The sequence below is a fragment of the Elephas maximus genome, chromosome 3, assembly GCF_024166365.1.
Source record: "Elephas maximus indicus isolate mEleMax1 chromosome 3, mEleMax1 primary haplotype, whole genome shotgun sequence".
NCBI lineage: Eukaryota > Metazoa > Chordata > Mammalia > Proboscidea > Elephantidae > Elephas > Elephas maximus.
This window is the reverse complement of record NC_064821.1, coordinates 132182405-132254493: the sequence shown is the minus strand read 5'-3', so window position 1 is coordinate 132254493 and position 72089 is coordinate 132182405.

Here is a 72089-nt window from a genome sequence, read left to right as displayed (position 1 = left end):
AGAGAGACAGCTCCATAATAATAGTAGGAGACTTCAACACACCCCTTTCAGTGAAGGTCAGAACATCCAGAAAGAAGCTCAATAAAGACACAGAGGATATAAAAGCCACAATCCACCAACTTGACCTCACAGATATATACAGAGCACTCCACTCAACAGCAGCCAAGTGTACTTTCATTTCCAACGAACATGGAACATTCTCCAGAATAGACCACATATTAGGCTATAAAGCAAACCTTAACAGAATCGAAAACATTGAAATATTACCAAGCACCTTTTCTGACCATAAAACCATAACAGTAGAAATCAATAACAGAAAAAACAAGGAAAAAAGAAAATCAAACACACTTGGAAACTGAGCAACAGCTTGCTCAAAACCACTGGGTTATAGAAGAAATTAAGGACTGAATAAAAAAGTTCATAGGATCAAATGAGAATGAAAACACATCATACCAGAACCTTTGTGACACAGCAAAAGCAGAGCTTAGAGGTTAATTTATAGAAATACTTGCACACATACAAAAAGAAGAAATGACCAAAATCAAAGAATTAACCCTAGAACTCGAACAAATAGAAAGAGAACAGCAAAAGAAACACTTGTGCACCAGAAGAAAGTAGAGTAATAAAAATTAGAGAATTAAATGAAATAGAGAATAGAAAAACAATCCAAAGAGTTAACAAGACCAAAAGCTGTTTCTTTGAAAAGATCAATAACCATTGGCCAAACTGACAAAACAGAAACAGGAGAGAAAGCAAATAACCTGAATAAGAAATGAGATGTTGTGCTGTTGTTAGGTGCCGTCGAGTCAGTTCCCACTCATAGCAACCCTATGCACAACAGAATGAAACACTTCCTGGTTCTGCGCCATACTTACAATCATTATTGTGCTTGAGCTCATTGTTTCAGCCACTGTGTCAATCCACCTCATTGAGGGTCTTCCTCTTTTCTGTTGACCCTGTGCTCTGCCAAGCATGATGTCCTTCTCCAGGGACTGATCCCTCCTGACATGTCCAAAATGTGTAAGATGCAGTCTCACCATCCTTGCCTCTAAGGAGCATTCTGGCTGCACTTCTTCCAAGACAGATTTGTTCATTCTTTTGACAGTCCATGGTATATCCAATATTCTTTGCCAACACCACAATTCAAAGGCATCAACTCTTCTTCGGTCTTCCTTATTCATTGTCCAGCTTTCACATGCGTATAATGTGATTGAAAATACCATGGCTTGGGTCAGGCGTACCTTTTAGTCTTAAAGGTGACATCTTTGCTCTTCAACACTTTGAAGAGGTCTTTTGCAGCAGATTTGCCCAATGCAATGTGTCTTTTGATTTCTTGACTGCTGCTTCCATGGCTGTTGATTGTGGATCCGAGTAAAATGAAATCCATGACAACTTCGATCTTTTCTCCATTTATTATGATGTTGCTCATTGGTCCACTTGTGAGGATTTTTGTTCTCTTTATGTTGAGGCATAATCCATACTGAAGGCTGTGGTCTTTGATCTTCATTAGTAAGTGCTTCAAGTCCTCTTCACTTTCAGCAAGCAAAGTTGTGTCATCTGCATAACACAGGTTGTTAATGAGTCTTCCTCAAATCCTGATGACCAGTTCTTCTTCATATAGTCCTGCTTCTCGGATTATTTGTTCAGCATACAAAGAAATGAGATAGGTGATATCAAAACAGGCCCAACTGAAATCAAAAGAATCATAACAGAATACTATGAAAAATTGTACTGTAACAAATTTGAAAACCTAGAGGAAATGGACAAATTTCCAGAAACACACTACCTACCTAAACTAACACAAACAGAGTTAGAACAACCAAATAAACCTATGACAAAAGAAGAGATTGAAAAGGTAATTTAAAAACTCCCAACAGAGTTAACACCACTACTACTAAAGGTATTTCAGAGAATAGAAAAGGATAGAATACGCCCAAACTCATTCTATGAAGCCACCATAACGCTAATACCAAAACCAGTAAAGACACCACAAAAAAATAAAATTACAGACCAATATCACTCATGACCTTAGATGCAAAAATCCTCAACAAAATTCTAGCCAATAGAATTCAACAAAATATTAAAAAAAATAATTCACCATAACTAAGTGGGATTCATACCAGGTATGCAAGGATGGTTCAACCTTAGAAAAACAATCAATGTAATCCATTACATAAATAAAACAAAAGACAAGAATCACATGATCTTATTAACTGATGCAGAAAGCATTTGACAAAGTCCAACACCCATTCATGATAAAAACTCTCAGCAAAATAGGAATAGGAGGGACATTCCTCAACATAATAAAGTGCATTTATACAAAGCCAACAGCCAACATCATCCTAAATGGAAAGAGCCTGAAAGTATCCCCCTTGAGAATGGGAACCAAACAAGGATGCCATTTATCGCCACTCTTATTCAACATTGTGCTGGAGACCCTAGCCAGGGCAATTAGGCTAGAAAAAGCAATAAAGTCCATCCAAATTGGTACTGAAGAAATAAAAGTGTCTCTATTTGCAGATGATATGATCTTACACACAGAAAACCCTAAAGAATACTCAAGAAAACTACTGGAACTAATAGAAGAGTTCGGCAAAGTATCAGGATATAATATAAACCTACAGAAGTCATTTGGATTCCTCTACACCAACAAAGAAAACGTCAAAGAGGAAATCACCAAGTCAATACAATTTACAATAGCTCCCAAGAAGATAAAATACTTAGGAATAAATCTAACCAGAGAAATAAAAGACCTATACAAAGAAAACTACAAAACACTATTGCAAGAAAACAAAACAGACCTACATAAGTGGAAAAATATACCTTCCTCACGGATGGGAAGACTCAACATTGTAAAAATTGTCCATTCTGCCCAAACGGATCTACAGATACAAGAAGTCCCCATCCAAATTCCAATGGCATTTTTTAAATGAGATGGTGAAACAATTCAACAACTTCATATGGAAAGGGAAGAGGCCCTGGATAAGTAAGCATTACTGAAGAAAAAGAACAAAGTCGGAGGGCTCACACTCCCTGATTTTAGAACCTATTATACTGCTACGGCAGTCAAAACATCCTGGTACTGGTACAACAACAGGTACATAAACCAGTGGAACAGAATTGAGAATCCAGAGGTAAATTCACCCACTTATGAGCACTTCATATTTGACAAAGGCCCAAAGTCTATTAATTCAGGAAAAGACAATCTCTTTAACAAACGATGCTGGCATAACTGGAAATCCATCTGCAAAAACTGAAACAAGACACATACCTCACACCATGCACAAAAACTAACTGAAAATGGATCAAAGATCTAAATACAAAATCTAAAACGATAAGAATTGTGGAAGAAAAAATAAAGACAATGCTAGGAGCCCTATCACATGGCATAAACAGTATACGAAACATTAGAAACAAGGCACAAATACCAAAAGAGAAACCAGATAACTGGGAGCTCTAAAAATCAAGCACTTATGCTCATCCAAAGACTTCACCAAAAAAGTAAACAGACAACCTACAGACTGGGAAAAAAACTTTGGCTATGACAAATCCAATCAGTGTCTAATCTCTAAAATCTACAAGACACTGCAAAACCTCAACCACAGAAAGACAGATAACCCAATTAAAAAGTGGGCAAAGGATGAACAGGCATTTTGCCAAAGAAGACAGTCGGGGGCTAACAGATACATGAGCCATGATGATACATGTATCAACAGCCATTACAGAAAGGCAAATCAAAACTACAATGAGGTACCATCTCACCCCAACAAGGCTAACATTAATCCAAAAAAACACAAAATAATAACTGCTGGAAAGGTTGTGGAGGGATCGGAACACTTATACACTTCTGTTGAGAATGTAAAATGGAAATCGATTTGGTGCTTCTTTAAAAAGCTAAAAATAGAACTACCATAAGATCCAGCAATCCCACTCCTTGGAATATATCTTAGAGAAATAACAGCCCTCACATGAATAGATATACACACATCCATGTTCATTGCAGCACTGTTTACTATAGCAAAAAGACAGAAACAACCTAGATGCCCATCAACAGATGAATGGATAAACAAATTATGGTGTATTCATACAATGGAATATTATACAATGAAAAAGAACAATGATGAATCTGTGAAACATTTCATAACATGGATGAATCTGGAAGCCATTATGCTGAGTAAGATTAGTCAGTCACAAAAGGACAAATATTGTATAGATCACTACTATAAGAACTCAGGAAAAGATTTAAACACAGAAGAAAACATTCTATGATGGTCACAAGGGTGGGGAGAGAAGGAGGGAGAGGGGTACTCACTAGCTAGATAGTAGACAAGAATTATTTTAGGTGAAGGGAAGGGCAACACACAATACAGGGGAAGTCAGCAAAACTGGATTAAATCAAATGCTAAGAAATTTCCTGAATACAAGCAAACACTTTGAAGGACAGAGTAGCAGAGGCAGAGGTCTGGGTACTATGGTTTCAGGAGACATCTAGGTCAATTGGCATAACAAAGCCTATTATGAAAATGTTCTGCATCCCACTTTGGTGAGTGGTATCTGGAGTCTTAAAAGCTCGCAAGTGGCCATAAAAGATGCATTAATTGGTGGCAACCCACCAAGAGTAAAGGAGGATGAAGAACACCAAACACACCTGAAAAATATGAGTCCAAGACACAGAAAGGACCACATAAACCAGAGACTCCATCAACCTGAGACTGGAAGAACTAGATGGTGCCTGGCTACCACCAATGACTGCCCTGACAGGGAACACAACAGAGAACCCCTGAGGGAGCAGGAGAAAAGTGGGATGCAGAACTCAAATTCTAACAAAAAGACCAGACTTAGCGGTCTGACTGAGACTAGAGGTACCCCAGAGGACATGGCCCCTGGACACTCTGTTAGCTCAAAACTAAAACCATTCCCAAAGCCAATACTTCAGACAAAGATTAGACTGGACTATAAGACATAAAATGGTACTGGTGAAGTTGGGGAGGTGGAGCCAAGATGGCAGAATAGACATATGCTTCCGGCGAGCCCTCTTTACAAAAAAGACCAGAATAAACAAGTGAAACAAATATATTTGTGACAAGCTGGGAGCCCTGAGCTTCAAAGGCAAGCTTAGAAAATGAACTGAGGGGCAGGGGGAGGAAGAGGCTGTTCAGAAGCGGAGATGAGTTACCGGACCTGAATCAGGGGGAGCCCTCAGGCACAATTCCCAGAGTGGTGGCAGCAAGCTGGTACTAGCTTTCAGCTGCAGTTTCCTCATGGAGAAGCAGCCAGCCACACAGCCTACTCACAGCTTCAGAACCTGAGAAGAATGCACTCCCTGCAAAAGCTAAGCACTTGCATGTATTGTAAAGTGTCCCCCCCACCCACAAACTGGCTTCAGTGGCTGAATTCCCTGGGCCTGAAATAGGCACTGTTGAGCACCTAGAGCCATCCCCCCAGCCTTGGGGAAGGAAAAACATTTGCATTTGGGGGAAAAGATAATTTGCTAGCTCCACCAATTGGGGGAGCTCAGGACAGAAGGAGCTCCTGTCCAGGCATAAACCATCCATGGACCTTGAGCACCTCTCCCTTCTGCATGGACCTGTGTGGGCCTACTCCAGGAGAATAGGCCCTTGTTGGCAGACTGCAATCATTTCAGCTGTGCAGTGGAGAGGTGGGAGTTTGATGTTTGACATTGCTTTGCCTATTAAACAAGGTCCCTACCTACCCACATCAGGGACCTAAGGACTGGTAGCTCCACTCAGGTCACCCAGCCACCCGTGACAGTGGTCCAAAGATAACTGGTACCTCCCAGTGCTTACAACGAAAAACTTTGGGTGCCCATGGTCTCTGTGCAGAACCAACCCACCTGCACGCTCCAGGGAACAGGGATGCACTTTCCTCAGAGACACTCAGGGGTCGGTTCTCAGCCCCCTGCATTGTTCAGAGCGTGACCTCCTGCTGCAATCAGATACCGGCATATACACCAATCACCACTGCCCCTCTAAAACTGTAGGACAGAGCATGTACCACACACTTGATGATCAACTACCTGGAAACCTGAGCTGAATTCATACAAGAAAACTGAATGGACTGCTAGACTGATATACCTAATAACAGCTCTAGCCATCTGGGGACAGGATGTCAGAGCTCCAAAGGCAAAAATAATCAAGGTAGCTCACTCAAGCAACTAATAGGGGTATACCAAAACAAAACAAAGCAAGAAGCATGACATAGTAAGCAAGCATAAACTAATACAATAACTTATAAATGGCTTGGAGAAAACAGTCAATATCAATTCACATAAAGAAACAGGCCATGATCACCTCAACAGGCTCTCAAAACAAAGAATCCAGGGATCTTCTAGATGAAAGTGCATTCCTAGAAATCCCACATGCAGAATACAAAAGTTTAATATACAGAACCCTTCAAGACATCAGGAAGGAAATGAGGCAATATGCAGAACGAGCCAAGGAACACACAGATAAAGCAGTTGAAGAAATTAGAAAGATTATTCAGGAACATAATGAAAAGTTTAATTAGCTGGAAAAATCCATAAACAGGCAGCAATCAGAAATTCAGATTAACAATAAAATTACAGAATTAGACAAGTCAATAGAAAGTCAGAGGAGCAGAACTGAGCAAGTAGAAGCTAGAGCTTCTGAACTTGAAGATAAATCACTTGGCACTAACATATTTGAAGAAAAATCAGATAAAAGAATTTAAAAAAATGAAGAAAACTTAAGAATCATGTGGGCCTCTATCAAGAGAAATAACCTACGAATAATTGGAGTGCCAGAACAGGGAAGGATAACAGAAAATACAGAGAGAATTGTTGAAGATTTGTTGGCAGAAAACTTCCCTGATAGTGTGAAAGATGAGAAGATATCTATCCAAGATGCTCGTTGAACTCCACATGAGGTAGATCTGAGAAGAAAGTCACCAAGACATATTACAATCAAACTTGCCAAAACCACAGATAAAGAGAGAATTATAAGAGCAGTGAGGGATAAATGAAAAGTCACCTACAAAGGAGAGCCAATAAGAATAAGCTCAGACTACTCTGCAGAAACCATGCAGGCAAGAAGGCAATGGGATGACATATTTAAAAAATTGAAGGAAAATAATTGCCTGCTAAGAATCTTATCCAGCAAAACTGTCTCTTAAATACTAAGATGAAATTAAGACATTTCCAGATAAACACAAGTTTATGGAATTCGTAAAAACCAAACCAAAACCACGATAAATACTACAGGGAGCTCTTTGGTTAGAAAATCAATAGTATCAGGTATCAACTCAAGACTAGAACACTGGGCAGAGCAACCAGAAGTCAACCCAAATAGGGAAATCCAACAAAACAAAGCAACATTATATATATATATATATATATATATATATATATATATATATATATATATATATATATATATATATATATATATATAAGCTCAAAATAGGGTAACAGTGATGTTATTATATATGTTATTACATAAAAGAAGACATTAGAATAATAAAGAGGGACTAAGAAGTATAATCATACACCTTCCATATGGAGAGGAAGATACGGAGGTACAAAGTTAGGTTTAAATTTAGAAAAATAGGGGTAAATAATAAGGTAACCACAAAGGAGACAAACTATCCTACTCATCAAAATAAAATACAAGAAAAAAATAGAGACTCAGCATAAACAAAATCACCAACAACAAATATGAGGAAAGGACAATATATAAAGATAATCTACTCACTACATAAAATTAAGTGGGAAAAAGAAACTGTCAACAACACACAAAAAAAGACATGAAATGATAGCACTAAAATCGTACCTATCCATAATTACCCTGAATATAAACGGACTAAATCCACCAATAAAGAGACAGAGAGTTGGAGAATGGATTAAAAAACAAGATCCATCTATGTGCTACCTACAAGAGACACACCTTAGACTTAGAGACCCAAACAAACTAAAACTCAAAGGATGGAAAAATATATATCAATCAAGCAAAAATCAAAAAAAGAGCAGGAGTAGCAATATGAATTTCTGACAAAATAGATTTTAAAGTTACATCCATCAGAAAGGATAAGGAAGGACACTATAGAATGATTAAAGGGACAAGACACCAAGAAGATATAACCATATTAAATAATTATGCACCCAATGACAGGGCTGCAAGATACATAAAACAAACTATCAGCATTGAAAAGTGAGATAGACAGCTCCACAATAATAGTAGGAGACTTCAACACAACACTTTCGGTGAAGGAAAGGACATCCAGAAAGAAGCTCAATAGAGACATAGAAGATCTAAATGCCACAATCAACCAACTCGACCTCGTAGACATATACAGAACACTCCACCCAACAGCAACCAACTATACTTTCTTTTCCAGTGCACATGGAACATTCTCTAGAATAGACCACATATTAGGTGATAAAGGAAGCCTTAGCAGAATCCAAAACATTGAAATATTACAAAGCATCTTCTCTGACCATAAGGCCATAAAACTGGAAATCAATAACAGAAAAAGCAGGGAAAAGAAATCAAACACTTGAAAACTGAATCATACCCTGTTCATAAAAGACTGGATTGTAGAAGACATTAAGGATGGAATAAAGAAATTCAAAGAATCCAATGAGAATAAAAACACTTCCTATCAGAACCTTCGGGACACAGCAAAAGCAGTGCTCAGAGGCCAATTTATATCAATAAATGCATGCATCCAAAAGAAGAAAGGGCCAAAATCAAAGAATTATCCCTACAACTTGAAGAAATAGAGAGTAACAAAAGAAACCCACAGGCACCAGAAGAAAAGAAATAGTAAAAATTAGAGCAGAACTTAATGAAATAGAAAACAGAAAAACAATTGAAAGAATTAACAAGACCAAAAGATGGTTTTTTGAAAAAATCAACAAAATTGATAAACCACTGTCCAAACTGACAAAACAAATACAGGAAAGGAAGCAAATAACAAGAATAAGAAATGAGATAGGGTATATTACAACAGACCCAACTGAAATCAAAAGAATCATATCCAATTACTATGAATAATTGTACTCTAACAAATTTGAAAACCTAGAAGAAATGGGTGAATTCCTAGAAACACACTACCTACCTAAACTAACACAAACAGAGGTAGAACAACTAAATAGACCCATAACAAAAGAAGAGATTGAAAAAGTAATCAAAAAACTCCACCAAAAAAAAAAAAAAAAAACCCGGTCCGGATGGCTTCACTGCAGAGTTCTACCAAACTTTCAGAGAAGAGTTAACACCACTACTACTAAAGGTATTTCAGAGCATAGGAAAGTACGAAATACTCCCAAACTCATTCTATGAACCCACCATATCTCTGATACCAAAACCAGGTAAAGACACCACAAGAAAAGAAAATTATAGACCTATATCCCTCACAAATGTAGATACAAAAATCCTCAACAAAATTCTAGCCAGTAGAATTCAACAACATATCAAAAAATAATTCACCATGAACAATCGGGATTCATACCAGGCATGCAGGGTTGGTTCAACATTAAAAAAACAATTAATGTAATCCACCACATAAATAAAACAAAAGATAAGAATCACATACATGATTTTATCAATTGATGCAGAAAAACATTTGACAAAGTTCAACACCCATTCATGATGAAAACGCTCAGCAAAATAGGAATAGAAGGAAAATTCCTCAACGTAATAATGGACATTTATACAAAGCCAACAGCCAACATCACCCTAAATGGAGAGAGTTTGAAAGTATTTCCATTGAGATCCGGAACCAGACAAGGATATCCTTTATCACTGCTCTTATTCAACATTGTGTTGGAGGTCCTAGCCAGAGCAATTAGGCTAGATAAAGAAATAAGGACATCCAGATTTGCAAGGAAGAAGTAAAAATATCTCTATTTGCAGATGACATGATCTTATACACAGAAAACCCTAAGGAATCCTCCAGAAAACTATTGAAACTAATAGAAGAGTCCAGCAGAGTATCAGGATACAAGATAAACATACAAAAATCAGTTGGATTCCTCTACACCAACAAAAAGAACATCAAAGAGGAAATCACCAAATCAATGCTATTTACAGCAGCCCCCAAGAAGATAAAATACTTAGGAATAAATTTTACCAGAGATGTAAAAGAATTATACAAAGAAAACTACAGTACACTTCTGCAGGAAACCAAAAGAAACTTACATAAGTGGAAAAATATCCCTTGCTCTTGGATAGGAAGACAACATTATAAAAATGTCTATTCTACCAAAAGCGATCTATACATTTAATGTGATTCCAATCCAAATCCCAATGACATTCTTTAATGAGATGGAGAAACAAATCACCAACTTCATATGGAATGGAAAGAGGCCCCAGATAAATAAGGCATTACTGAAAAAAAAGAACAAAGTGGGAGTTCTTACTTTACCTGATTTTAGAACCTATTATACTGACAACAGACGCATAGACCAATGGAACAGAATTGAGAATCCAGACATAAATCCATCCACATATGAGCAGCTGATATTTGACAAAGGCCCCAAAACAGTTAAATGGGGAAAAGACAGTCTTTTTAACAAATGCTGCTGGCATACCTGGATATCATCTGCAAAAAAAAAATTAAACAAGACCCATACTTCACACCATGCACAAAAACAAACTCAAAATGAATCAAAGGCCTAAATATAAAATCTGAAACGATAAAGATCATGGAAGAAAAATAGGGACAACGTTAGGAGCCCTAATACACGGCATAAACAGTATACAAAACATTATTAAGAATGCAGAAGAAAAACTAGATAACTGGGAGCTCCTAAAAATCAAACGCCTATGCTCATCCAAAGACTTCACCAAAAGAGTGAAAAAACTACCTACAGACTAGGAAAAAGTTTTTAGCTATGACATTTCTGATCAGCGTCTGATCTCTAAAATCTACATGGTACTGCAAAAACTCAACTATAAAAAGACAAATAACCCAATTAAAAAATGGGCAAAAGATATGAATAGACATTTCACTAAAGAAGACATTCAGGTAGCTAACAAACACATGAGGAAATGTTCACAATCATTAGCCACTAGAGAAATGTAGATCAAAACTACAATGAGATTTCATCTCACTTCAGCAAGGCTGACATTAATCCAAAAAACACAATACAGTAAGTGTTGGAGAAGCTGTGGAGAGATTGGAACACTTATATACTGCTGGTGGGAATGTCAAATGGTACAACCACTTTGGAAATCTATTTGGTGCTTCCTTAAAAAGCTAGAAATAGAAATAACATACGCTCCACCAATCCCATTCCTTGGAATATATCCTAGAGAAATAATAGCCTTTACACAAACAGATATATGTACACCCATGTTTATTGCAGCACTGTTTACAATAGCAAAAGGATGGAAGCAACCAAGGTGCCCATCAACAGATGAATGGATAAATAAATTATGGTGTATTCACACAATGGAATACTATGCGTTGATAAAAAACAGTGAGGAATCTGTGAAACATTTCATAACATGGAGGAATCTGGAAGGCATTATGCTGAGTGAAATTAGTCAGTTGCCAAAGGACAAATATTGTATAAGACCACTATTATAAGAACTTGAAAAATAGTTTAAACTGAGAAGAAAACATTCTTTTGTGGTATGAGAGGAGGGAGGGTGGGAGGGTGGGAGAGGGGTATTCACTAATTAGATACTAGATAAGAACTACTTTAGGTGAAGGGAAAGGCAACACACAATACAGGGGAGGTCAGCACAACTGGACTAAACCAAAAGCAAAGAAGTTTCCTGAATAAACTGAATTCTTCAAAGGCCAGTGTAGCAGGGGCAGGGGCTTGGGGACCATGGTTTCAGGAGACATCTAAGTCAACTGGCATAATAAAATCTATTAAGAAAACATTCTGCATCCCACTTTGAAGAGTGGTGTCTGGGATCTTAAATGCTAGCAAGCAGCCATCTAAGATGCATCAATTGGTCTCAACCCATCTGGATCAAAGAAGAATGAAGAACACCAAGGACACAAGGTAATTACAAGCCCAAGAGACAGAAAGGGCCACATGAACCAGAGACTACATCATCCTGAGACCAGGAGAACTAGATGGTGCCTGGCTACAACCGGTGACTGCCCTGACAGGGAACACAACAGAGAACCCCTGAGGGAGCAGGAGAGCAGTGGGATGCAGACCCCAAATTCTCATAAAAAGACCAGGCTTAATGGTCTGACTGAGACTGAAAGGACCCCGGTGGTCATGGCCCCCAGATCTTCTGTTGGCCCAAGATAGGAACCCTCCCCAAAGCTAGCTCTTCAGACATGGATTGTACTGGACAATGGGTTGGAGAGGGATGCTGGTGAGGAATGAGCTTCTTGGATCAGGTGGACACTTGAGACTATGTTGGCATCTCCTGCCTGGAGGGGAGATGAGAGGGTAGAAGGGGTTAGAAGCTGGACACGAAAAGAGAGAGTGGAGGGAAACAGTGGGCTGTCTAAGTAGGAGGAGAGTAATTGGTAGTATGCAAGATGTGTATAAATTTTTATATGAGAGACTGACTTGATTTGTAAACTGTCTCTTAAAGCACAATAAAAATTATATAAAAAAAATGATATTGATGAGGAGTGTGCTTCTTAACTCAAGTAGACACATGAGTCTATGTGGGCAGCTCCTGTTCAGAGGCGAGATGAGGAGGTAGAGGGGGACAGGAGCAGGGTGAATGGACGCGGGAAATACAGGGTGGAGAGGAGGAGTAGGCTTTCACAGTATAGGGAAAGAAACAAGGGTCACATAACAATGTGTGTGTCAGTTTTTGTATGAGAAACTGACTTGAATTCTGAACTTGCACTTAAAGAATACCCACACAAAAAACTTATTATGCATTAACTAAATGAACAAGCAGATGCTACAATAGAACAATGGGAAATGACATAATAAACAGCTCATAGATATATGTATGTATCTCATGAACTTATGAAGTCTAGAGAAATAAAAAGTAAAATTCCATTTGTCTCCTCTCAAATTGATAAAATTTATTTTTAAAGTGATAATGTCCAGTGTTGGTGTGGGAAATAGGACATTGATACATTTCTGGTCTGGAGTATAATCGGTAAAATATTTCTGGAAAACAGTATGTTAATGGATACTAAACCAAAACCAAACCAAATCAAACCCAGTGCTGTCGAGTCGATTCTGACTCATAGTGACCCTATAGGACAGAGTAGAACTGCCCCATAGAGTTTCCAACGTGCGCCTGGCAGATTTGAACTGCTGACCCTTTGGTTAGCAGCCTTAGCACTTAACCACTACAGCACCAGGGTTTCCTGATGGATACTAAGCATTAAAAATTAATTTGTCTTAAAAGCATCTTTACCTTTTACCCTAGCATTTCTATACTAAGAAAGTTAGCTCTAATGAAATATTTGAATATTTGAATGTTTTTACATGATTTTATAAGTATACTCAAGTGCTAATTAAAGCAGTGAAATACTGGTAACAATCTAAATATCTGATATGAGAGGATTGCCATAAGTGGGTTGGAAAATTAATCTTGCTACTATATCCTCAAACAGTCCTTCACTGCAGGGCCTAGGGAGCTTTTCAGAAGTACGGTATCCATACAGCCAACTCAAGGCTTGAATTGAGGGCATAGATGACAGTACGTTCAGAGGCCTATGAAAACACTCAAGACAGATTCCTGAAGTGTATTTGGCAGTCTTACAGTTTCTGACCTGACGCCCTGGCAGCACAGTGGTTAAGAGCTCAGCTGCTAAGCAAAAGTTAGCAGTTCAAATCCAGTTACTCCTTGGAAACCCTATGGGGCCGTTCTACTCTGTCCTATAGGGTTGCTATAAGTTGGCATTTACTTGATAACAATGGGTTTGTTTCTTTGTTTTTTTTTTTTATGGCTTTTGGCACAATGTGATTCTACTATCTCACAGAATTTGAACCCTGTCATACAACTAATTTAGTTTACCATAGTCTGGATGAAGTAAAACATGTTTGTCTCCCAGAACTGCCATCAAATAGTTTCCCTTGAAAAAACATTCATATCATCATCATCATCACCACCACCACCACCACCGTCATCATCATCATTATCATCTTCACCATTGTGATCATTTGTACTGTGTCAATTTGGTTCAGCTGGGACCTAGTGTTCCCGAGACTTCCCTTTCTGTACAGTTTGAAGTTATAGCTGGCCAAAAGAAATACTTGCATGAGATTTAGAGGGTGGAAATGAAGCAGCAGCTATTATTCTCTGAAGATCGTTGTAGTCAAATACAGTGAGGTACATATGCAGAAGCGGGTTCCTATTTTTTTTCTCACTTTCTTTTCTACAAATCTAGGTTTTCTTCCCAGCTGCTGACCCTGTTTGTCAAGAGCAGCTCCAGGCCTACCACTAGACGCTGGGCTGTGGACCTCCAGTGATGGAGTCTACACAGGGGAAAAAATCTTTCCATAGGCCTTCCCATGAGTTTCCCCTGCGTAGTCTAAGATGGCCAGATAAAATGCAGAATATTCATTTAAGTTAGAATTTCAGATGAATAACAAATACTTTTTTAGTGTAAGTATGTCCTAGATATTGAGAAAGTTAATTATAGCAGTGAAATATTGGTAACATATAAATGTCTCATAATAGAAGATAGTGCTGAATGGGTTGGAGAAATAATCTTGACATTTCATCCCCAAACACATAGTGCTCAACTGCAGTGACATAGTTACCTTAAAAATTAATTGTTGTTTATCTGAAATCTTAATTTAACTGGGGATCCAGAACTTTTCATTTGCTGTATCTGGCAATTCTAGCTTCGATGGGTTGATATGTTTTGCTCTCAGATTGACCGACTCATTGCTCTTTCTCTCATGCTCCAGCAACTCTTCCAAAGTTTAACATCTCCATCTCTTCTATGATTTTATAAGGTCTACTTTCTTAGAGTGAATCTCCTTTCTTACAACACTCATAGTGACTCTGCTCCCCTGACTGACCTTTGACTGTTACAATAATAATGGTAATGATTAAAAAAAGGAAAAGCTAAGGTTTATTAAAACTTACTCTGTGTCAGATTCTGCGTTTAGCACTTTACAATAGTTCTTTAATATTTACTATTATTTACTCCCATTTAAGTTTAATGCATCTTAAAATCCAATTAGTACGTTGTACATATATAACCATTTCCATTGGTCCTAGATAGTCTACACTTCCCTCTTTTCCTCCTCTATTTTTCCTTAAAGAAAGCTGTGAAATGAGTTAGTTATTTCATACATATGCATCTGATAAGAAAGGAAACTGAAGCACTAAGGGTTTTAGAGAAACTTCCAAAGTCATCTTTTGAGTTAATAAAGTGCTGGGGAGTAGAATTTACCATCTCTGAGATTCCAAGATGCTGTCTTGACTTATGCAGAGCAAAACTATATACCTTTAGAAGAGAAAGAAAAATAAATCTCAATATTTCAAAGAATCAGTCTTTTTTAATTTTCTATATCCTACATGGTTCTTAGGTCAAAATCTCCAAATGTAACTTACTCTTAAAGTTATAATATTTATTTTTAATCCAAGAAGCTTTCATGGTTCTTTGTCCTTCTTACTGAATCAGATTTTATATTCCTTACCAAGCATATGTTTGTGAGTTCTGTTTCTAAATGTAAACATGGTTTTCATGTAAGTGTCTCAGAAGACTTGAACGATAGGTTTCATATGCATCCCAGAGAAGATATTTAAAATAGTATCTTTGGATTTCTTATTTTATCAGAAGCTCTTTCTGTGATGTGGGATTTGGATGAGAAAAGTTTACGGAAAAAAATTAAAGAAGAGAAGATAATGGCAAATATTTGGGGAAATGAAACAGGCTTGATTAATATAATAGATTTCAATATAGGGGAAAACAACCATGCATTCTTAACAAGTAAAATCCTGAGATCGTCTCATGGAGGAAAATGTAATTTCAATGACATTGCAAGCATTGCTATAAAATCTCTAGGGGTGTGAAAGGTGTTTTTTCAATTGTTCTACAGTAGGTTAGATACAGGTCTTGTACAAATAAGCATTCAATTTTCTCTCCTTTTCAATTTGGGGAATACTTGCCTTCTTGGGTGTCTTGGTTATCCAGTGCTGCTATAACAGAAATACCACAGGCAGATGGCTTTAACGAAGAGAAATTTTATTCTCTTACAATCCAGTAAGCTAGAAGTCTGAATTCAGGTGCCAGCTCCAGGGGAAGGCTTTCTATCTCCGTCAACTCTGGAGGAAAGCCCTTGTCATCAGTCTTCCCTTGGTCTGGGAGCATCTCAGTGCAGGAACCTTAGGTCTGAAGGATGTGCTCTTCTCCTGGCGCTGCTTTCTTGGTGGTATGAGGTTCCCAACTCTCTGCTTACTTCCCTTTCCTTTTATCTCTTGAGAGATAAAAGGTGGTGCAGGCCCCACCCCAGGGAAACTCCCTTTACACTGGGTCAGGGAGGTGACCTGAGCAAGAGTGTTATATCCCACCCTAATCCTTTTAACCACAGGGAGAGATTATGATTTATAACACATAGGAAAATCACAAAATGGAGGACAACCACACATGGCCTAATCAAGGTAATATACACATTTTGGGGGGACACAATTCAATCCATGACATTGGGCAATGCAAGTCATTCTCCTTTAGAAGATATTCAAATTCCCTGTGTTTCCCCATACTGTTCATGACTTGTAGAAGACTTATTGGAATGAAGAACTACTAGTCTGGTAGTACTCAAACTGAAGCCCGGATTGGTAAGAGGAAAAGAGGAGAAACGTGGCTAGACCAGGAGGACGGCTCTCACATTCCTGATCTTTGTTTCATGAATTATTGTTTCTTCGCAGTATCCACAAGCACTTGTCTTAGCTTAAGTTAGGCATTCCAGTTTCTGTCACATTGACTCTGACTCAGAGCAACCTCATGTTTTTCAGAGTAGAACTGTGCTCTGTCGGTTTTCAATGACTGGTTTTTCAGAAGTAGATTGGCAGATCTTTCTTCTGAGGCACTTCTGGGTGGACTCAAACAACCAGCCTTTCAGTTAGCAGCCAAGCACATTACCTGCATCATTAAAAACCCTCTTTTCTAATTCTTTTAGCTAGGGTATCTTACAAGGTTGACCACAATATTCCAATAACGGAATCAATTACAACTGTATAGAGTAGTAATTTACAACAGTGCTCTTCGAACTACGATGAAATTCAAGTAGTTGTTGTTCTTTCCAATTTGTTGCAGAATAATATTTTATAAAATACAAATTACTAGAAAAACGATCATGCACTTGGATATATATCGAATAGCTATAAAAGTTTTCAAATACTTACGATCAATTTTTGCAACTACCTTGTTGTGGATGAACACCTGCCCACAAACAACTTTTTGAGAGCATTGCGTTAGAGTATATTCTTTGGTGTTTGATGGCCTGGGTTAAAATTCTATATATGTCATATATTACTTGCCTTGTGACCTGGGACAAGTTAATTACATGTAAAATGAGGATGATACTAGCACCTTCTTCAAGTTTGTAATGAGATTTAATGAGATAATATATGTGAAACACTTTGAAGAATGTTTAGCACAAACTACGTAACTCATAAAGTTACTATAATTACTATTTCACAATATAAAATGTGATTTCTCATACATCGTTCCATCTAGCACCCACAAAATCACTGTAAGAGTAGGTTAAAGAAATTGTTATTATCCTCCATTGCACAGTTGAGAAAACTGGGTTAAGTGTTTAAATGGTTACTCAAGTGTTTGACTGGTTACACATCCGGTCAATGGTAAAGCCAGGAGGGAAATTTGATGCTAGTTCTTCTGGTTTTCACCCTCCCCTCCAGGCATCTCAAAAGCTACATGAAGTAGTTCTCATCATCCAGAATAAAGCCTTCCTAATAATTTCCTGGGCCTCTAAGTCCCATGAAATCACTTGAAAAAGACCATCTCAGAAATACCATGATAGCCAATCCCCTCTCATTTAGCACACGTCTTCCACAGGAAGTGTTCTGGTTGACCCTGCACCTATGTTTCCTTTTCACAGCTACTGAACAGCAAGATGTGTACAATTTATACTTTCAGTTCAAGGTGCAGTATATCTGGTTAATGTGATGGCAGCTACATTTTACGTATTGGAAACGTCCATTGGAAAAGTACTTTCCAACCCTGAGATGAGAGAAATGATCATCTCCTTTCATGTGTTGGTAGATGGTCTGACTTATATTTTTTTCTGGAACACGCCTAGACGATCTGAAGATTTCCTTGGCCGGGTTTTGGATATTTTACTTCTTACAAGTCCAAAGAAATGTTTATTTCTTCCTGTGGTTAAACTAATATGAATTCTCACGGGGTAAGGCACATAGAAATGCATATGGGACACTTAGTGTTCTGGTAATTATGATCTCTATTTCATTCAGAGACAAAGGAAGGAACAAAAATGTGTTAAGAGAATAAAATTTCCCTACTAGTAAATTAAAAAGGGAGTTATAAAAAGCAAACACTGCAGATGCGTTTTCTCCGATAATGCCTTCAGGGAGACTTACATTCAGAAAAGGAACCTCTACAATTATACAGCAGGGGAAAATGAGGTTAGTGTAAACAAACCATCGTCCACTACTCTAAATAAGGTAATGATTGTCTCATTAGCTAACTTAAGAAACAAGTGATAAAGTGAGTTCAAAATTGTGTAGAATAAAGAACTGTGAATAAAGGTAAATCCAAAGCATTTAGAATTATGTCCAAGTGCTACACTGTGTGGATCAAACCTCCACAGGAATGAGTCCTTTAGGAAAAAACACTCTCTCTTCTGTCAAAAGTGTCAAATAAATGAAATAACTCAACCACGCTTGTTTGGGAGCAGCCCTGTGCTCTCAGAATTCTGAGCTGAGGTCAGGAACGCTATAGCAACCATGACGAAAAGTGAGATTCCATTGTGCCCTAGATTCTTGTTTACTGCACATAAAGAATTTTACACTAGATAAATGCAGAGTTCCAGGCATTGCAATGTTAACAGCCAAAAAGCAAATAACCCTTAGTTGGAAAGCAAAGGAGTTCCAGACCCAATAGACAGGAATTGAGAGCTGACTGTACTGAACATGGTATTGCTGTCGTTAGGTGCCATCGAGTTGTATCCAACTCATAGCTACCTTATGTACAGCAGAATGAAATACTGCCAGGCCCTACGACATCCTCACAATTGTTATGTTTGAGCCCATCGTTGCAGCCATCGTGTCAATCCATCTCATTGAGGGTCTTCCTCTTTTTTGCTGACCCTCTGGTATCCTTCAAAGACCATAAGATGAAGTCTCATCATCCTCACTCTAGTAAGTACTGTGGCTGGACCTCTTCCGAGACAGATTTGTTCGTTCTTCTGGCAGACCATGGTATGTTCAATATTCTTCTCCAATACCATAATCCAAATGCATCATTCTTCTTTGGTCTTCCTTTCACATGTATACCAGGTGAGTGAAAATATCATGGCTTGGGTGAAGGGCACCTTAGTCCTTAAAGTGGCATCTTCGCTTTTTAACATTTTAAGAGTTCTTTTGTAGTGGATTTGCCCAATGCAATGCACTGCTTGATTTTTTAACCAGCTGCTTCCATGAGCATTGGTTGTGGATCCAAGTAAAATGAAATCCTTTACAACTTCATTATTTTCTTTTTTTAATCACGATATTGCTTTTTGGTCCACTTGTGAAGATTTTTGTTTTTTTTTATTTTGAGGTGCAATCCATACTGAAGGCTGAAGTCTTTGAGCTTCATCAGTAAGTGCTCTAAGTCCTCTTCACTTTCAGTAAGTAAGGTTGTGGCATCCGCATATTGCGCGTTAATGAACCTTCCTTCAATACTGATGCTGTGTTCTTCTCCATATGGTCCAGTTTCTTGGATTATTTGCTCAGCATACAGATTGAATAAGTATCTGAAAGGATACAACTCCAACATATACCTTTCCCGACTTTAAAACACATAGTACCCCCTTGTTCTGTTTGGTCGACTGCCTCTTGGTCTATGTACAAGTTCTGCATGAACACAGTTAAGTGTTCTGGAATTCCCGTACACTATACATAATTTGTTATGATCCACTCAGTTGAATGCCTTTGCATAGTCAATCAAACACAGGTAAACATGTTTCTGGCATTCTTTGCTCTCAGACAAGACCTACCTGACATCAGCAGTGATATTCCTTGGTCCAAGTCCTCTTCTGGATCTTGTTTGAACTTCTAGCAGTTCCCTGTTGTCCTGCTGCAACTGCTTTTGAATCATCTTCAGCGAAGTTTTACTTGGGTGTGATATTAATGATATTATTTGATAATTTCTGCATTCTGTTGGATCACCTTTCCTTGGGGTATGGATCTCTCCCAATAGGTTGGCTAGGTAGCTGTCTTCCACAAATTTCTTGGCATAGATGAGTGAGTGCTTCCAATGCTGCATCCATTTGTTGAAACATCTCAATTGGTATCCCGTCAATTCCTGAAGCCTTGTTTTTTGCCAATGCCTTCAGTGCAGTTTGGATTTCTTCCTTCAGTACCATCAGTTCTTGATCATATGCCACCTTCTGAAATGGTTGAACATTGACAAAGTTTTTTTGGTACGACTCTGTGTATTCCTTCCATCTTCTTTTGATGCTTCCTTCCTTGTTCAAATTTTTGCCCATAAAAAAAAAAAAAAAAAACTAGACGAGTTGCCATTGAGTCAAATCTGACTCATAGTGACCCTATAGGCTAAAGTAGAACCACCCCATAGGGCTTCCAAGGAGCAGGTGATGGATTGAAACTGCTGACCTTTTGGTTAGCACCTGAGCCCCACCAGGGCAATCCTTCCAAATTGCAACTCAAGGCTTGAATTTTTTTCTTCATTTCTTTCAGCTTGAGAAATACTGAGCACGTTTTCCTTTTTTTTTTTTTTTTAACTGCAGGTCTTTGCACATTTCATCATAACATTTCACTTTGTCTTCTTGAACTGCCCTTTGAGATCGTCTGTCAGCTCTTTCGCTTCATCATTTCTTTCATTCAGTTTAGCTACTCTACATTCAAAAGCAAGTTTTAAAATCTCTTCTTAAATCTAGTTTGGTCTTTTTTTTTTTTAAACGTCTTTCTTATGACCTTTCATATAAAACCGAAAACAAACCCACTGCCGTCGAGTCGATTTTGACTCATAGTGACCCTATAGGACAGAGTAGAACTGCCCCATAGAGTTTCCAAGGAGTGCCTGGTGGATTTGAACTGCCAACCTTTAGGTTAGCAGCTGTAGCACTTAACCACTACGCCACTTATATTATGTCCTTTATGTCATCCCATGACTTGTCTGGTTTTCCGTCATTAGTGTTCAGTGCGTCAAATCTGTTCTCAAGATGGTCTGTATATTTTGGTGGGATATACTCAAGATCGAACTTTGGCTTGTTTTAATTTTCTTCAGCTTCAACTTGAACTTGCATATGAGCAACTGATGGCCTGTTATGCAATTGGACCCTGGCCTTGAAATGACCGATGAACTTTAGCTTCTCCATTGTCTCTTTCCACAGATATAGTTGGTTTGATTCCTGTGTATTCCATCTGTTGAAGTCCACGTCTATAGCTGTCTTATGTTGTTGAAAAAAGGTATTTTCTATGAACAGGTTGCTAGTCTTGCAAAATTCTAATGTGCGATCTCCAGAGTCATTTCTATCACCAAGGTCATATTTTCCAACTGCTGATCCTCTTCTTTGTTTCCAACTTTTGCATTCCAATCACTAGTAATTATCATTAGAGCTTGATTGCATGTTTGATCAGTTTCAATCTGAAGAAGTTGGTAAAAATCTTTAATTTCCTCATGTATGGCATTAGCGATTGGTGCGTAAATTTGAATAATAGTCATATTAACTGGTCTTCTTTGTAGGGGTATGGGTATTCTCCTATCACTGACAGCGTTATATTTCAGGATAGCACTTGAAATGTTCTTTTTGACGATGAATGCAATGTCATTCCTTTTTTATTTATCTTTTTTGGCCATATGACTGTCTGATTCAGAATGGCCAATACTGGTGTATTTCAGCTCACTAATGCTTAGGATATTGGTCTTCAAGTGTTGCATTTCATTTTTGACAACTTCCAATTTACCTTGATTCATTATTTGTACATTTCATGTTCTGATTGAGTCTATTTCCTCTCATTGTGAATTATGCCACCTCAGCAAATGTAGATCTCAAAAGCTTGACTCCACACACATCACTAATGTTGACTCCACTTTGAGGAGGCAGCTCTTCTCCAGTTGTGTTTTGAGGGCCTTCCAACCTGAGGGGCTCGACTTCCAGCAGGCACTATATCAGACAAGGTTCTGCTGCTTTCCATAAGGTTTTTACTGGGCAATTTTTTTGGAAGTAGATAGCCAGGTCCTTCTTCCTTCCCAGCATGTCTTAGTATGGAAGCTCTGCTGAAATCTGTCACCATGGATGACCCTGCTAGTATTTGAAATACCAGTGGTATAGCTTCCCTCATCACAACAACACGCCAGCCACCAGAGTAGGACAAACTGACAGATGAGTAGTCAAGTGAACATGATAAAATCCATTGCAGTTGAGTCAATTCTGACTCATAGCAACCCTGTAGGGCAGAGTAGAACTGCTCCATAGAGTTTCCAAGGAGCACCTGGTGGATTCGAACTGTTAACCTTTTGGTTAGCAGCCGTAGCACTTAACCATGAAACTACCAGGGTTTCCAACATGATAGAAACTCTATTTTACTGAAAGTGAAGGGAGATTGCCATGGTGGATATTATAGTGTCTACAATCTGCTTAAATATTCTCTTTGCCTATACATTCTCAATAGGTGATCCAAAATTTTGAAGTCGGAATAAAAACATGGACGTATATCAAACAGAAGAATTCCAGTTAGAAAGAAGGAATTCATAATTAATTTAAGTTTCCTCTGAAGTAGACCCTGAGGCAAGGACTTGAAAGGAAGTAGTTCATTTGGTAGATGATCCCAAAAAACATTTTTAGGACAGCAGGCAACTGAGGCAGGGAAAGAAAGACACAAAATAAAGAGTATATTTTCAAGCTAATTACTTCGGGGGAAAATCTGGAACATAATCCTGCAGGGAAACTCTGGGCTGTATAGGCATGTGCCTCAGAGTTTGCTCAGCCCAGGAACCAAGAGGGTGGGGCATTTGCACACCAATCCCGTCATCGGTTGAGTGCTACTGGGGATGGGAACATGACATTATAACATATGTTGGCACCTTCAGGCAGTTGGATATCCAGTAGTGCCATACAATGGTAAGTCCTCAAAGAATATGGTTAGGGCATCTGCTACAATTTCTGAAGTCAAATTTCCTTTAGATTTTCTAGCAATTGGCACTGTAGCATTAGGAATTTTCATGTACGGATATCCAGACATTTGACTTATGAATTATCTTCATTTGTTTTTTAAACAAATGCACAGGATGTTAAAACAGAAAGAATAAATGCTTTGGAGTTAGACAAGATTTGAATACTAGCCTTACAAGTCAAGTGAATTTGAACAAGTAATTTAATTCCCTTCATCTTAGTTTTATCTGAAAAATGAGTAAATCATATGCATTTGGCAGAAATGTGATAATGCAGTTCAAGCTCTTAGCCCAAATGCTTGCAATTATCAGTTTCTCAAGGAACATTATCTATGATCACCAACATCCTTATCAGGACCTGCACTACCACAATCAGTAACACCATCATCATCACCATCATATTTTCCTTGCTCAAAATTTCTCTGCAAAAAAGAAATACACCCTTTTAGATGTAATAGGAAAAAAGTCAAAACAACCTTCCATCTTTAAAAATAGATGAGAAGGGCTCAACACAACTCTATACTGAAATGTGTCATATTTTTGTTGCACTTAGCATTTGGGTGTACAGGTGCACTCTTTCCTAGGAATGCTCCTTTCAATTTCCAGCTGCTCTGATAACTCTGAAGTCAAATCTATGTCTTCTTAGCCCAATAAAACTGCTGCTTTCTGCTTGAACTCTATCCCTTTCTGTGCCACAAAACTGGGGGTGCCCTGAGGGAAAATGCCAATATTGAATGTAGATCTCACTCACTGTGCTTCCCTTCTGTCAAGGTTAATACCCTCTCTAGGTTCTCCTGCTTTTGGTCATTCTCCAATGACTTCCATGTTTGTTTTCTCTTTCATGTCCATGGTTTATAATTGCTATCAGCAGGAGGATTAGTCTAATCAAGCTACTCCATCATAACTAAGAGTCAGGAGTCTCTCCCTATATAGATTTGAGTTCCATGAAAAAAGATTTTCTCCAATACCTAGTTCTTACATATGTCAATTTCTCTCAAAATGTAAATTGTGTCAGTCTTTGAAGGGCTAAATACATTGTTGTTTGGAAAATTATTGGTAGACTTCAGCAGTGTAGACGTATACAGGCAATCGATGACATTCCCCAAAATAAGATGATCCTTGGGTAAAATCTTAAAGAAAATAGGCCAGGTACTATGCTATTTACTTACATTTTGCAGTTTAGTTGTCATAAATATTCAAATTATATTGGCTTAAAAAATAAAGAGAAACAATGGAGCTAGGTGGGCTTCAGACAGAGTTTAATCAGGACTCTGACACTACATCTCTGTGAGTTTCTTGTATCTGCCTTCTTTGGCATGTCAGCATTATTGTTAGGGTAACTTACTTTATAGGCTCAAGATGGCCAAAGGAGTCCCAGGCTTCACACTCACTATCACAAAGACTAGAACATTAGTGTCTCAGAATTCCCCTAAGAAGTCTTTATAAATATGCCAATTAAACCACTCCTTTCATAATCTCTTAAATAAGAGTATATATGTAATGATCTTAGTGTAGTACTTGGCACATGATTAACAAATGTTAGCAGTTGGCATCCTGTTTCTTTCCCTTCTAATTCCTTCTTCTACATTTCAGGTCAAACTTCTTCACCTGTTCTCCCAAAGCAGAGTAAAACTAGATCTTGATCTCTACTGTGCTGTAACTGCTGTCTTACTATGAATGAATTTTATATATTTCCTCTACCAAAAGTAATTTTTTTTTGGAAATCGAACCACCTGATAATAATGGTGATGGTGATGATGAGGCTAATCAGTGACATTCATTTTATGAATGACAACTTGCAAAGTGCTTTAATACATGTGATCTTATGTAACCTCTGTACCAATTATGATCAAATATCTCTCTCTTGGTGGAATGTCAGGCACTTTGGAACCTGGGTATTTATGGAAATGCAGGGATTGCCTAAAATCTCTCAAATCAAATGTAGGTGATTTCTTATTCTGCATGTCTCTAACTGCTCTTCATGGAACTCCAGTCTGCATTACAATCTGGATGGCAAGCCTGAATGTCTGTGCTTGTCTCAGAATCAGCTCACTCTCTGTCTAGACACTTTGGATTAAATTTTGTCCAAAAAAATTGTGGACTCTCCTGTTTTATATCTAAAAATAAAGTCCTGGAGTATCTTTCAAGCTTGAGTTGCAATTTAATTATTTGCTATTAGTTAGAAGCTTGTGTGAGCTTGTATTTTTTAATACAACAGTAAGAATAATAGCTATATTTTAACTCTGTTGTATGAAATATATTCATATATACTATCAGACTTGACCTTCATAATTCTGTCAGGCATGAGGAGGGAGTGAGATCAATATTTGTTTACTGCATAATGTGTTGCAGACACTAAACCAAACCCACTGCTGTCAAGTTGATTCCGACTCATAGTGACCCTATAGGACAGAGTAGAACTGCCCCACAGAGTTTCCAAGGAGCACCTGGTGGATTCGAACTGCCAACCTCTTGATTAACCACTAGTCACCAGGGTTTTGCAGACACTAGGCATTAAAAATATAAATAGAAGTATTGATAACTCTGTACATCTCATAATGCTCATATCAAATACATGGCTTATCGGTTACTGATTTAGACTTTAGAAATTAGGGAGTCAAGGCTCTGAGACGTGAAGTGACTTGCCCAATGTCATGCAGCCAGAAAAAAGTGGAGCTAGAATTCAGTTCTGAAGATTTTGTATTATCAAAATCACTGCTTCTGATACTACTGGTGCGTGTTGTAAATGAATTTTCTTAGCTTTTTTTTGTTGGTTGGTATTTTAAAGTAGATCTTTTAAAGTGGAAAGTCTTTCTCCATTTATATATGCTGCTATTTACAGATTCATAGTTTAGATGGCCACGGCTGTGAGTATTCACTAGTGGGACATTTTGATGATGTTTGCTCTTTCTCACTAATATCACAAATGGTTATAAGTTTTGATAGCTCTAAGTGACAGAAAAATATTTTTATAGGTATAACGCACATGCATGTCTTTGTAATTAAGCTTGCCTGAAATAAGAACAAAGGCGTCAACATATTTATGCCTTGTGTTGTGCAGCCTCTTTTCAAGTTATTTTATTAACATAAGAGGTGCCTTTAATTATGCAGAACTACAAACTGCATTATTGATATTCTATAAACATTAACTAAACCTGCCTCTAATGAAGCACAAACATAATGTAGTCTCTTATTTTTCAAGATTCTTAGAAAGAAATTCTGCAGGATACAATAAAAGAAGGAGGAGGCATTATCCTCCTTGAGTCATTATTGTGTGTTTCCAGGATGGAGTCGTTTTCATTATTGGGATTTCCCGGATTCATACCTTCTGTTCGAATGTTCCTGAATTGTAGTAAGATATTAAAAAATAATATTGGAGATTTGTCATCTGACTCTACTTGACACAACATACCTTGTTCCATTCAGTTCACTAGTAGATTTATAAGATTATCTCAAAAGGGTTGACTTTCACTTGGCATTTGATTTAGGTCTTCAAAGAATATCAGTTAGGCTGAATTCTTAATGAATTTAAAGAAAATAGCTGGTTTCCAGGATTAGGTATAGCTAGTGGTTTCTCACTCAGGTTTGTATTGATTTGTATTGCTTTACCAGCTCTGTTCAGTATTGACAAAGAGAGAGAGAGAAAGAGAGAGCAAAATTGTCCATTTGCATTTGCATGGTCTTAACCTTAGTAGAAAGGATCCCTGGTGGCTCAACTTTAAGAGCTTGCCTGCTAAACAAAAAGTCAGCCGTTCAAACCTACCAGCTCTTCTGTGGGAAAAAAAGACATGGTGACCTTCTCCCTTAAAGATTAAAAAAAAAAAAAAAAAAATTTTTTTTTTTTTTTTTTCAGCCTAGGAAACCCTATGGGTGAATTCTACTCTGTCCAATAGGGCTGCTCTGAGTCCAAATCAACTCAAGGGGCCACAACAACTACAACATGGTAACCTATTACAGATAACACATGAGATTTATTGTCACTAGAAATTAGTGTGGAAGGTCATGAAAAAGAGTGAATGAGGTTCTTCATTCAAAGATGATGTATGTGGGTGTTCCAGAATTGTTACATCTTCCCCAACACACACACACACTGTCTAATACAATTCAAACTACTCATATACATGCTGATATGTCGAGCCCGCATAATCTGGTTCTATGCTCATTGTAAGCTCATATTAAACCATTCCTCTCTCTCACTTCTATTTAGCCAATATTCGAGTCTTGTCCCACCATGGATACCCCATCAAGATTTTTGGTGTGATGACTTTGCACATGCTATCAGTTCTACTAGAAACATTTTTCCTTATCCTCACTACCTGACAAACCACTCAAATCTTTTCAAATATGACTCAATCCTAAGAGATGTCTTCCTAGCCTCAGACAAGTATGGTTCATTCCTCTATTCAGCCACAACATTGTGGACACTTCTATAACATTACTGTGTTATAATCTTGCTGGGTTTACACATGTTTATCCTTAGCTATATTTCAAAATATAGGAGAGTAGAGGCTGAGTTGTTCATGTCCCCCACCCACGGCTTTGTATGACGCAGCACATAATATGTGCCCAACTAATATTCTCTGAATGCGTGAATACATGTGTGACTGGATATTACTGGTGAAGCATTGGATAGGTTAAGGGACCAGCTTTAATTTCAGTTTCAAAAGACAATATTTGAAGTCTGGGATTTGTGAGTTTTACTTGCCAAGCCACTTTATCCCTGTGCTTCAGTTTTTTCAACTGAAGAAAGGAAATAATAATATTTTCTTGCCAGAGTTATTAGTATGAGACCAGATATATGGAAGTGCTTTGTAAGTTTTAAAATAGTATGCGTATTTACATTGCATTATATGAATTCCATTAAGGATTAGTATCATGAATTTTTGTTTGAATGATTTTTCTAACACTTTCCTAAAGCCAGATTTAAAGGCAGCGTGTATTCCACTCTCATGTCCTATGCATCATAATTCTTAGGACTTACGTTGTACAATAAGTTTCACCCTTTGACTCTGCTCTTGGTTGAATGGGTAAGTGGGCTAGCAGCAGCCTTGAGGGGAGGATAACTGTTGACATTTCTATGAAACATCTTTACCGAAGTGAAGAAAATTTTGGTAGGAAAAAGCTATAAAAAGAATAATAATGTCCAAAGAAGAGGAAAACTTTTGTTTTTCTGGCAGAGATTTTAGGTGAATAGTTGTTTGAAAATATATTTCACTTTTAATTACATCACGTGTGCACACACTCATACACAGACACACATACTTTCTCATGCATGGTTTTATTTCACTCACAGTTAGAAAAGCCTTGGTTTAGATATTTTTATTTCCATTTTCCTAAGTTCCCAGGCCTCGGTTCTCTCACCACTGAAATGAGAGAAATAGAACCTCACTCCTAGCACTTTTGTTAGTGTTAAGTGAAATAAGGCATTAAGTGCTTGGCGGCAATAAATATTTTGTTTTGTCATCTTAAATAAAAAAAAAAAATATTTTTAGATATTCAATCTACTTATTATGAGGGGTATTTTTCTGCATCGAGATCCAATGCAATCTCTCATGGAGAGCAAGAAATAGAATTTAGGGAGGAAAGCCCAAAGTCTTCATATGAAAAGATGTTAAACTTTGAAGTTATCTCATGGGAGGACAGAAATCTGAAATAAGAGTGGAGGAAAAACAGGGAAATAGAAAGGATTGAGAAGCAGAAAGCTGTGACAAAAAGACAACAGCCACAGGCTATGGAAATTGGGGGAAAAAAAGAGACAGAATTTATGATTGAAGCATGTTGAAATATTCTGTTTTTGTTTTCTGTCCTGAGGCTACAGACAGCTTGTTCTAAAAGAATAATGCATGGTTTTTGGTGTCCAAATAGTTAGGAACTATTCAGATGACAGACAAATAGATTATTAGTTGAAGTAGAGACATTTCCAAGTAGGCACTAAGGCTTGAAAGCCCTTAATTAGAAGTAATCTGATAACAGAACTGATTTAACCTGACTTTTTATGTTGGAATGGCCCATTGAAGATTCGTTAATTTTTTTAAAGGCAAAAACAATTACAAATGTCCAAAAACATACTCTATAAAGGGTGACAGAAAAATTTGGGAACAGATAAAGGTGATGTTGACCAACATGAGGAAGGTTATTAACGTTATTGAACTTTACATGTGAAAACTGTTGAAATGCCAAATGTTTTGTTACATATATGTTTACCACAATCAAGAAATTGTAAAAAAAAAAAAGGTTTAACTTTACTAGCGATCAAAGAAATGCAAATTAAAATACTATGTCACTATTTTTTCAAATTATCAGAATGGCAAGATCATAATAAATGCTAATACTCAATGTTGCAGAAGAGAAGAGGAAATGAGCACTTTTAAACACTGCTGTTGAGAGTATAAATTAATCAGTTTCTGAGTGCAGTAAGGTAAAATTTGGTAATATCTATGTGTGTTCTTCTTCAAGAAACTGATCCTAAGGAAATGCATTACAGCATAACCATACAACAAAACAATAAGGATGTATAAAAATGATGCTGTACAAGAATTTTTAATACATGAGGAAATGTTTATAATGTAATCAAATCAAAAAACTAAACCCATTAATGTTGAGTTGATTCTGAATCTGTAGCTAAAACATCGTTCTTGGTTATATGCAATACAGTCTTGTATATGTATTACATCTCACTATCACTCTTGATAAGAAGCCCTTGTGGCACAATATTTAAGGGCTTGGCTGCTAACCAAAAGGTCAGCAGTTCAAACCCACCAGTTACTCCGTGGGAAAAAGACCTGGTGATCTGCTCCCATAAAGATTACAGCGTAGGAAACCTTAAGGGGCAGTTCTATGCTGTCCTATAGGGCCACTATGAATTGGACATGACTCAAGGACACATAAAAACAACACCATCACTCTAGATACAGATAGAAATAAACTAAACGATGAACAACTCTTTTTGAATGGTGGGGTTACACCTGATTTTTATTTTCTTCATTTTGCTCACTCGTTGCTATGGATTGAATTATGTCCCCCAAAAATGTGTGTATTAACTTCGTTAGGCCATAATTCCCAGTATTCTGTGGTTATCCTCCATTTTGTGATTGTAATTTATGTTAAAGAGGATTAGGGTGGGATTGTAACATCCTTACCAGGTCACATCCCTGATACAATGTAAAGGGAGTTTCCCTGGGGTGTGGCCTGCACCACCTTTTATCTCTGAAGATATAAAAGGAAGGGACGCTAGCAGAGAATGGGGGCCTGATACAGCTAAGAAAGCGGCATCGGGAGCAGAGCACGTCCTTTGGACCCAGGGTCCCTGTGCCTGAGAAGCTCCCCAACCAGGGGAAGATTGAGGACAAAGACCTTCCTCCTGAGCCGACAGAAAGAGAAAGCCTTTCCCTGGAGCCAACACCCTGAATTTGAACTATTAGCCTACTTTACTGTGAGGAAATAAACTTCTCTTTGTTAAAGCCATCCATTTGTGGTATTTATGGCAACACCAGATAACTAAGACGATCCTCTTCTCTGTCAAAGCTTCTTGCTTGAAATAAGTAACTTTTGTAATCATAAAAAATACTGCATTTTTCATGAGCAGAGTGTCTACATTTGTTCTTTAAACCTAGTCTTTACATCCTACTTCCACTTTTATTATTTTTATTTTAATATTCTACATGTAGCTCGTTTCTGAAGGTTTGGAATCCCTACTTTACATCTGGAAATAGAGGTCTGTTGGTGACTTGGATGGGCTGAGAGTATCCCAAGTTATTTTTTCTTCCCATAAGCTAAGAACTAAAATCAGTTATTCAAATAAGAAAGCAATAGTTTGCAGGAAAAAAAAAAATGCTATCTATTCTTGCAGAAGTTGTTGGGCCTTAGAACCTTTAGTGGGACCACAGAAAGAAGCACACACACACACACACACACACACACACAAATAGAACAAGAGTCTGTAGTGTGTCAATGAAATGCCAGGGAGGCAAAGCGACAACATAATGAAATGCAACGTGTCTCTGCAATGACATGTCAAGCCTATACAATTCAAAGGCTGGGATTTGCCTAAAACCTTGGCTAAAGCATGGTTCTAGTTAGTTACATGTAAGGGCCCTTCAACAACAACAAAAAAAGAAATGTTTATTAACAAAATGCTTTTGCTATGGGAAAAGCCTTTCTGTGACAAATATTTTCAGTGGAAATGAATGGTTTGAATTGCAATTCTATAAATGAAGCTGATCCCCTAAGGACTGCATTCCAATCAGGAAGCTTCAAAGTAAGAGAAGAACCCATCCTTTCTGTTTTTTAGTACCTTTTTTCAAATATTCTTCCAATAGGTTAACTACACCTGTTGACTATCCTGTCTGTTTTACTTTGAGGGCAAGAAATCCCAGAAGCTTGTTTTCTGATTATATGCATTGCATCACATTATTTTAAAATCAAACACTATGATGCCAATTTTAGTGTTGGTCTTTCAGGTTTTTGTTTGTCTGTTTTTGCTTTAGCTTGTTAAAAAAATATCTGAGAGATTTCTGCCATGCTTTTTTTTTTTCACTTGCACGTCCGCTTTAAGGCTTCTTTTCCAGTTGCTGTATAAGAAAGTGCCAGGGTTGCATCAAATGAGGAGCAGATACACGCTTTCGCCATTCTCCCTACTATCTATATCCATGACAGTTGCACTTCTTTGTTTCCAAAATCGGCACATTTAAAACTGTTACAATTAGTGGCTTTTTCATTTGCTTTAAGTTTCTACAGGCATTTTATAAAATGGTCTCTCGTTATTGAAGCAAATGCTGCACATTTTCAAAAATTCATGTGAGAATTGTCCATGTTTAGGTTTTTGGAAACATCTTTTCCACTTCTGATTCTTTTAATGTGGTCTTAAAAATATGTGTAAGAGACCACAAGGAACATGTTTCTTAAGAGTCGGTACATTAAATACTCAGAAGTGAGTAAGTAATGTTATGCAGATGTTGTCATGGTAAATACCCAGGATAACATACTTGAAAATGGCCAGAACTCAAGTTTAGATGTAGCCCAGTCAGACTTAAATTACTGGCTGTTATTTTTCAAAATGTTTTTTCTTTATTTTGGCTTTAATGAATCAATGTTTTCAGATCTGATACAATAATGTTTGAATTCTGTTGAAACCACAATTTTCCTCCATTCCACACTCACCACAAGTGCTGTGAAGACAGGACTAAGAGGCTGTGCTTCCCCTGGAGCTCTCCCATCAGTACATTTGCATAGTTTAGGTTACTTTCCTCACAGGTTCAAGTTGGGCCACTAAAAAAAATCTCATAAAAGGGGTCTAGAACTATTTGCTGAGAGAGAAGTCCTTTTCCCTTTAAATGATTTTTCATCTAGTTATTACTGGGAAAATAGAATGGAATACTAACTAAATGCAGAGTTGCATTTAATTCATGACAGACCTCCCACTGGTTCAGAAAACATTAAAAAATCACTGGATATGAAAACCATGGAGTTTCTGCCTTCCTGAATCTTTTATAGCTGAAATGAAATCATTGGACTTGTATTTGTGCTTCACGCATGCCATCAGGTGAGAGGCAATGAAAAATCTCCCGATGACTATAGCTTAAAAATTGATACTTGAAACTGGTTTAAAACTTATATTCAGAACTATCAGCCAAAAGGTTCCCTGAAGCTCTTAAATGCAAATAATACTAGTCCCAGAAGAATAAAACTGAATGGCTAATTTGTGTCTAAGCTATAGGGTATCTACTAAACTGAAAATCTCAAAGCCTCACGGAATCTTTTCCTAATTTCCCATCACACAGACAATAGACTAAATAGCCTTGTTCAAACTTCTTACAGATGTCTTAGCCTTGCTCAAACATCTTAATTGGCAAAGGCCTCAGTTTTTTTGACTCTTAAATGGGATTCATATGTCTTCATACATTTCTAAGGCATATGGTGGATTATTGATCTACTGCCTTGAATTATTTAATATTTTTATATTGCTTGTAATTATAATGTAATAAAATATAGTATTTCTTTCTTAGCATCTGGGCTAATGCTCAATGCTAGTCATCCAGAAAATGTTTACTATTGTTGATGGTGTTCTGAACCTTATTCTTATCTTGATTTCGGAGAGCAGCTTCAGAGTTGACTACACATTAGCTTGCCTTATCTAAAATGCATGCTTTCTCTTGCCTTTAGTGATAGCATGCTGTTAACAGCATGCTCTGTTACCTAGTATAATATGTGAAGTTTAATCACCAAAAGTAGCTACTTCAGAATACACCTAGAGGATTGACCTTACTAATGGGGCTTATTCCCAAAGTAGAAGCTATGCCTTCAACAAATTCTAAAATGCAAAACATGAGTTTACTCAAGTAACAAGCATCAGAATACAATTTCCCAGTCTGTTATTCATTTTCTTCAATCACCTGTGAAAAGGGCCTTAATCTGTGATTGTTTATGACAAAACATATTATAGTATGTTTATGTCCTTCAACTTCAGCGTGTGTTGCAGTCAGTCACTTTGTCTGTGGCAATCAGCGCTTGTGAAAAGCGGCTGAAATATTCCCCTTCACATGAGTGCAAAAGTCCTTCCAAAGAAGCCCCTCTGGGAATGTGCACAATAATATCAGAACATGGGCTAGCTCGAAGTCACAAATGCTGACAGTTCCTGCCTGTGGGGAGAAAAGAGACAGTGGAGACTTCCTGACAAATGCTGTACTTGACTTACTTCCCCCTTATCTTTTCACAGAACAAGTATTGCACAAGGGATTACAAAGTCAATGGCGATTTCCCTGTTTAAATACTCATGTATTAGGCTGAGTTCCAAGATGGGAAGAACCAATCATGTACTAATACTTCATGACCTGTCAGGCCCAGAGCAGCTCAACCCTGCAGGTAAAAGTATTATATATCATGAGGGCATTGGTTTTTAACACAAAATCAAACTGATATATTTAGAAAACACCAAGCAGCAAGATTACTGAAGTGCCCCAGGAAGAGGAAATTTCAGCAGATGCAAGTCAATAAGTGGCAATTTTAGAAGCCTTTGTGGATAGTTGCATTCTTTGGTTTGGTTTTTGTCCTAGTCATCTACTGCTGCTGTAACAGTAATACCAAAAGTGGATGGTTTTCACGAACAGAAATTTATTTTCTCACAGTCACTAGGCTTCAAGTCCCAATTTAGGTCATAAGCTCCAGGTTAAGGCTGTCTCTCTCTGTCGGCTCTTGGGGGAAGGTCCTTGTCATCCCTCTTACCTTGGTCTGGGAGCTTCCCGGTGTCGGAACCTCTGCTCTGCTCCTGGCTCTGCTTTCTTGGTGGTATGAGGTCCCCCTGTTTCTCTGCTCATTCTCTTTTTTATATCTCAACAGAGATTGGCTCAAGACACAATCCAATCTTGAAGACTGAGTCCTGCTTCATTAACATAACTGCCGCCTATTCCACCTAATTAACATCATAGAGGTGAGATTTACAACACATAGGAAAATCACATTAAGTGACAAAATGGTGGACAGTCACACAATACTGGGAATCATGGCCTAGCCAAATTGATACATATATTTTTGGGGGACACAATTCAATCCATGGCAGTTTCCTATAGGAAAATAAAAATAAAACAAAACAAAAAACAACAAAATGGCAAAGTAGAATGCTTCACTCAACCAGTTACCAGTTGCAATCAAGACAAATTTGATCCATGGTGACCACATGTGTGTCAGAGTAGAACTGTGCTCCATAGGGTTTTCAATGGCTGATTCTTCAGAAGTAGATTGCCACGCCTTTCTTTCAAGGCACTCTGGGTGGAGCTGAGACTCCATTCCTCTGGCTCAAAGCCCAGCTCATTAACCATTGCTTACCCAGGGACTCCTGCATTACTCAACCCAAACCACTGTTGTCAAGTCGATTCCGACTCATAGTGACCCTGTAGGATATAGCAGAACTTCCCCATAGGGTTTCCAAGGCTGTAAATCTTTACTGAAGCAAACTGCCACATCTATCTTCTGCAGGGTGGCTGGTGTATTTGAACCACTGACCTTTCAGTTAGTAACCCAGTACTTAACCACTGTCATCCTGATGGTCCAGACATTCAGCATAGCCAATACCTTCCTGCTGGTCCATCACTACTAAAAACGTGTCCTTGACTGTAGAAATATACATGAGTATGGGAAAGCTGACAGAAAGCCAGCAAATAATAGCATAGTTCTTTGTGTTAGCTTGCAGTTTCACAGATTTTAGGCACTGTAGGGATAAAGACTCTGCCTTTTAATAAGAGTCATCCATTCTGTAAAACTTACGTTGTACAAACTTCTCTGAGAAAAATTAGATAGAAGTATGATAACTTACACTTCTTCCCAGGTGTATTTGGAAATGCATCAGATTTAGAAACCAAGGAAATACTTACCATATGTGGGAGGGAAAACAAATGATATTGGATGTTTCATATGTGAAGAGAGTTTTGCTTGAGTTCATATCAAAAACATGGAGGAGCATATTTCATTTAAAATATTTTGTTATACAGGATGCTGCCCTTAAACGTGTACTGAACAGTAGTATAAATTTTCATACTTTATGCTACAAAACCAATGTGTATAAAAATGCCTCTGTGGGAATGAACACCTGAAAAAATCACAGATGGGTCTGGCTTTCCAATACGTGCTACTCATTAGCATCATATAAACGACAATATAAGAAATATTCCTTGAAAAGACAGGTGCAGTGCAAAACCAAAAGCACTCCAGGCAGAAGATTGCTATAGTCAGAGGATTCCTACGTTGTTTTGATTTCTGCCCATGCGGGACCTCCTGCAGAGGTGAAGGTCTTGACGATTCGGATACCCACGCAGCTAATTTACAGAACCTTCATGTGGAACTACCTAATTCAAGAACCCCAAGGAAATGCTGGCTTCCCTGGTGAAAAAGGCATAAAATGACTGTTTATTTAAATGAGTTAATCTCCAGCTCTTTAAAACTATCTATAGGATTCTCGTTGTGAAGCCGGATGCCTTCTTCAAGGTTTTGGATCTTTCACAAAACAAAAATCAGATCATTTTGAGTAGGTGCGTAGTAGTTCCAGAGCATTACACTTTTAATTACCTTTATTTAAATAACAAGCAATTTTATTAAATAGTTAAAGGCACAGACTCTCAAATACTTTCCCATTTCTAAACCTTTTTGTTATTTCAATGAATTGGCTTGAGACAAGTAACTTGGATGAAAATATTTCAGTCTGTAAACTCCTTACTAATGGTTAAACTCACTGCCCATTTGATGCCTAGCCTGACACTCAGATAAGACATTATCTGACTTCATTACCACAAAGCTCACCTATTTTGTCACATGAGTTGAGCTTCAGTAATTCAGACAATGATTAGAAGAGCAAAATAGCCCCCAGCAATTAAGAAACATATTTAAAAGCACTTTAGAGCAAATGTACCTCTTGCAGGATTTTTTTCTTCACTCTCTGTAGAGCATTTTCCAGACTCAGTCTTATAATTGAAAGAAAATTTAATTCTGCATTAACCATATAATCATTTTGCAAACTAGGTTCTGAAACTACTCTTTATTGAAGTGGGTTAGTCCAGAATTTGTGGATTAATGATTTCAGACACTATTTTAAATCCTATAGATTTAGAATACCTCATAAAGCCTCTATTTTCATTCTTATTAAATCACTGGAATACTAATTCTTGGCACTTAGCACCTTCCTTCTAAAAACTTGAAGTGTTATAAAAACTCTAGCAAAAGAGAGTATTTTGATTAAATATACAGTATTATAAGGTAAAAGGAGCATATTACCACTTCCTACTGGAAGTATAACATCTGATTTCACAATGTAGAAACAGATCCAGAGCTGTAAATTAGGCTTCTTGACTGTCTTTAGGTATCAAGTGCTGCTATAGCAGAAACACCACGAGTGGGTAACTTTAAGAAACAAAATTTATTTTCTCACAGTTTAGAAGGCTAGACATCCAAATTCAGAGTGCTGGCTCTAAAGGAAGGCTTTCTCTCTCTGTTAGCTCTGGGAGAAGGTCCTTGTCTTTTTCCTGCATCTGTAGGCCTTTCATTCCTTGGCTGCTTGGAGCTCTTTATGTTGCATGGCATCTCTCTTTCCTCATCTCTGCACTGCTCTTTTATATCTCAGAAGAGATTGATTTAAGACACAGCCCACACTAATGCTGCTGCAGAAACGTAACAAAGGAAACCCATTCCCAAATGGGATTATAACCACAGGTATAAACAAAAAAACATTGCCGTCGAGTTGATTCTGACTTACAGAGACTATAGGACAGAGTAGAGCTGCCCCATAAGGTTTACAAGGATTTGAACCGCCAACTTTTTGGTAAGCAGCCAAGCCCTTAATTACTGTGCCACCAGGGCTCCAACCACAGGTATAGGTGTTAGGATTTACAACACATATTTTGGGGGGACACAAATCAATCCATAACACTGACCATGAAATAAATCAGTTTTCCTAAAGCAGGAAGGATAAGGTTGCATGCTTTATACTGCTTTTGGTTAAAATTGTGTTTATTTGAAAAATAAAGCAAACATAGTATTTTATCCTTAAATAAAAGTATTTCCCTATGCCTTATTATAGAAAAAAATAAAAATAGTAACAGTAACTTTGGTAGAATTCTCACCTTTCATGCAGTAGGCCCAGGTACAATTCCTATCCAGTAAGTCTCATCCATAGCCACCACCATCTGTGGATGGAGGCTTATATGTCGCTATGATGCTGAATAGGTTTCAACAGAGCTTCCAGAGGTAGACTACGAAGAAAAGGCCTATCTACTCCCAAAACCCAGCCAATGAAAACTCTGTGACTCCCACAGTGGTCACATCTGCAATCAATCATGGGGATCATGGCAGGAACGAGCAGCATTCCCTTCCTCTCTACATGGGGTCACCAAGTCGGGGCCACTGGAGGGCAGCTAAGAACAACAATAACAATTTAAAAAATCCTTTTGCGTACTTTAGCTCATTAAAAATTTCCAATAGATTTCTAAGGTAATAATATGTCAGTCAATGTTTCAAGTATTTATTAACAGAAATCCAAGGAAAATTAGCCTCTTACGGTAAAACAAAAAAAATTTATTGGCTCATGAAACAAAAAATGTTAGGCTTCAGGTATTTGGATTCGGTAATTCAAAATGAAGTTCTTGTCCTGTTTTTATATCTATCTCTATCTCACACACACCTCTCAAATCTATTCCTCTTCACTTGCCTTTTTTTCTCCAATAAGCTCACCCCAAATAGAGGCAACATGACCACTGGAAAACAGAAGTCAGATTTCTCTCATTGATCACAATCTCAGAAAAAGAGCATTTTCTCTCAGGTTGGTTCCAGTAAAAGTCTTAGGAGGACATTAACTGGTTTAGCTGGGGTCATCTGTCCATTCCAGTAACAATGACTGTAGCTAATCACTGACTGGCTATGCTGAGTCATGCGTCTAACTTGATAGAATTGGATCAGCTTCTCTAAAACCACATGAATGAAATGAGTTTACTGTGGAACAGGAAATGGCAAGGGGGGGATGTAGCAATAGTGGTGAGGGGCAGGCATGGTTCTCCAAAAAAGGGGGCTCCAGGGCTGATATGCATTTGCCCACTGACAGTATTTTACAATTCCATTTTACAGATGAGGAAGCTGAAAGCCAAAGAGATTAGATGCCTTGATTTGTGTTTTCAAACTTGTTAAACCCAGATCCAGTTATTTAAATAATGACTCTGAGCTACCGTGCTGAAAGAGTATTCAATTGCCTCATTTCACTAAAGAGTAAACTAAGGCAAGTAGAAACAAAGTTTGAAAGTTACAGAACCAAAGCAAGACTCCAATTGTGTTCTCTTCCTTTCATTCCAAACTGTTAATTATATTCTTCTTTTGAGAATGAATAATCCATAATTGTGTATATGTGGCTACCTGTTAGTCAAATTATGTGATTAGATAGCAAGACTCCATTCCATTACCGCGACAAATAAATAGTTCAGTGCTTGATAAGGGAATACAGAATTAGCCCAACTGTGTGAGATTGTTTTTTCCTAAGCTAATATTTTCTTTTTATGACCAGTAATTGAAAGGTAAGGTCTTTAAGTCACTGAATTATACGTGATAGCCTTAGCTGCTTTTTTGAGGTCTTTGATATCTAGACCGTAGGTGAACAAGATTAGAAGAGAAATTTGAAGCACTTTTTGCAGCAGAAATTGTTGACCAGCAAACGTCTATTAACATGATGAAGTTTCCCTAGAGATTATTCTTCTCTGGGCCAAGGAATCAACTCTAAAATCCTGCTATTGAGCAGAAATCTGTCTGCACCAAGATGGTGCTTAAAGCCAGGGCTGAGAGATCTGTCTCCTGTCTTGAGATTGAAGTCACATAGCTCTTGTGTGGATCTTACCCTTTATTTCTGATCCAAATATATTTCTGCTCCTAAACCCATTCATTTGTTGTCGTTGTTGCTGCTGCTGCTGCTGCTATTGTTGTTAGCTGCCATCCAGTCAATTCTGACTCATGAAGACCCCATGTGTTGCCAAGTAGAACTGCTCCATAGGGTTTTCAAGGCTGTAACCTTTCAGGAGCAGATCAATCACTAGGCCCAGGTTTGAACACCAACCTTTTGGCTAGTAGTCTAGAGCTTAACTCTTTGTGCCACCCAGGGACTCCATTACTTCTCTTCAATCCTAGTGTACAAACTTACGCATGAAAATTGCCCTATTCCCTGAGAAGCATTTCCTGCTTGGGACTGGGCAGGGCAGAACCTGAACTCCATTCAGAGCTGGGAGTAGTATTGATTCTCAGGGAAGCTTCTGGTCATACTTGATTTTTTTTTTTTTTTAAGTGCAGACTCCTAAGAACATCTTCTGGAAAACTATGCCATGTTCTAGGCAAATCTGAAAATAGAAGGAAAATTTTTATAGATTACATTTAAATATTTGCAAATACAAGAGGAGTCATTGTAGAAGAGGATCTGCCTTTGTTGGAAAATTTCTTTGATGTGCTATTCACAGCAAAAACTAAGACTCTCTGTGTCCTGAGAGTGAATGGAACTGGTCTGAATGGCACAAGGAAAGAATTTTGTAGGTGGTTCTGAACAGGTCAGAGGAAATAAGAAAAGAAAAAAATGTGTGCGCAGTACAGAACCAGGAAGGAGAAAACAGGAAAAAAAAATTGTTGAGAAAGTAAAGTCCTAGATCACCATAGAAAATTTTGATGAGGGTTTAGACTTCTCACAGACTGTAGTACTGGTATTCTTACCAGGTTTAACCAGTTCTATGGGAAGAAGAGTTTATATGGGTCTGACTTTCCCACTGCATAATTCTCAATAGGTCTACTTTAACACGAGTGTTATTTTGCCCATTCAGTTACTGTCTGAATTACCTATTTAGGCTCTGGTGGCATCTAAAATCCTCTATCATATAGGACACTTTCTTCATTACAAAGAAAACTTTGTAAAGCTCTTAAATCTGTTGGATTGCCTCTTCCTGTAAGTAACAAGACCTGAAACAATAACTTTCAAACAATAGGTCACCTACTACCTCACATAAGACAAAATCAAGAGTTGGGTGGAGTATACTGTTGATTGATCCAGCAGCTCAAGAATCTTCACACTGACTGATTGTCTCTTGATTGTATTCATTCTAACTCTCATTTCTGTATAGTTTTAAGATGGATGCCAGAAGTAATTGGAGCTACATGTTTCCTCATTCGTGAACATAGGTGGAAAGAGATAGAAGCTTCCCTGCTCTTTCTTAAGATCCAGAAAGAACTTTCCCAAAAGCCTCCAGTAAATCTCATTACGTGGCTTATTGGCCAGAATTAGTCATGGACCCATTCCTGAAGCTACCACTGGCAAGTAGATTGGGATTATCCTAAGACTAATTAGAACCATCCCTGACGTGTCTGTCAGTTTGTTGTACTGTGGGGGCTTGCGTGTTGCTGTGATGCTGGAATGTATGCTACCGGTATTCAGATACCAGCATGGTCACTCATGGAGGACAGGTTTCAGCTGAGCTTCCAGACTAAGACAGGCTAGGGAGAAGGACACAGTAGTCTACTTCTGAAAAGTATTAGCCAGTGAAAACCTTATGAATAGCAGAGGAACATTGTTCGATATAGAGCTGGAAGATGAGCCCCCCAGTTTGGAAGGCTCTCAAAAGATGACTAGGGAAGTGCTGCCTCCTCAAAGTAGAGTCGACCTTAATGACGTCAATGGAGAAAAGCTTTCAGAACCTTCATTTGCTGATGTGGCATGACTCAAAATAAGAAGAAACAGCTGCAAACGTCCATTAATAATCGCAACCTGGAATGTATGAAGTATGAATCTAGGAAAATTGGAAATCGTCAAAAATGAAATGAAATGCATAAACATCGATATCCTAGGCATTAGTGAACTGAAATGGGCTGGTATCTGCCATTTTGAATTGAACAATCCTATATAACAATCCATATAAAAAAAAAAAAAGTTTTTTTTTTTTTTTATAGTCTACTATGCTGGGAATGACAACTTGAAGAGGAATGGTGTTGCATTCATCATAAAAAAGAACATTTCAAGATCTATCCTGAAGTACAATGCTGTCAATGATAGGATAATATCCATATGCCTACAAGGAAGACAAGTTAATATGACTATCATTCAAATTTATGCACCAACCACTAGGGCCAAAGATGAAGAAATAGAACATTTTTATCAGCTGCTGCAGTCTGAAACTGATGGAACATGCAATCAAGATGCACTGATGATTACTGGTGATTTTAATGTGAAAGCTAGAAAGAAAGAAGGATCAATAGTTGGAAAATATGGCCTTGGTGATAGAATCAATGCTGGAGATCGAATGATAGAATTTTGCAAGACCAACGACTTCTTCATTGCAAATACAGTCTTTCACCAACATAAACGGCACCTATACACATGGACCTCACCAGATGGAGCACACAGAAATCAAATTGACTACATCTGCGGAAAGAGACGAAGGAAAAGCTCAATGTCATCAGTCAGAACAACGCCAGGGGCTGACTGTGGAACAGACCATCAATTGCTCATCTGCAAGTTCAAACTGAAACTGAAGAAAATCAAAGCAAGTCCACGAGAGCCAAAATATGACCTTGAGTACAACCCACCTGAATTTAGAGACCATCTGAAGAATAGATTTGACACATTGAAGGCTGGTGACTGAAGACCGGACAAGTTGTGGAATGATATCAAAGACATCATACATGAAGAAAGCAAGAGGTCACTGAAAAGACAGGAAAGAAAGAAAAGACCAAAATGAATGTCAGAACAGACTCTGAAACTTGCTTTCGAAAGTGAAGCAGCTAAAGCAAAAGGAAGAATTGATGACATAAAAGAACTGAACAGAAAATTTCAAAGGGAGGTTCGAGAAGACAAAGTAAGTCATTATAATGACATGTGCAAAGAGCTGGAAATGGAAAACCAAACGGTGTTTCCAGTCACTGTTTCTCAAGCTGAAAGAATTGAAGAAAAAATTCAAGCCTCGAGTTGCAATAGTGAACAATTCCATGGGGAAAATATTAAATGATGCAGCAATCATCAAAAGAAGATGGAAGGAATATGCAGAGTTATTATACTAAAAAGAATTAGCCGATGCTCAACCATTTCAAGACATAGCACATGATCAAGAACCAATGGTACTGAAGGAAGAAGTCCAAGCTGCTCTGAAGACACTGGCGGAAAACAAGGCTCCAGGAATTGATGAAATATCAATTGACGTGTTTCAACAAATGGATGCAGCACTGGAGGTGCTCACTCGTTTATGCCAAGAAATATGGAAGACAGCTACCTGGTCAACCGACTGGAAGACATCCATATTTATGCCTATTCCAAGAAAGGTGATCCAACCAAATGTAGAAATTATAGAACAATATCATTAATATCACACACAAGCAAAATTTTGCTGAAGATCATTCAAAAACGGCTGCAGTAGTATATCAACAGCAAACTGCCAGAGTTTCAGGCTGGTTTCAGAAGAGGATATGGAACCAGGGATATCACTGCTGATGTCAGATGGATGCTGGCTGAAAGCAGAGAATACCAGGAGGATGTTTACCAGTGTTTTATTGACTATGCAAAGGCATTCGACTGTGTGGATCATAACAAATTATGGATAACTTTGTGAAGAATGGAAATTCCAGAATGCTTGATTGTACTCATGAGGAACCTTTACATAGATGAAGAGGCAGTTATTCAGACAGAACAAGGGGATACTGATTGGTCGAAAGTCAGGAAAGGTGTGTGTCAGGGTTGTGTTCTTTCACCATACCTATTCAATCTGTATGCTGAGCAAATAATCCGAGAAGCTGGACTATATGAAGAAGAACGGGGCATCAGGATTGGAGGGAGACTCATTAACAACCTGCCTTATGCAGATGACACAACCTTGCTTGCTGAAAGTGAAGAGAACTTGAAGCACTGATTGATGAAGATCAAAGACCACAGCCTTCAGTATGGATTACATCTCAACATAAAGAAAACAAAAATCCTCACAACTGGCCCAATGAGCAACATCATGATAATCGGAGAAAAGATTGAAGTTTTCAAGGATTTCATTTTACTTGGATCCACAATCAACAGTCATGGAAGCAGCAGTCAAGAAATCAAAAGACGCATTGCATTGGGTAAATCAGCTGAAAAGGACCTCTTCAAAGTGTTGAAGAGAAAAGATATCACCTTGAAGACTAAAGTGTGCCTGACCCAAGCCATGGTATTTTCAATCGCGTCATATGCATGTGAAAGCTGGACAATGAATAAGGAAGATCGAAGAAGAATTGATGCCTTTGAATTGTGGTGTCAGCAAAGAATATTGAATATACCATGGACTGCCAGAAGAACGGATAAATCTGTCTTGCAAGAAGTAATATCAGAATGCTCCTTAGAAGAAAGGATGGCGAGACTGCGTCTTACATACTTTGGACATGTTGTCAGGAGGGATCAGTCCCTGGAGAAGGACATCATGCTTGGCAAAGTACAGGGTCAGCAGAAAAGAGGAAGACCCTCAAGGAGGTGGACTGACACAGTGGCTGCAACAATGGGCTCAAGCATAACAGTGATTGTAAGGATGGTGCAGGACGGGGCAGTGTTTCTTTCTGTTGTGCATAGGGTCGCTATGAGTCGGAGCTGACTCGACGGCACCTAACAACAACGACAACAATTAAAACCATATCTGGATCTGGGATCAATTCCTCAAAGTGCACTCTTGCTACAAAAGGGAGGAATAAATGTAATCATGTTTAATTGACTGCTGGGTATTACCTTACATTACAGAGAAAAACCGAGGTATCCGTTGCTTTCCACCTGAGAAACGTCCAAAAAACTACAGGACAGGATTTCAATTGCTCAGACAAATATGGAAACTGGACCATAAACCTGAATTTTTTTTTTTTTCAATTCTGAATACTTTAAAGTGTTCTAACTGTAAGTGGGATTGAGAAATTGATTGTGTAGCATTGTTAGAAATAATCTACAAATTAATGGGTTTTTTAGTCCTAGAAGATAAATTTAGGTAAGTGACATTATTTCATTTCTTTGCACCTTGATAAAATGAAGAGCATTTCTGAATTGTTCACCCATGAAAATGACAGAGCTCGGATTTGAAGCCTTGATGTAACGAAGTGCATCAGGATTGTACATGCTTATGTCTCATCGTGTGCAGAAAAATGGTCCTTAAAGTAAGGAGGTATCAGGAACATTCTCATCCATTCAGATTGGCACCGCTTTTATAAGAGAACTCTTCAGGAAGGATCATGTAAATTACTCTGAATATTTTCACAGACCAAAGAGGGAATCATACTCAACTAAAGCTCTTGGTGATGTTTGGCCTCCAAAGAGAATACCATCTCTGATGACCGTTGGCTGCACCCATGTATTATGGGTTTGTTTATATTTTAATTGCTCTGTAGTTGTTCCAGAGTGTGAGACGTCGAGTTCCATCGAGCTGGCGCTTCTAGTTTTAATTTATGCATGAGTATGTATATTGTTTTTCTCCTGCAGTTCTCAAAGAATTTTATGGGCCATTACTGAGTGACTAACATGGGTGCAGATTTTGCAAGCCTCTGCCAGAAGATGTTTATTACTGTCATCATTCTTAGGAAAATCATGTTCCAGCAGGTTCAGGCAGTGTACAAAACGTGGCACATGTATGAATTGGCCATTTCACACTGCTCTTACAATATTGTCAGTAATAATAAAACCAAAGGAAAGACCTTGGGGAGGGGGATAAGCCACACATTAATTGGTCATGAAGCTTTGATATGTGATCTTTGTTAGACCCAGAGATGCAAAGTGCAGCTTGTTTTGTAAACTTCCCACCAGTAGCTGAGGCAATAGCTTTATCTTAAAGGCTTCCGCTTCAAAGGGATGTCCCTATCTCATGGTGTCCATGTCTACAATGTAATATCTTTGGAAGCTTCTTGACGATTCTCTCACTATACTTGTATTGTTAATTTTGAAACACGACTTTTCAAGTGACATCTGACATTTCAGCGAGAAGGAAAGTAAAACCCACACAAGGTGGTATTTCAAATTATAGTGCATCATCAACTATATAAAGCCTGCTACAAATTCATATTCACCTTCCTACCTAGAGTTTCAACCTTCCTGGAACCATCTTGTCCTATTTTGCTTCTATATTTTGTTTTACTTTATTTGACTATGGCAGGGTAGATAGGGTCACTTCTCAGATCAAGACCTCTGGAATCATTATGGGTTCAGATCCTGGCTCTCCAACTTTCCAGCTTTGATATCTGGGACAATTTAATTAATTCCTATAAAGTTTTATTTCCTTATCCAAAAAAAAAAATCACACTGATACATGTCTTGTAGGGTCATTAAAAAGATTAAATGAGATCCTGAACATCAAGCAATTTGCATTGTATTGGATAGACTTATAATCTCCCTCAGTAAATGATAACTATCATTATTAGCATCAGTATTTTAGGATTTTTCTCCTTATGTTCCCCATTAGTTAATATTCTTCACAGACATCACCAATTCTATCTACTTTGGAAAGTTTTCCTCACACAATTTTCATAGCTTTGTGTTTCCTTACTCAGCCTTTTTCCCTTTCTCCTATATGACCTAGAACAAGTAATTTTAATCTCATAATGATCCTTGTTTGTTTTTTTTTTAATTTCTAACATGAGAATAACATCTATCCTGTGTTAATATTAAAAATACTGTATATAAAATTTCCTTTGCTGGGCACATTGCTGTTGTTAGGTGCTGTCGAGTTGATTTTGACTCATAGAGGCCCCATGTGACAGAGTAGAGCTGCCCCATAGGGTTCTCTAGGCTGTAATCTTTACTGGAGCGGATTGGTAAGTCTTTCTCCTATGGAGCCACCAGGTGGGTTCAAACTGCCAACCTTTGAACCCACAAAGACCTATACAAAGAAAACTACAAGACACTACTGCAAGAAACCAAAAAGACCTACATAAGTGGAAAAACATACCTTGCTCATGGATAGGAAGACTTAACATTGTAAAAACGTCTATTCTACCAAAAGCCATCTATAGATACAATGCAATTCCGATCCAAATTCCAACAACATTTTTTAATGAGAAACAAATCACCAACTTCATATGAAAGGGCAAGAGACTCTGGATAAGTAAAGCATTACTGAAAAAGAAGAACAAATAGGTTCTACAATCAGGTAGAGGCCTCACTCTACCTGATTTTAGAACCTATTATACCACCACAGTAGTCAAGCCAGCCTGGTGCTGGTACAACAACAGATACATAGACCAATGGAATAGAATTGAGAATCCAGACATAAATCCACCCACAAATGAGCAGCTGATATTTGACAAAGGCCCAAAGTCAGTTAATTGGGGAAAAGACAGTCTTTTTAACAAATGGTGCTGGCATAACTGGATATCCATCTGTAAAAAAATGAAACAAGACCCATACCTCACACCATGCACAAAAACTAACTCAAAATGGAACAAAGACCTAAATTTAAAATCTAAAACAATAAAGATCATGGAAGACAAAGTAGGGACAATATTAGGAGCCCTAATAAAAAAAAAACCCAGTGCCGTAGAGTCGATTCCGACTCATAGCCCTAATACGTGGCATAAACGTATACAAAACATTACTAAAAATTACTGAAACCAGATAACTGGGAGCTCCTAAAAATCAAACACCTATGCTCATCCAAAGACTTCACCAAAAGTATAAAAAGTTTTTGTTTTTTTTTTCAGGCTGGGAAAAAATTTTTAGCTATGACATTTCTGATCAGCATCTGATCTCTAAAATCTACATGATTCTGCAAAAACTCAACTATAAAAAGACAAATAACCCAATTAAAAAATGGGCAAAGGATATGAACAGAGACTTTTCTAAAGAAGACATTCAGGTAGCTAACAAATACATGAGGAAATGCTCGTGATCATTAGCCATTAGAGAAATGCAAATCAAAACTACAATGAGATTCCATCTCACTCCAACAAGGCTGGCATTAATCCAAAAAACACAAAATAATAAATATTGGAGAGGTTGTGGAGAGATTGGAACACTTATACACTGCTGGTGGGAATGTAAAATGATACAACCACTTTGGAAATTGATTTGGCGCTTCCTTAAAAAACTAGAAATAGAACTACGATACGATCCAGCAATCCCACTCCTTGAAATATATCTTAGAGAAATAAGAGCGTTTACACGAACAGATATATGCACACCCATGTTCATTGCAGCACTGCTTGCAATAGCAAAAAGATGGAAGCAACCAAGGTGCCCATCAGCAGATGAATGGATAAATAAATTATGGTATATTCACGCAATGGAATACTAAGCATCGATAAAGAACAATAATGAATCTGTGAAACATTTCGTAACATGGAGGAATCTGGAAGGCATTATGCTGAGTGAAATTAGTCAGTTGCAAAAGGACAAATACTGTATAGGACCACTATTATAAGAACTCGAGAAATAGTTTAAACAGAGAAGAAAATAGTCTTTGATGGTTATGAGATGGGGGAGGAAGGGAGGGAGGGAGAGAAGTATTCACTAATTAAATAGTAGATAAGTTTTATTTTAGGTGAAGGGAAAGACAACACACAATACAGGAGAGGTCAACATGACTGGACTAAACCAAAATCAAAGAAGTTTCCTGAATAAACTGAATGCTTCGAAGGCCAGTGTAGCAGGGGTGGGGTTTGGGGACCATGGTTTCAGGGGACATCTAAGTCAATTGGCATAATAAAATCTATTAGGAAAACATTCTGCATCCCACTTTGGAGAGTGGAGTCTGGGGTCTTAAATGCCAGCAAGCAGCCATCTAAGACACATCAGTTGGTCTCAACCCACCTGGACCAAAGGAGAATGAAGAACACCAAAGACACAAGGTAATTATGAGCCTAAGAGACAGGAAGTGCCACATAAACCAGAGACCACATCAGCCTGAGACCAGAAGAACTAGATGGTGCCTGGCCACAACCGATGACTGCCCTGACAGGGAACACAACAGAGAACCCCTGAGGGAGCAGGAGAGCAGTGGGATGCAGACCCCAAATTCTCGTAAAAAGATCAGACTTCATGGTCAGACTGGGACTAGAAGGACCCCGGAGGCCGTGGTCCCCAGACCTTCTGTTAGCCCAAGACAGGAATCATTCCCAAAGCCAACTCTTCAGACAGGGATTGTTCTGGAATATGGGATGGGAAATGATATTGGTGAAGAACGAGCTTCTTGGATCAAGTCGACACATGAGACTATGTTGGCATCTCCTGTCTGGAGGGGAGATGAGAGGGCAGAGGGGGCTAGAAGCTGCCCAAATGGACTCGAGGAGAGAAAGTGAAGGGAAGGACTGTGCTATCTCATTAGGGAGAGAGCAATTAGGAGTGTATAGCAAGGTGTATGTAAATTTTTGCATGAGAGACTGACCTGATTTGTAAACTTTCACTTAAAACACAATTAAAATAAAAAAAATACTATCAGCAGACTTGACCTATTATGATAAAACTACCCAAGAACAGGTGAGAACATACATTCTTTTTAAGAGCACATCAAACATTCTCACAGTTAGACCATATCCTGAGCCATAAAAAAGTCTCAAGAAACTTAAAAGGATAAAAAAATATATATTTTTCGTTAGCAACAGAGTGGTTAACTATTGCTCTACTAAAAACAAAGAAATACCAAACCCACTGCTGTCGAGTGGATTCTGAGTCATAGTGACCCTATAGGATACAGCAGAAATTCTACTCCTTGCACTTGAAAGGACAAAAAAAATCTGTAAACTATTCAAATGGCCATCAACAAGTAAATGGATAAACAAAGTGTGGTGTATCTGCACAATGGAATACTGCTCACCAATTAAAAAAAAGAAAGAGGGAGAAAGAGATAGCACTATTGATAAAGCACCTACTTGAATGAATCTCAAAAGCTTTATGATGAGTTAAACAAATGGTAGAGTATATGATTTCATTTATATGAAATTTTAGATGAGGTCAAATTAATCTATAGTGGCATAAAGCATATCAGTGGTGCCTGAAGTAAGAAGTAGGAGGGTTGACAGTTAGCAAAGAGGCACGTGGGGAGTTTCTGGGTGATGGAAATGTTCTTTTTCTTGCTGGTGGCGTTAAGTACCCTGATGTGGTCAAAACTCATCAAACCATCATTTAAGTAAGTGATACAAAAATCATAGAAAAAAGTAGATTAAACAATATTTTGAGTTTAAACTCATACAAAAGGAAAGAAGAATGGTGATTTGGAGGTAATCTGTCTTTTTTAGATAGGTCTTCATTTCCTTCCAAGATAAATGAAGAAGGGATGGATTAGATAGATAATGCTTATGACACATTTTATTCCATATTTCTAAGGAAAATCTTAAATTTCCCTTTCCCCCCCCAGTGGAAGCAGGGAAACCCTGGTGGCGTAGTGGTTAAGTGCTAATGGTTAAGTGCTATGGCTGCTAACCAAGAGGTTGGCAGTTCAAATCCACCAGGTGCTCCTTGGAAACTCTAAGCGGTATGCAATTCTACTCTGTCCTGTAGGGTTGCTGAGTCAGAATTGACTTGATGGCAGTGTGTTTGGTTTTTTGAGTGGAAGCAGCCTGATACATATGATATAAGAGAGTCTTGGATCCAGACAAACCAGGATAAACCTTAGGATTCTTACATTTATTAGCTGGGTGAGCAGGAATTTAAACCTCTAATGGTTTCAATTTTTTTACTTCTAAAATTAGATAAAAATCTGAACTTTACAGATCAGTCGTGAAAAACAAAATGATTCCAAAATTTATGAAAGTCTTTGACCCTCAATAGCTGCTAAATAACTGTAAATTCCCCTCTCCTTTCACCAAGTTAATTTCATGATTCAAAATTCAAAATTAAAGTAAAAAAGAATTCTTTCAGCTACCAAATATGTATTCTTATTGATTGGATCCTCCAGGGAGGACATTTGGGTTTTTATAAAAGATCCCACATTCTGTTAACTGCCTTTGCAGATACTCTGAGCACAGTACCTGTCATGCTGCTGAGGCTGAGAAGAAAAGCTTCAAGGAATGGTACATCAGTGGGGATAAGATCGGCTACCCTAGGCGAGCCTTCACTCTGCAGGGCTTCTCATACTGATTACCCCTAGACACCTGAACCACATGAATCTTTCCTTACTCTCTGACTGGATGGAAAGACTCCCAAGTGACTTATAAAAGTTACCTAGTGAACTTTCCTGAGTATCACATATGTATAGCCAGATTTAGGACAGTTGAAGAAATTCACATTTAAAAAAAATCCCACTTTGATCTTGCTTAAAAAAAAAAAAAGAATCCCTAGCTACCTGTGTTTATTGAAACCCTGAAGCCACAGAGAATGATTTAGTGTCCTGCCAAACTACATTCCTCAGCCTTGCGCAGAAATAAAAACGTGACATTTTCTTAAGTGTACAACCCTATTTTATTTATGGAGAAGGACTTGAGGCTTTACCAGATCACAAGGGGACGAAAGAGTTTAGATGAAACTTCAGTGATATACCAAACCAGGTCAGAAAATGTAGATACCTCTAATCCCAACCACCACCTACAGACAGAGAATATTTCACAGCCTATGTATTAGCCAACCACCACCAATGGGGTAGTTTAAACAACTCCTCTAGGGCCAATTTAAAAGGGTAAACATGAGAGAAGCTTTTATTAATGCTTCCCTTCATCACAAAAGCAATTTCCCACTGTCATCTGAGCCTTTTACGATGGCCCACTACCAGCACAAGCCATTTTAGTTTGCCTCTGACTGTGCACCATGTAGAAAAGAAAACAAATCAAATCATTAAAATGGTCAAAAATGTACCTTTTTGAAATGGCTCGATCCTTTAAAAACATTTGAAAGATCCTGTTTTTATGAAGAGGAAAGTGTGAAAGAGAAAGAGATCAATGGGTTTCTCTTCTTAAAATGAGTTGGACATCCTAAACATGCTATTTTCTCAGGATGTGAAAGGCTCTCTTAGCATGGAACTAGCTGTTGCCTATCTCCATCATTCCACCTTTAGGTTATGTCTCTAGTTATAACACTGTGTCCCAGTGCTTTTAGGACTAGAATTCTTTCTGACTCATTAAAAAAAAAAAATTTATACTGGTTGATCATGGTGAGAAGTGAACATTAAGGGCTAAGATGGTTCTGGTAGAAATAGGGTTAATGTGCCTTCCCCTGAGTCAGTAGCTCCCACACCTGTCAACCATCAAGGCAGGGCTTGCCAGGAACCTAGGAGTGAATGGGCATGGGCGCAGCTGTAGCAAATTAGTGTATCCTGAGGAGGTCCAGCATGAAAGAAGCGAACTCTTGTATGCATCTCTATGGGGTTTTGACTGATCCAAAAACTATGTCGCTATGGGGCATCAAGAGTGGTAAGGACCTCGGGGACTTCAAACCCAGTCTTCCTTTAATAATATATAGTATGCAAAATTATATTTGTATGTGCATATCTATGTATTTTTCATAAGGCCCTTTGGAATCACAGCAGAGCAGCTAGGTTTATTTATAATTTTTTAAACCACAAGAAATAATTTAGAAAAGGATATAATGATGAAAATTGTCTTTCAGCTACCTCTAACAGCAGGTATGGGAACACATAATTATTGATGAAACAATATTTAATGATTTTCATCAATGCCCTTTCTCAAGACTATATAGGTGCAACAATACAGTAATCATATTTGTGAATACTTTAAAGAAAGTGACTAAAAATGAATAATTTGGGGAAAAGATGCCTGGCCAAATTGTGAACAATATCTTGCTGTCTGTAGATGCCAATTTCTTTGCTATTTTGAACCCTAAACCCTGATTTGGTTTTATTTCCTTTATTTTTTATTTATTGAGATAAAATACCTAACGAGTTATGTCATAATTCAGTCCCTTGTATTCTTGTGTGAATATATGATGTTCTAGCCTTTGAGCCCTGTCCATTTTCAGCTTTGTGTGTAAAATAAAAGGAATGGAATTGTAGGAGGGGTAGGAATGCTACGTAGTGGGAAAAACAACAGGTGTTGGAAAGAGAGAGATGCTGAAATGACACTCTACATTCCTATACTCATCAAATTTCTCTAGTGAAATGTGAAGTAGATATTTCAAGGAAATATCTAATTGGAGAACACTGTGCATTCTCTTTGTGCTAAGCAGGAACTAAAAGAAAAATCAGGGCAGGGGGGATACATCCTAGCCTTTCCACAAAGCCAGCACGTATTCTCAGTAGAGGAGCAAAAAAAGCAAATATATCTAATTGCTTGTGAAAGTCCCATTGACTATATTTTACAGCCTACCACCAATCCTACATTAAAAAAAAAAAAAAAAGTACAGAAAAAAAGTGCAACCTTACAGAATAAAATAAAATGACATTTTGGCTGAGCAAAAGCTCCAGAATCCTTCAGGGTCATGATTTAGTGTCCCACACTCTATGAGCCTCCTTAATAGCAAAGCCATAATGAAATAAAGTTTGGAAAAGACTGTCTCCCAGGGCTCTTTATCTAGATGTGAAGTTTTTGAAGGGGAAGTGGGCAATTGATGGGATAAGCATCAGATTGGGCCCAGCAGAGTCACTCAAAAAGCAGATAATAATAAAATAAAATAAATCACTATTTGAAAACTTAAGGAACTTGCACAGACTTCTCAACTTATCAAAATACCCCAAACATCTCGAGTAAAGAAGTTGTTCTAATTACTGTGGCTATTATTGGACATGCAGAACCCATTTCTTAAGGACCTGCAGAGTCTGCAAAGATCTGTCCTGCTGAGCAGACCTCACTCTGGAGCGGAGATGGCTAGCTGAATCCTAACTGACTCAGCAAGACCCAACTGAACTGCAGAACAGTACTTGCATGCCCTGACTTTTTTCACTTTCCATTGACATGGAAAGTGAATGGCCCATGACTGCCATTCAACTCTGCCCTCATCTTGTCTTGAAGGATGGAGGAAGTCCTTAAGGAGAGCGAGTTACCTTGTGTCTTCATGAAGACTTCCCACACATATCCTAGCACATGCACACTTCAGTATTTTGTAATGTGTGCAATTTCATTTACCTTGAGATCTTCACCAGGTGAGCATTACCTTATTGCACATGTGCTTGTGGAAAAGCAATGAACTGAAAGGAATTTTTTTATTATTATTATTACTACCAGCTGAGTTCAATACAAACCATTAACTGAAATGTACTGTACTTATACTATTTCTTTCCCTTGAGGGCATTCCCTATTTTTATACTATAAACAACAGTGGAATGAAGAAAATGGAACTCTAAATTGGAACTTTGGTTTTCAAAATTATTTCCTTCCACAAATTATTGTAATAAATGGCCATACTAAACTTGTTTGATTAATGATTGGTAGTCTTAAATCAGTGCTAACCAAAGGGTATTTGTGATAATCTACTAGAGAGAGAACAGAAGCCTACCAATATCAACAATTTAATTATCTAATAACAATCATGCAGTACATGGAAGTGTAGGTATGGCTACTCTGGTGCGAGCAGTATCACAGCAGGGATATCATTCCCTCAAGTGGAAGAGGGGGGGTCAGGAGAAACAAAGCAAGTCTTTGGTTTCTCTGCTCAAGGCTGGCATTATTAGAACCTTTGGTTGCAAGTAAGAGAAACTAAAGAGAAACTAGATATTATTAATGTTGGGCAGGTTGTTAATGTTTACGTAGGTTAAACTTGTGTATGCGAAAAAGTAACATTCTTTTTATCTTTAATTATTTTCATATTTTTCTGAAGGCTGGGTTATCTTTAATGGTGATGAAAGGAACTAGGATGGATGGGATTTAAGTATGTCGTCTCTTTCATTTTATTATTGTCCTCTTACAGTTTTTTTTTTTACAGTTATCTCCAAACTTTTCCCTGTATCCTAGCCAAGATGGTGCTCGGGCATAGCATGAGGCATCAGAAAAACTCAAATTTGAGTAGTGTCTCCCTCTAGGGTGGCTCTTGTCCATCTTGGTCATTGGTCGTCTTCCTGTCACCTGCTTTTGACATCTGGTGGCTGGCAAAAGTCATGTTTTTGTTCTGATTTGCTTTCTCTGTATACTCAGTGCCCACAGGTCCCTTTCCTCCTACAAACAGACTCTGTTGGTCTGTCATGGCCCACCCTCAGTCCTTGCTGTCACCCACCTCTCCTCTGCTAAATGTCAGCCAAGATGCTCATCTGACCTCTCAATGAGTCCACATCATAGCCTTTCTTCCCCTGGACTCAGGATTCTGATAGTTCCCCACTGGGGGCATGCAGCAACCTTGAGACTTCTTCCTTGTTAGTTGCAGCATGCGTAGGAATCACGGGTGGGAAGAGGGTTGTCTTGGCCATTTGCTAACACTACTTAGCTGTGAATGTTAGTATGGGATGCTCAGCCAAATTGTCTCCTCCTCGATGGCAACGGGTTTGGTTTTGGTAAGGTCCAATAGATTCTTTCAGCACCTCTCACACCTCTCTGAAATTTTTTCTATCATTGCCCAATCCCATTTTGAGGCTTACCATAAATGAACCAGGGTGGAATAGAGAATCAAAGACACTGCCATCTGATCTCTTGATTTTTCTTCTCTTTCTTACCATATCCACTCTGCAACCTCAGATGTGTCGTTCTCATACTTTTCTCTGTAATATTTCATGGTTACTTTCTACCTATATTCTACAGTAAAATACAAATTTCAGATACCCACAATTTGTTTTTCTTAGTTATATTTTATTTTATGTTTTGTCGTTGTTGTTGAGAATATACACAGGAGAAAAGACACCAGTTCAACATTTTCTACACGTACAATTCAGTGACACTGATTACATTCAAGTTGCTCAACCATTCTCACCCTCCTTTTCTGAGTTGTTCCCTCCTCATTAACATAAGCTCACTGTCCACCGAGTTTCCTAGCTAATTTTTTGAGTTGCTCTTGTCAATTTGACCTGATATATACAGTTCTTATAAGAGCAAAATGCTCAAGGCAGACATTTTTTAATAGTTAAGCTAAACTATTGTTTGGTTTTAAGATTTCAGGGATTATTTTTGGTTTAAGGTATAAAGATTATCTCAGGGGAATTGTTTTGGGGGCTCATCCAGCCTCCATGTCTCAGAAAAACCTGTCTTCCATGAGCATTTGAAATCCTGCTTTGCATTTTCAACTTTTTTTTTTTAATTTTTATTGTGCTTTAACTGTAAGTTTAAAAATCAAGTCAGTCTCTCATACAAAAATTTGTATACACCTTGCTATATACTCCTAGTTGCTTTCCCTCTAATGAGACAGCACACTCCTTCCCTCTACTCTCTATTTACATGTCTATTCAGCCAGCTTCTGACCCCCTCTGCCCTCTCATCTCCCCTCCAGACAGGAGCCGCCCACATAGCCTCATGTGTCTACTTGATCCAAGAAGCTCACTCTTCAGAGTATCATTTTCTATCCCCTAGTCCAAAAAAAAAAAAAATTATTTATTTTTTTTTTAGTCCAGTCCAATCTCTGTCTGAAGAGTTGGCTTTGGGAGTGGTTCCTGTCTTGGGCTAACAGAAGGTCTGGGCACTGACCTCCGGGGTCCTTCTAGTCTCAGACCATCAAGTCTGGTCTTGTTACCAGAATTTGGGGTTTGCAACCCACAGCTCTCCTGCTCCCTCAGGGGTTCTCTGTAGTGTTCCCTGTCATGGCAGTCATTGGTTGTAGCCAGGCACCATCTAGTTCTTCTGGTCTCAGGCTGATGTTGTCTCTGGTTTATGTGGCCCTTTGTGTCTCTTGGGCTCATAATTACTTTGTATCTTTGGTGTTCTTCATTCTCCTTTGCTCCGCGTAGCTTGAGACCAATTGATGCATCTTAGATGGCCACTTGCTAGCATTTAAGACCATTCTCCAAAGCGGGATGCAGAATGTTTTCTTAATAGGTTTTATTATGTCAATTGATTTAAATGTCCTCTGAAACCATGGTCCCCAAACCCCCGCCCCTGCAACACTGGTCTTCGAAGCATTCAGTTTATTCAAGAAACTTCTATGCTTTTGGTTTAGTCCAGTCACGCTGACCTCCCCTGTAATGTGTGTTGTCTTTCCCTTCACCTAAAATAGTTCTTATCCACTAGCTAATTAGTGAAAACCCCTCTCCCTCCCTCTTTCCCTCCCTCCCCACTACCCTAACTATCAAAGAATATTTTCTTCTCTGTTTAAACTGTTTTTCAAGTTCTTATAACAGTGGTCTTATACAGTATTTGTCCTTTTGCAACTGACTAATTTCACTCAGCATAATGCCTTCCAGATTCCTCCATGTTATGAAATGTTTCATGGATTCATCATTGTTCTTTATTGATGCATAGTATTCCATTGTATGAATATACCATAATTTATTTATCCATTCATCCACTGATGGACACCTTGATTGCTTCCATCTTTTTGCTGTTGTAAACAGTGAATTTTCACCCTTTTGATCAGGATTCTTTTAGAGAATCTTTGATCAAATCATTCAATAATGGCAGCCAGGCACCATGAAGCTCATCCGCTGTCATGGCAAAGGAAGCAGATGTTGATAGAGACAATCAGTAACACATTGCATTTCTGCCTCCTATTCCCGACACTCTTCCTCTGTGGCTCCTGGTAAATAGAGACCAACTGTACCCACAGATTGTTTTTAAAATGGAAGAAAAATTGAAATTTAAAAATCATTTTTTCTTTCATTTATACCTGGAGTCAGAATCGACTTGACGGCACTGGGTGGGTTATGGGTTAAATTGTGTGCCCACCCCCCCACCCCAGCCCCAAAAGGTGTTGTAAATCCTAGCCCCTATGCCTGTAATTATAATCCCATTTAGGAATGGGTTGTCTTTGTTATGTTAACGAGGCAGGATTAGTGTAGGGCCCTATCTTGAGTCAATCTCTTTTGCAACATAAAAGAGATTAAGAAAGCAAGCAGAGCAGAGATGGGGGAAGAGAGATGCCAAGCAGAAACTCAAAGAGACAAGAACCTCCCTCCAGAGCCAACAGTGACAGAAAGGCTTCCCCTAGAGCTAGCACTCTGAATTTGGACTTTTAGCCTCCTAAACTATGGGAGAAACTTTTGTTTGTTAAAGCCACTCACTTGTGGTATTTTTGTTATAACAGCACTAGATAAATAAAAAGGTACCTGTATTTCAAACTATTTCTTTATTGGAACACCAAAACCCTAGATTACTGTGAAAACTTGACATTTTTGTTCCAGATTATAGTATCAGACATTTTCCCTGAGTCATGGAAATGCTTTGATTTAATGGATAGGGAAGTTAAAGGGATATAATTTTTTTTCTCCTTTTTTTCTTTTTTATTGTAGTTTAGATGAACGCTTACAGAACAAACTTGTTTCTCATTAAACAGTTAGTATACATATTGTTTTATGACATTGCTCAACAATCCCACAACATGTCAACACTCTTCATTCTTGTACTTGGGTTCCCCATTACTGGCTTTCCTGTCCCCTCTTGCCTTCTAGTCCTTGCCCCTGGGATGTTAAACCCCTGTAGTCTCATTTTGTTTTAAGGACCTATCTAACCATTGTCTGAAGGGTGAAGCTTGGGAGTGACTTCATTACTGAGCTAAAAGGGTGTACAGGTCCATACTCTCGGGGTTTCTCTAGTCTCTGTCAGGCCAGTAAGTCTGGTCATTTTTTGTGAGTTAGAATTTTGTTCTACATTTTTCTCCTGTTCTGTATGGGACCTTCTATTGTGATCCCTGCCAGAACAGTCAGTGGTGGTAGCTGGGCACCATCTGGCTGTACTGGGTTCAGTCTGGTGGAGGCCATGCTGGATGTGGCCCACTAGTTCTTTGGACTAATCTTTCCTTTATATCTTTATTTTTTTTATTCTTCCGTGTTCCCAAAGTGGTGAGACCAGTGGAGTATCTTAGATGGCTACTCATAGGCTTTTAAAAGCCCAGACTCTACTCACCAAATAGAATGCAGAACATTTTCTTTATAAGCTTTGTTATACCAATTGAGCTAGTTGTTCCCTGAGACCATGGTCCCCACTGCCCTCAGCACAGCAATTCAGTCCTTCAGGGAGTTTAAATGCATCTGTGGAGCTTCCAGGACCTTGCCTTGGACAAGTTGTGCTGGCTTCCCCAGTATTGTGTACTGTCTTACTCCTCACCAAAGTTACCATTTATCTTTTGTCTGTTTAGTGTTTTTCCATTCCCACCCTTCCCCTCCTTGATAACCATCAAAGATTGTTTCCTTTTGTTTGTAAACCTTTTCATGAGTTTTTACAGTAGTGGTCTCCTACAATATTTGTCCTTTTGTGATTGATTTATTTCACTCAGCATAATGCCCTCCAGATTCATCCATGTTATGAAATGATGAAATGCTTTGCAGATTGATCATTGTTCCTTATCCTTCTGTAATACTCCATTGTGTGTACACACCATATTTTATCCATTCATCTGTTGATGGGCATCTGGTTTGTTTCCATCTTTTTGCTGTTGTGAACAATGCTGCAATGAACACGGGTGTGCATATGTCTATTCGTATGAAGACTCATTTCTTTAGGATATATTCCTAGGAGGGGGATTGCTGGATCATATGGTATTTCTAGTTTTCTAAGGAAGTGCCATATCATTTTCCAAAACGGGTTGTATCATTTTGCATTCCCACCACCAGTGCATAAGAGTTCTGATCTTCCCACAGACTCTTTAACATTTGTTATTTTCTGTTTTTTTTTTTTTTCAATTTGTGCCGGTAATGCCAGGGTGAGATGGTATCTCATTGTGGTTTTGATTTGCATTTCTTTTTTTAATGGCTAGTGATTGTGAGCATTTCCTCATTTATCTGTTGGCAGCTTGAATGCCTTCCTTGGTGGAGTGTCTGTTCCTTTCCTTTGCCTATTTTTTGATTGAGTTATTTGTCTTTTTGTTGTAGAGGTGTCGGATTTTCCTGTAGATTTTAGAGATTAGACATTGTCTGATTCATAATAGCCAATTTTTTTTCCCAGTCTATAAGATCACTTTTTACTCTTTTGAAGTCTTTTGATGAGCATTAGTGTTTAATTTTTAGAAGGTCCCAGTTACCTAGCTAATCTTCTGAAGTTTGTGTGTTGTTGGTTATGGTTTGTATCCTGTTAATGCTGTGATCCTATTTTTTCTTTTATGAACTTTATACTTTTTGACTTTATATTTATGCCTTTGACCCATTTGGAATTTGTGTTTGTGTATGGTGTGAGTTATGGGTCCTGCTTCGTATTTTTTGGCAGATGGACATCCAGTTTTGTCAGCACCATTTGTTAAAAGGACTGTTTTTCCCCTTTTGATGGACTTTGGGCTCTTGTCGAAGATCGCATGACCATAGCTGGATGGATTTATATTTGGGTTCTGAATTTTGTTACACTGGTCGATGTATCTGTCATTGTGCCAGAACCAGGCTGTTTTGACTACGTTGGGTTTTTTTACCTGTATAGTAATTTCTGAGGTCACATAGTGTGTGTTCTTCTACTTTATTCTTCTTCTTCAGTAGTGCTTTACTTATCTGGGGCTTCTTTTCTTTCTATATGAAGTTAATGATTAGTTTTTCCATCTCTTTAAAGAATGCTGTTGGTATCTGGATCCGGATTGCATTGTATTTGTAAATTGCTTTGAGTAGAATTGTCATTTTTACAATGTTAAGTCTACCTATCCATGAGTATGGTATGTTTTTCTATTTATATAGATCTCTTTTGTTTCTTGCAGTAATGTTTTGTAGTTCTCTTTGTATCCCTCATTAGATTTATTCATAAGTTTCTTTCTTTTTTTTTTTTTTTAGGGGCTATTATAAATGGTATTATTTTCCTGATTTCGTTTTCATCATTCTCTTTATTTGTATATAGGAATCCAACTGATTTTTGTATGTTTATCTTGTATTCTGTTACTCTGGTGAATCTTTCTATTAGTTCCAGTAGTTTTTTCGTGAAGTCTTTTGCATTTTCTATGTATACTGTCACACCAAACCAAACCAAACCCACTGCCATCAAGTCAATTCTGACTCATGGTGACCCTGTAGAACACAGTAGAACTGCTCCATAGGGTTTCCAAGGAGTGCCTGGCAGATTTGAACTGCAACCTCTTGGATGGCAGCTGTGGCACTTAACCACTACTCCACCAGGTTTCTGTATAGTATCATACCATCTGCAAATGCGACAGTTTAACTTCTTCATTACCAATTTGGATGCCCTTTATTTCTTTTTCTTACCTTATTGCTTTAGCTAGAACTTCCAGCAAATTGCTAAATAGGAGTGATGATAAAGGGGGCACCCTTGTCTTGTTCCTATTCTCAAGGGAAATGTTTTCAGCCTCTCTTCATTAACAGTGATGATGGCTCTTGGTTTTGCATAGATGCCCTTTATTATGTTGAGAAATTTCCCTTCTATATCTCTTTTATTGAGAGTTCAAAGGGATATAATTTAAAGTGAATACAAATTACATGACTTGATCTTTTAAAAATGCTACACTGATTTCTTAGCTCACAAATAATGAAATTTAATTATGGAGATTCTATGACATCTCACAAACCAAAAGGGAGATGCATCCGAGCTAAGGATTCCTTGGAGCCACGGCTCAACATACTTTGAGAAACCTCAATATTGTCTCTCTTACTCTCCATCTCTCTTTCTCTCCTTTTGATCACCCATGTCTTCTATCAGTTTTTGTCCTTGTGGACAAGCTTTCTCAACATTCCAGACTACAAAATAGAAAAAGTGTCTATGTTAAAGTTCTTAGTTTTTATATTTCCTCTTTAAGATATCAGCTTTAACTAGGACTGGGTATCATTGCCCTCTTCCAATTCACTGAACAGGAAACTTCAATGACCTTAGCTTGGATCCCAAGCACACTTTTCATTTAACCTTTGGACAAGTGGGCCAAACAGTGTAGCAGAAGCATGGAGTCATTCTTCATATGTATCAGAGCTGGGAGTAGAATTTCTTTTCCTTTCTTCTTTATTATTATTTTTAGGAGAGTTAGGCAAAAAAAAGTATAAATGTCAATTATATTATTCTTCTCAGCATTCTATTTACCTATTATTTCTATTTGCTTACTAATAGTTCACCTGGGATTTTGAGTCAAATTCTGGGCACCAAACTTAAAGACAAATATTGTTAATTGCAGGCCATTCAGAGGGGGGACCAACCAGGGTGGTGACTGATATGAACCCATAAAGAACTAAAGGGATATTTATTTCACAGAAGAGACCATTTAAGATGGCAGTGGGGAGAACAAGTAAGCTAGTTTTAGACATTTGGGTGGCTGCCATATGTTTGATGGATGAAACAATGTATGTCATGAAGGCATAAGACTAGAGAGAATGTAATAGAAAAAGCAGATTGGATTTATGGTAACTATAAGGAGGGATTGAAAGAGTTGTCTTATGAAAAATTAGCATTATGTTATTAGCATTCATTATAAGGTCTAATATTTATTTAACATAATGATTAAGAGCATGGTCTCCAGGCTAGAAGATATTGGTTTGAATATTGCTTTTACCATATAAAGGCTGCACCAACCTCCATGAACCTTAGTATTCCTAAATGGGATAATTATGGTAATTATTTCAATGGGAAATTAAATGATATGATTCATGGAAATGACTAATTCTGTGCCTGGAAAGAATAGGAGCTTAATAAATGTTACTGATTATTTTACATTATTATTATTACTATTATTCCTATTGTTATTACACCATTTGTCTATGCAAAGTAGTTGTTGTATACAGTTGAGTCAATTCCAATTCATAACAACCCTATAGGACAGAATAGACTGCCCCATAAGGTTTCCTAGGCTGTAATCTTTACGGGATTAATCAGGTCTTTTCTCTCGTGGAGCGATTGGTGAGTTTGAGCTGCCTACATTTCTGTTAGCAGCCAAGTTCTTTAACCATTGTGCCACCAGGATTCTGTCCTATAAAATATATGTATTATTTTATCTATATAACCTTATTAATTCGTCTTAGTTTTTTGACAAGGCCACAAATAGCATTCCCATTTCACAAATAATGAATCTGAGATTCAGAAAATGCAAATAATATGCTGTCATGAATTGAATTGTATCTCCCAAAATGTGTATCAATTTGGCTAGGACGTGATTCCCAGTGTTGTGTGGTTATCCACCATTTTGTGATCTGATGTGATTATCCTATGTGTTGTAAATCTTAACCTGTATGATGCTAATGGAGCCCTGGTGGTATAGTGGCTAAGAGCTTGGCTGCTAACCAAAAGGTTGGCAGTTTGAATCTACCAGCAGCTCTTTGGAAACCCTATGGGGCAATTCTACTATGTCCTGTAGGGTCACTATGAGTTGGAATTGACTCAATGACAGTGGGTTTTGTTTTAGTATTGGTTGTCTATCCAGTAGTTATTTCCAGGGCTGTGAACTGGTTCCTTCCAGTCTGGACCTGTGCTGAGAATTTGCAATCCACCCCAGATATACTGAATCAGAGTGTACATTTTAACAAGACCCCCAGGTTATTTTTATGTTTAATAAATTTTGAGAACCATTGATCTACTAGTGGTTCTCAGAATTGGTCCCTAACCAGCAGCACCACCTGGGAACTTGTTAGAAATACAAGTTCCTAGCAGGGATTTGAACTGGAACAATTAAGCTAACTCACCGAGAAAGGCAGGGCCAGGCACATTATAAAAAAGTAGAGTCCAGACCCTGATATATGAAACCCAGAACCTGTCCTAACCTTGAATTTATTACTATATAAAACAATAAATGTTCTTATTGTTTATGCTAGTTGAATCAGTGCACGCTATTTTAAAAAATCAATCCACCTTATATTAAGTCTGGTATAATTCTGAGTTCTCACAGTTTAACCTATCTATCTTGACTAATATAGTATTTACCGTTAAGGAAATAAATTTTCCAATTTAACTTGTTGACATGATGAATTAAGTTAACTGAATTCCTAATACTAAACCATTCTTGCATTTCAGTTATAAATCTTTTATGGGCTAGGTTTATTTTTAAAATACTGGTAGATTCTAATTATTAACATTTAGGATTTTGTATTAACACTAAAAATTAAGCTAGAGGTTTGTTTTGTTGTTATTAACCTATCTTTGACAGATATTGGTATTATTGTTGTGCTGGTTTCATAGCAGATGATTGCAAATATTACATTTCTTAGTTTCCTGAAATAACAGAGAGAATTAACAATACTGGTTGATTTAAATTTTGAAACAATTTGGATTTAGATCTTTCTTTTTTTTTTTTTTTTTAAGCAAAAAGGAAGTTTCATTGGGCAAGAGTGGGAAAATGGACAGTCATGTTGCTAGAGCCACGTCTGCCCGAATCCTTAGATCTTTCTTTACTCGTACTTTTGGAAAGTTTCTCTTTGTCCAGTATCTCTGTTTCCTATACAATCATTATTATTTTTATTTAGGTTTAAGTATTTTCTTAATTTTTGACAATAATTTTTTCCTAGAAAAATCACCTACTGCATTTAGGTTGTCATACCCATTTACAAAGAGTTGAGAAAATATTCTTATTTGGAAAAAAAAAAAAATTCCTTCTATGTTTTTCATTTTCAAGTCTGAAAAAAATCATAATATAGAAAATTGTAGTTATATAATATTTAATATATCACAAGGCAAAACAACTCAAATTGATGAAGCATAATCTGTCACATGATAAGCAACGGAGTTACATGTATTTACTGTCAATGTTTAGTTTTCCCACTTATTAGTTTTCAAATCTTAGGCAATTTATTTAATTTCTCTAAGTATCACCCTAAAAAAATGAGGAAAGTATGCTTTCCTTGTAATATTTTGTCAGGATTATTGAAACAATCATAAAATTTTCTAGTATAATACCTGACATAGAGTTAGTTTTGTTTTTATTCCCTTTGTCACCAAATAGCATTTATCATAGGAAGATAAGGATGGTTTGATATTTTGAGTTTAAATTAAGTGAAGAAATGTCAAGTGATCACTCCAGTGAATGCTTATGTTAATGTCAATGACTCATCCTAAGAACAGCAACAAAAGTTAAATAACACAGAGAAAGATATTGAATTTCTCCTTGACAACACACTTCCTAAATGGTTAGCTTTATGGGTTGAATTGTGTCTTCCAAAAAGGTATATTGAGGTCTTAACCCTAATATCTATGAATATGGCCTTCTTTGGGAGTAGGATCATTGAAGATGTTAACATGAGGTCATACTGGAGTAGAGTGTGTTATAATTCAATATTAGTATGTCCTTATAAAAGAGGAGAGGCACAGAAAGAGAGGCCCAGAGGGGCAATGTCCACATGCAGATGGAGGCAGAGGTTGGTGTGATCTACAAGCCACAAAACACTGAGGATCACCAGCCATCACCAGAAACTAGGAGAGAGGCATGGAACAGATTCTTAGAAGCTTGGAAGGAATCAATATGGCCAACACCCTGATTTCAGACTTCTAGCCTCTAGAACTGTGGGAAAATAAATTTCTGTTCTTATAAACCTCCCACTTCTGGTACTTTGTTATGGCTGCCCTAGGAAACTAATACTATTAGTGGTACCAAATTAAGTCACATATTTCTAACCATTGCTTCTCTTATGATCTGGTTGCTAAAAACAGGAAGTCTAAATTTTCAATGCTATCTTCAGTTTAAGAAAAAGGCCTTAAGTTAACCTAGGCTTGAAAAAAAAAAAAAAATCACCCAATTCAAGCAGTGCAATTGTCTGGTGCAAGAGTCAGACTGCAGCAAGATGTGTAATAATGACCAAGGGCAAAAAGCATTGCTTATAAAACAGTATTTCATCAGATTTCAAGCATAGAAAGTTTAGCATCACACTCAACTACAACACTCAACATCAAACAAAAACAGACTGTCTCATAGTTTTGTCATGATATGTTTCTTATAATTTTTACATGCATACATGTGTGCACATGCTTTTACACACACATTCATACACGATTCAGTTTTACCAAATGGATACCCATGTCGCTGGGGTGGTTGGGCCAGGATCATGCCTCGATGCTAGGGTACAAGTGAGGCATGATCCCCATCCAGGTTCTCCCCTCCTGCGGCACATTTTTCTAGGGAGTAGGTGGGTCAACATTTTTAACCTTGTCTACCATCTGGTCTCAATCAGTACTATTCCATTATGTCAGACCTGTTTCAATATTGTTTATTTCTGGGGGCAGGAATGAATTTGGATTTCATAACTGTTTGTTACAGAAAAAACTAGACCCCTTAAGGAATTTTGCTTCCATTTCCCCAGAGAACTTTGTGCGCTATATATCAAGCGGGTCAAGAGAGAAAGCAATCACAAGACACATGTATATGGAATGCTGTTAATGGCTGAGTCAAATGACTTATTTGTCACCTTGGCAATAGCAGAAGTAGAGTTTCACCATTAGCATTGGTTTCCTAAGCCCCACTTTCCACAGGATGATGCAAAGAAGGTCAAATGACACCTGAACTTGCAGTGGGTTTCTTTAAGGGAGAGGACCCTTGATTAGGGAACCTGATTTTTTTAATGGGTGGTAAGAATGTCTGCGTTTTGCTCCTGAAGGAGATACTATCTCTATCTTCTAAGGTTATTCATTCTACAAACATCTTTGAAAAAATAGCCTAAAGGCAGCCAGTGCCTATGTTTTCAAGAAGTGCAGAAACTCAAGAGTACCATGGACAAATTGCACCCCAACAGTCTCAACTGGAATTTTTCCATTCTGCCCTTCCTCAGGACTAGGTCAGTAGCTCCATGTAGATTATAAACTCCTTGAAGACAGGTTTTCTACATTTCTTCTCGCTTATTCCCATGGCTAACATAATTCCTTGTGCATAGTAAAACCAGAAAAATAATGAAGCCCATTGCTGTCAAGTAGATTCTGACTCATAGTAACCCTACAGGACAGAGTAGAACTATCCCATAGAGCTTCCAAAAAATGCCTGGTAGATTTGAAATGCCAACCTTTTGGTTAGCAGATGCAGCACTTAACCACTACACCACCAGGCTTTCCAAAACAAATAGTAGGCACTCAGAGATAGGTTTGAATAGAGAGCCTAGTAGAAATGGCATTAGCATGAGAATCTGGAGAAAAAAATTTTAAATCGGATTTATATGAACAACAACTTGATAAATGCTTCAGCATTGTGTGTACTTAATATAAAGCTTGAAAAACTATATATAGACATTTACAAAATTATTTTAGTGATATAAAGGAAGTTTTGGTTTATAAAGATACAAGCATAAATATGGGAGCAGCACAGACTTTGAATTGCAATCAGGAATTATGGATTTTATTTGCACCTTTGCAACTTAACAAGCTATGTGCTCAGAGAAAGCGTGGAAGATTTTATGGCTTTTTATCCATTCATTCAACAACTATTTACTGATTTATACTTCATTATTGAAAAAGTACCTGGCACAACTAATAAGTGCCAGACACTTTTTCAGCAGTGATCATCTCTATTAACCAACTCCCCTTATTAAGAGCTAAACTGTAATCTGACACAATTAAAACAATTTTTATATCTATACTCACTGATCATACAGGAAAATATATTTAATGAGTTTCCATAATAATTCATTGTTTTATATTATACAATATAAATTTATTGTAATGCATAATATAATATGTAATATATTATTACATGAATTTAAAGAAATAATAAAAGAACAAACCTGTTGCTGTCGAGTTGATTCTGACTCATGGCAACCCTATAAGACAGAGTAGAACCACCCCATAGCGTTTCCAAGGAGCAACTGGTGAATTGGAACTGCCAACCTTTTGATCAACAGCCAAACAATCGCTTCACCACCGGGGCTCCATTATATGAATAGCATATTGTTAATATAATTGAATATTGTTTTATCATATAAGTATTTTTTGTTTTTTTATTGACTGTATTTTTGACTGTATTTTTTCATCTTTTTCCTACAAATCCTATTTTCCGTTTGAAATAATATCTTGTTTATATCTGATCACTAATTAGTAACTATCAGATTCATGCCAATAACTAGCTGAATGAGCTTGTATTCTTTTTTAAAAAATATTTCATTCAAATGTAATTTTTTAAAATTTGTTCTCAAATGTAACCACGCAATATAGTTAGAAATCTCAGTAGAGATGCACGTTTGAATTATTTCAGTAAAGGCCATTGCAGCACACACCAATTTTTCCCCATATATACAGTCTCATAAAAGAAAATGTCACTAATTCATTATTTTACATACAACTAAATGATAATATTCACTATTGGTGTAATAACCAGACCCCTGGACAAGACAGTGTCATTATCACTCCCAATAAAATAGTGCTTGAGTATTTTGCAAGACTGCCATTACTGTCGAGGATCGTTGGGTGGTGTATACAAATAATTAACCAGCTTTCCTCACACCTGTTCAAAATTGAGGGCTTATGAACACTTATGCAAGCTGGGTAAAATCTTATAAGCGCAGATGAGCAGGAAGAGCTATGGTATACCACATGCATAACAGATAAGAATTTTAATTCATCTCATCACAAAAACAATAAGAGATGAAGAAAAAAGGACAGAGGCCTTGGATTCCCAGAATTATAAACTTAACTTGGATCAACAGTACCTATAAGACTTACTGAAGATTGTTTATACATACAAATTTGGCATATTTTAGAGCTAAACGTAAGAAACAACTACTCAAGTGCTATTCTCGTTGTGTGGCTAATTTTCCAGGATATTTTTATTTTAATGACTTCACTGACAATGGTGAATCTGCACCATCAGGAATTTAGATACTTAGAAAATAAAAGAAAAATTTTCTCTAGGAGACTTCACAGTGCCATGTTTTAGAAGATGTTAATGCTCTCCTAGGATTAGGTTACTCAATTTATTTTGTGTGTGAAATATACAAAGTGCTTTTTTGTTTAATCCATGGTAAAAAAAAAAAAAAAAGAAACAAATGGGGAAATCTCAATCATTATTTTGTGATATTAGAATGAAGTCCAACCTAGTCATTTTAGAGGAAGCAAGTACAGAGAGAAATGAAAAGTCTTATCCAAAGACCCAAAGATAGTAAGGTGCAGAGGAAGAAGTACAGCTCAGATCTTCTGCATTGTAGCCTGGAGTTATTTCCATTCATCATTCCTTCATAGTGAAGCTGTTCTAAATAAGAAAATCCAAAATGTAAGTCTATAGGAAATAAAATAGCTCAGTGATATAAAGAAATCCAGTTTATATATGCTGCTTCTGAAAATCAATGGGCCTTGGTATTTCCAATCCTCTTGTCCCTTTTTCTACTAATTTAATGGCAGTGGCATATTCTTGTTGAGGTAGGTTTAGCTAGATAAAACACAGCACTGCAATTGCCTCTGGGTTTTTGTTTTCAAATGTGTGATTTAGAATTGAGTTTAGCTTTCTTCCTGATGAGTAGATTTCAATTTGTTTCAAAATACAAAATTGCATTTTTTATGTGTCTTCTTGGTTAAGTGTGCATTGCTTAACAACTTACAATAGAGTGGCATAAATTCATAATTTTGGGAGATTTCAAGCAAGCACATTTCCTTTAAGTCTTAGCATTATTTGGCAACTTTTTTTTTAAGTCACTATTCTTATTTTCTTTTAGTCCATTGAAGGAAAAATGGAAATAATAAATAGGATATTTTTACAATTTTTATTTTCATTAGCCAGGAAAATCCAGTGAACCTCTCTCTGATGCTCAGGAAAGCCTTAAGATGAATGTGAAATATATGATCATTTTAGAGTTGATACTTATTGCAAAATTAACCTATTCAATACCCTGACTAGTTGTCGTGCCATTCAACAGTACCCTTCTTCAATACCCTACATATTGCCACTATATTAACATTTTAAAACCCTGGTTTCATAAAAACACTATTTGCCTTCACATACCCTAAAGAATAAAGTTTAAATTTATAAGAAATCTTTAAGACTTACCATGCTCTTGCCTCACATATTATACTTCTTGCTATTCTCCAACATAAATGTTCTACTCCCTATAGGTAAGTTGCTTTACTAGTTTCCAAAAGTTATCATTCATTTATTCATTTGTTCAATAAAATTTTCTTGAAACAACATGTGTAAAGCCATTTAGTAATCAATTAAACAGATGTTAAAATATTAGCTATTACTAATACAGAATAATATTAAGTATCAAAACAAAAACCACACCCATTACATTCAAGTAGATGCCAACTGATAGTGACCCTTTAGAACAGATCTGTCACCACACAGTTTCCAAAGCTGTAAATCTTTATGCAAGCAGAATGCCACATCTTTCTCCCATGGGGAAGCTGATGGGTTTGAATTGTCGACCTTTTGTTTAGCAGTTGAATGCTTAAACACTGAGCTACCAGGGCTAGTCAATATTAAGTACAGTACCTGCCATGTGCTAGTTATTTAATATGTACCGTGGGAGGTATGGAACCCTGGTGGCACAGTGGTTAAGTGGTACAGCTGCTAACCAAAAGGTTGGCAGTTCAAATCCACCAGCCAATCCTTGGAAACCATATTAGGCAGTTCTACCCTGTCCTCTAGGGTTGCTATGGGTCGAAATCAACTCAATGGCAACAGATTTGGTTTTTTGGTGGGAGACAGGTGGTTGCTTTTAAGACCATGGCCTTAAAAAAGTTTAACATTCATTAAAGGATTTTTTTATTAAAACCATAAATAAGTAAAATAAAATGTAATTTTATTAGTAGCTTAATTTTATCGTGTGCTTCTCCAGTGATATAACTTTTTGCCCCCTGCTTTCCCTAGCTGTACCATTTCTGATCAATGCATCAATGCCATACTTACATGAATCAAAAGAAGATTGAAATAGCTATACTAATTTCAGACAATACAGACTTCAGAAAAGGGAAGGTTACAAGGGATACAGAAGAGCATTACATAATGAAAAATGGTCAGTTCTCCAAGAAGATACAGCAATTCTAAACATTTAAACATACATGGACCAAAATCCATGAAGCAAACATTGGTAAAGCTGCTAGGAGAAATAGAAAAAAATCCACTATTATAGCTGTAGACTTCAACATCGTTTTGCCAGTAATTGATATATCAAACAGAGAGAAATTAGTAAAAATATAGATGATCTAAATAGCATTATCAATCAACTTAATTTAATTGGTATTTATTATTTATAGAACACTCCATCCAACACCAGACTACGCAGTCTTCTCAAGTCCACTTGAAACATTCACCAAGATAGAGCATATTCTGGACCATAAAACACACTTTAACAAATTAAAAAAAGAAATCATGCAAAGTATGTTCTCACACCATAACAGAATTAGAAATTAATAACTGAAAGATAGTTGGAAAATTCCCAAATATTTTTAAATGAGGAAACACACCTCTCAAGAACACATGGGTTAAAGAAAAAATAACTCAAAAGAAGTTAAAAAGCCTATTTTGAACTAAATGAAAACAAAAATACAACATATCAAAATTTGTGGGATGCAAAGAAAGCGTGTGTAGCATTAAATGTACATATTAGAAAAGAAGATATATAATCAAACCAATAAGCTAAGCTTCTGCCTGGGGGAGGAGGGGAGCGGAGAAGGAAACAAGCAGAAGAAAAGAAATAATTTTTTTTTTTAATTGTATTTTAGTTGATAAAATTGTTTCCTACATGGTTATGTATCAACCCTACTGAAACTACTACATGTGTATACTGGAATAAAACAAGGAAGTAAATGGATGAAGGAAGGTGGAGCTAAGTTCCTCACTATTGGAGTGGGAGGCTTCAAAAGTAAAGTGGGAAAAGGCTAGAACAATCCATGTTGTAATGGATTGAAGGTATTAGTATGTCCTCATGTTTAGCTCAATATAGATACAGATGGTTACATAAGGAGCAGCTTTACAGTGGAGAAACCTGACAAACACTACCTTCACTAAGCAAGCAAGATTAACATCAATAGTGCTAAATCATGTTGATAGAATGTACACCTGATACGATATGAGAATATTTCACCTCTGTGGTATTTCTCCTTCAAACAAAAACTTCAGTCTAATTATTAGAAAACAATAGTGAAATTCTGCAGTAATGTGACCAGTAATCCCCGAAACTGTTAAGGTCATCAATAGCAACGACAGAGGAGGCAGTGAGTTTATGTTAATGGGGGAGGAATAATTCAGAAAAGGAAGGTGAGAATGTTTGCATGATTTGAATGTAATCAGTGTCACTAAATTGTACACGTAAAAATTGTTGAATTGATGTATGTTTTGCTGTGCATGTTATCAACAACAAAAAAAACAAAATAAATTATTTAAAAAACAGTGGAAAAGTAAACAAAAATCTAATAAAAATGATAACCTTTAAAGGGAAGAGCAAGAACAGGAGAAGGAGGGAACAGGAATAGAAGCTAGCCTTCTCTGACTATTTAATGTTTTATAGTTTTGACTTTGGAGCCATGTAAATCATGGCTAAAATATCATGATTAAAATACATAATGAAATTTAAAAGCAGCCACATCAATGGAAAACAAACTGA